This window comes from Rhinatrema bivittatum, chromosome 19, assembly GCF_901001135.1.
Source record: "Rhinatrema bivittatum chromosome 19, aRhiBiv1.1, whole genome shotgun sequence".
NCBI classification, from domain to species: Eukaryota; Metazoa; Chordata; class Amphibia; order Gymnophiona; family Rhinatrematidae; genus Rhinatrema; species Rhinatrema bivittatum.
In genome coordinates this window covers 19,202,492-19,272,826 of record NC_042633.1, presented here as the reverse complement: position 1 = coordinate 19,272,826, position 70,335 = coordinate 19,202,492, and the positions used below count along the sequence as shown (strand labels likewise).

Genomic DNA, 70,335 nt, shown 5'->3' with positions numbered 1-70,335 from the left:
CTGCACTGACTGATGATTCTCTCACAGTGCACCCTGCACTAACACTGACTGATGACCTCCCTCCACAGTGTACCCTGCACTAACACTGACTGATGACTTCCCTCACAGTGCACCCTGCACCAACACTGACTGATGACTATACCCACAGTACATCCTGCACTGACTGATGACTTCCCCCACAGTGCACCCTGCACCAACACTGACTGATGATTCCTTCGCAGTGCACTCTGAACCAACACTGACTGATGACTATACCCACAGTACATCCTGCACTGACTGATGATTCTCTCACAGTGCACCCTGCACTAACACTGACTGATGACCTCCCTCCACAGTGCACCCTGCACTAACACTGACTGATGACTTCCCCCACGTGCACCCTGCACCAACACTGACTGATGACTATACCCACGGTACATCCTGCACTGACTGATGATTCTCTCACAGTGCACCCTACACTAACACTGACTGATGACTTCCCCCACAGTGCACCCTGCACCAACACTGACTGATGACTATACCCACGGTACATCCTGCACTGACTGATGATTCTCTCACAGTGCACCCTGCACTAACACTGACTGATGACCTCCCTCCACAGTGCACCCTGCACTAACACTGACTGATGACTTCCCTCACAGTGCACCCTGCACCATCACTGACTGATGACTTCCCCCACAGTGCACCCTGCACCAACACTGACTTATGACTATACCCACGGTACATCCTGCACTGACTGATGATTCTCTCACAGTGCACCCTGCACTAACACTGACTGATGACTCCACCCACAGTACACCCTGCGACAACACTGACTGATGACTTCCCCCACAGAGCACCCTGCACTAACACTGACTGATGAATTCCCCTACAATGCACCCTGCACCAACACTGGCTGATGACCTCCCTCCACAGTGCACCCTGCACTAATTCCTAATAATTGTTGTCAGATTATTTCTGACCCCTGTTTGCTCTGGAAACATTCCAGACGTTTCTTATTTGTCCATGACACATTTTTATTTAGCAGTGAACAGAATCTGACCCCTGGTCCTGGCACGTGGGTCACAGAAATAGAAGCTCCTGGGCCTAGGAGCTGCACAGGGAGTTTGGATTTAAACTCCTCCTGCTCAGAGGCGAGCAAGTCTCGGAGTCCCTGGCATGCCAGGCATGCCCTGCCCACTCTACTGTAGCAAAGAGGACAAGGCACAGCGCAGGGGATGGAGGTTAAGCGACAGCCGGTCAGTGAGCCGTGTCGGGGACAGAAGCCTGCCTGCTGTGGTGCAGGGGGAAGCTGAATGAAGCCATTTCCAGGCACAATGAGTGGTTTCAGGACTACGAGCTGCCTCCCTGTTCCAATCCAGACTCCTTCCCTGCTCCTGGTCCATGGTCCCTCCTAGTAGGGACCTCCTCTCCAGCCTTGAGGTGTCCTGCAGCGCTCCGCAGTGAGGCAGTGTCACCTAAAACACTGCCCCCCTCCACTGTCCTCCAATGGCTCTGAGCTCCTGAGGGGGGGGGGAGGGATGCTCTGAACCTCTCCTGGCTACCACCCCCCCCCCCCCCCCCGTCCACCTGAGCAAGGCACTCAATCCCCTCCACCCCCTCTATTGCCCTCAGCAACAGCTGCTTCTCTCCACACCTTCTAAATATAATCCGACATAGGGACCTTGCCTGCATGATCACCTGTCCCCCTCCCCCCAAGAGAGAAAAGGAACCCCCACAGGTTCTGCAGGCCGCATGCTACAGGAAGGTCTGCAGGGCACACGTCTCGCTCATGTGATGTCCACGTGTGCAAATGGACACACAGACAGCACACGTCTCGCTCATGTGATGTCCAAGCAGACAGCACACTTGCTCATGTGATGTCCACGCGTGCAATTGGAAACACGCAGACAGCACACGTCTCACTCATTCATGTCCATGCACACAGCACACATCTTGCTCATGTGATGTCTATGTGTCCAATGGGAAACACGCACACAGCACCCATGTACAGACCCAGAAATTCGGCCCTTGTTGAAAGACAGGGTCAGATGAATACAGGCCAAGGACCCAAGCTATAGGAGGCCCCAGAGCATTACTGAAAATACCAGCCGGAGATTCCAGCAAAATGCAGAGAGCGCAGGGGCTGAAAATACCAGAGGAGACTCCAGCAAAATGCAGAGAGCGCAGGGGCTGGAAATACCAGAGGAGACTCCAGCAAAATGCAGAGAGCGCAGGGGCTGGAAATACCAGAGGAGACTCAGCAAAATGCAGAGAGCGCAGGGGCTGAAAATACCAGAGGGAGACTCCAGCAAAATGCAGAGAGCACAGGGGCTGGAAATACCAGAGGGAGACTCCAACAAAATGCAGAGAGCGCAGGGGACTGAAAATGTCAGAGGAGACACCAGCAAAATGCAGAGAGCACAGGGGCTGGAGATACCAGAGGGAGACTCCAGCAAAATGCAGAGAGCGCAGGGACTGAAAATGTCAGAGGAGAGACCAGCAAACTGCAGAGAGCGCAGGGACTGAAAATGTCAGAGGAGACACCAGCAAACTGCAGAGAGCGCAGGGGCTGAAAATACCAGAGGGAGACTCCGACAAAATGCAGAGAGTGCAGGGGGTGGAAATACCAGAGGAGACTCCAGCAAAATGCAGAGAGCACAGGGGCTGGAAATACCAGAGGGAGACTCCAGCAAAATGCAGAGAGCACAGGGGCTGGAAATACCAGGGGGAGACTCCAGCAAAATACAGAGAGCGCAGAGGCTGGAAATGCCAGGGAGAGATTCCAGCAAAATGCAGAGAGCACAGGGGCTGGAAATACCAGAGGAGACTCCAGCAAAATGCAGAGAGCGCATGGGCTGGAAATACCAGAGGAGACTCCAGCAAAATGCAGAGAGCGCAGGGGCTGGAAATACCAGAGGAGACTCAGCAAAATGCAGAGAGCACAGGGGCTGGAAATACCAGAGGGAGACTCCAACAAAATGCAGAGAGCGCAGGGACTGAAAATGTCAGAGGAGACACCAGCAAAATGCAGAGAGCGCAGGGTCTGAAAATACCAGAGGGAGACTCCAACAAAATGCAGAGAGCGCAGGGACTGAAAATACCAGAGGAGACTCCAGCAAAATGCAGAGAGCACAGGGGCTGGAGATACCAGAGGGAGACTCCAGCAAAATGCAGAGAGCGCAGGGACTGAAAATGTCAGAGGAGACACCAGCAAACTGCAGAGAGCGCAGGGACTGAAAATGTCAGAGGAGACACCAGCAAACTGCAGAGAGCGCAGGGGCTGAAAATACCAGAGGGAGACTCCGACAAAATGCAGAGAGTGCAGGGGGTGGAAATACCAGAGGAGACTCCAGCAAAATGCAGAGAGCACAGGGGCTGGAAATACCAGAGGAGACTCCAGCAAAATGCAGAGAGCGCATGGGCTGGAAATACCAGAGGAGACTCCAGCAAAATGCAGAGAGCGCAGGGGCTGGAAATACCAGAGGAGACTCAGCAAAATGCAGAGAGCACAGGGGCTGGAAATACCAGAGGGAGACTCCAGCAAAACGCAGAGAGTGCAGGGGCTGAAAATACCAGGGGGAGACTCCAGCAAAATACAGAGAGCGCAGAGGCTGGAAATGCCAGGGAGAGATTCCAGCAAAATGCAGAGAGCACAGGGGCTGGAAATACCAGAGGAGACTCCAGCAAAATGCTGAGAGCGCATGGGCTGGAAATACCAGAGGAGACTCCAGCAAAATGCAGAGAGCGCAGGGGCTGGAAATACCAGAGGAGACTCAGCAAAATGCAGAGAGCACAGGGGCTGGAAATACCAGAGTGAGACTCCAGCAAAATGCAGAGAGCACAGGGGCTGGAAATACCAGGGGAGACTCCAGCAAAATGCAGAGAGCAAAGGGGCTGGAAATACCAGAGGGAGACTCCAGCAAAATGCAGAGAGCGCAGGGGCTGGAAATACCAGAGGGAGACTCCAGCAAAATGCAGAGAGCGCAGGGGCTGGAAATACCGGAGGGGGAGACTCCAGCAAAATGCAGAGAGCGCAGGGGCTGAAAATACCAGAGGGAGGCTCCAGCAAAATGCAGAGAGCGCAGGGGCTGGAAATACCAGAGGAGACTCCAGCAAAATGCAGAGAGCGCAGGGGCTGGAAATACCAGAAGGAGACTCCAGCAAAATGCAGAGAGCGCAGGGGCTGGAAATACCAGAGGGAGAATCCAGCAAAATGCAGAGAGCGCAGGGGCTGGAAATACCAGGGGAGACTCCAGCAAAATGCAGAGAGCGCAGGGACTGGAAATACCAGGGGAGACTCCAGCAAAATGCAGAGAGCACAGGGGCTGGAAATACCAGAGTGAGACTCCAGCAAAATGCAGAGAGCGCAGGGGCTGGAAATAGCAGAGGAGACTCCAGCAAAATGCAGAGAGCGCAGGGGCTGGAAATACCAGAGAGAGACTCCAGCAAAATGCAGAGAGCGCAGGGGCTGGAAATACCAGAGAGAGACTCCAGCAAAATGCAGAGAGCGCAGGGGCTGGAAATACCAGAGAGAGACTCCAGCAAAATGCAGAGAGTGCAGGGGCTGGAAATACCAGAGTGAGACTCCAGCAAAATGCAGAGAGCGCAGGGGCTGGAAATACTAGAGGAGACTCCAGCATAATGCAGAGAGCGCAGGGGCTGGAAATACTGGGAATGTGCTTTCCATCATATACCCGCTGACATGAAGCGTTGTGTCCGCCTGCGAGACAGTGTTTGACATCAGGCCGATAACCCCATGAGAAGTTTCTTTCTGGCAGTCCATCAGGAGCTGATAACACCTTGCGAGGATCAGTAGAGCAGGCGGAACCCATGAAAGGGACGGGTTAAGGCCCTGCAGAGCCCTGGCGGAGGGTCCCTTCCATCTCAGTTGCCAGTTGGAGCTGCAAGGGTTGGGGTGGGTGAGGGCAGGAGGCTGCAGAGAAATATCCAGGCCTCGGTGCTGGGAGGAAGGGGTGTCAGGCCTGCACCAGCCCCCGTTTCCTTTCTGGATAGTCCAGCAGGCCACTCGCCCCCAAGGGACCGCCAGAGGCGCCGCAGGACACCACGGCCCTCCCCAGCTCAGCGCCCCCCGAACAGATCGACGCTCCGGACCCACGTAATGCACAGTCCCAGCGGGAGGGCAGGCATGCCAGGCGTGCCAAGGAGTATATGATATGTGTAACGATGCCATTTCTGTCACCCAGGGGAATGCACCACAGGATGTGCAGGAGTGAAGAGCACTCTGCCGGCATCCAGCAGGAGGGACCCCAAGGCAACCTCTGGGCAGGGAGTCCTGCAGGAAAGTCCCAAGGGCTCATATCTCAAAACACGGCATTTGATGTTAAGCCTTCCCGTACGGTTGCGCTCGAATTACCAGGCAAGATTCCCTGAGCAGGGGGGGAGGCTGATCTCCCTCAAAGCCTCTTCTTACAGCTCCTGCAAACAGCACCGATGATCGCCCAGTGACCAACAGCATGGACGAGCGCTTGAATGGTCTTTAACATCAAACAATACACAATATGCCTGGTTGGGCTCCAGTTGTAAGGGCTGTGGTACATGGAATGTCCTTTACCGCTGGGTTGGTCCCTGGTGATGATGTCATCCGCATATAATCTTAATACATTCAGCTTGCTAGTTTTTTTCTTCCCCAGCTGTGCTCTGACAACTCCTCTTTCTCCTCCCAGGACCTAAACGGCACACAGCAGGGTCCCCCTCCACTCCCGCAGGTCCATCCCTCCAGCCCCCTGCGAATGGAAGGCACCCACGCCCGAAGAATTTGGTGAAATCAGAAAGGAAAAGCCCAGGAAAGACAGCGGAATCAAAGAGGAGGAAAGAGAGGAAAGAGAATCTCAAAAGCAGAAAAGATAGGGAGAGTGGAGGAAACCTCCCACATCCACAGTCTCCAGGGCGGCTGGAGCTCCGCAAACTAAATTCATGCCCAGGGGAGAGCTGTGGCCCTGCTGCTCCTAGAAGGGGAACCCAAATGGCAGAAGCTGAAGTGGTGCTCAGAGGGACTTCCCGTTCTCCTATCCTGGGTCCTCCCAAACAGGCACTGGTTTAACTGAACTGGCAGAGAACAGGGGGCCACAACACTAATAGACTGTCTGCAGTATCAGAGCGCAGGGCAGTGAGACTCTGCACACCTCAGAGGCAGGGAGCTTCTCTCTCACTCACACACCATTCCCAGTATCAGAGCCCAGGACACAGCATCTGCACACCTCAGAGGCAGGGAGCTTCTCCCTCACTCACACACCATTCCCAGTATCAGAGCCCAGGACACAGTGTCTGCACACCTCAGAGGCAGGGAGCTTCTCCCTCACTCACACACCATTCCCAGTATCAGAGCTCAGTGCAGCGTCTGCACACCTCAGAGGCAGGGAGATTCTCCCTCACTCACACACCATTCCCTGTATCAGAGCCCAGGACACAGCATCTGCACACCTCAGAGGCAGGGAGCTTCTCCCTTACTCACACACCATTCCCAGTATCAGAGCCCAGTGCAGCGTCTGCACACCTCAGAGGCAGGGAGCTTCTCTCTCACTCACACACCATTCCCAGTATCAGAGACCAGTGCAGCGTCTGCACACCTCAGAGGCAGGGAGCTTCTCTCTCACTCACACACCATTCCCAGTATCAGAGCTCAGTGCAGCATCTGCACACTTCAGAGGCAGGGAGCTTCTCCCTCACTCACACACCATTCCCAGTATCAGAGCCCAGTGCAGCATCTGCACACCTCAGAGGCAGGGAGCTTCTCTCTCACTCACCCACCATTCCCAGTATCAGAGCCCAGTGCAGCGTCTGCACACCTCAGAGGCAGGGAGCTTCTCCCTCACTCACACACCATTCCCAGTATCAGAGCTCAGTGCAGCATCTGCACACCTCAGAGGCAGGGAGCTTCTCTCTCACTCACACACCATTCCCAGTATCAGAGACCAGTGCAGCGTCTGCACACCTCAGAGGCAGGGAGCTTCTCCCTCACTCACACACCATTCCCAGTATCAGAGCCCAGTGCAGCATCTGCACACCTCAGAGGCAGGGAGCTTCTCCCTCACTCACACACCATTCCCAGTATCAGAGCCCAGGACACAGCATCTGCACACCTCAGAGGCAGGGAGCTTCTCCCTCACTCGCACACCATTCCCAGTATCAGAGACCAGGACACAGTGTCTGCACACCTCAGAGGCAGGGAGCTTCTCTCTCACTCACACACCATTCCCAGTATCAGAGACCAGTGCAGCGTCTGCACACCTCAGAGGCAGGGAGCTTCTCCCTCACTCACACACCATTCCCAGTATCAGAGCCCAGTGCAGCATCTGCACACCTCAGAGGCAGGGCGCTTCTCCCTCACTCACACACCATTCCCAGTATCAGAGCCCAGGACACAGCATCTGCACACCTCAGAGGCAGGGAGCTTTTCCCTCACTCACACACCATTCCCAGTATCAGAGACCAGGACACAGTGTCTGCACACCTCAGAGGCAGGGAGCTTCTCTCTCACTCACCCACCATTCCCAGTATCAGAGCCCAGTGCAGCGTCTGCACACCTCAGAGGCAGGGAGCTTCTCCCTCACTCACACACCATTCCCAGTATCAGAGCTCAGTGCAGCATCTGCACACCTCAGAGGCAGGGAGCTTCTCCCTCACTCACACACCATTCCCAGTATCAGAGCCCAGTGCAGCGTCTGCATACCTCAGAGGCAGGGAGCTTCTCTCTCACTCACACACCATTCCCAATATCAGAGCCCAGTGCAGCGTCTGCATACCTCAGAGGCAGGGAGCTTCTCCCTCACTCACACACCATTCCCAATATCAGAGCCCAGTGCAGCGTCTGCATACCTCAGAGGCAGGGAGCTTCTCCCTCACTCACACACCATTCCCAGTATCAGAGCCCAGTGCAGCGTCTGCACACCTCAGAGGCAGGGAGCTTCTCTCTCACTCACACACCATTCCCAATATCAGAGCCCAGTGCAGCGTCTGCATACCTCAGAGGCAGGGAGCTTCTCCCTCACTCACACACCATTCCCAATATCAGAGCCCAGTGCAGCGTCTGCATACCTCAGAGGCAGGGAGCTTCTCCCTCACTCACACACCATTCCCAGTATCAGAGCCCAGTGCAGCGTCTGCATACCTCAGAGGCAGGGAGCTTCTCCCTCACTCACACACCATTCCCAATATCAGAGCCCAGGACACAGCATCTGCACACCTCAAAGGCAGGGAGCTTCTCTCTCACTCACACACCATTCCCTGTATCAGAGCCCAGTGCAGCATCTGCACACCTCAGAGGCAGGGAGCTTCTCCCTCACTCACACACCATTCCCAGTGTCAGAGCCCAGGACACAGTGTCTGCACACCTCAGAGGCAGGGAGCTTCTCTCTCACTCACACACCATTCCCTGTATCAGAGCCCAGTGCAGCATCTGCACACCTCAGAGGCAGGGAGCTTCTCCCTCACTCACACACCATTCCCTGTATCAGAGCCCAGTGCAGCATCTGCACACCTCAGAGGCAGGGAGCTTCTCTCTCACTCACACACTATTCCCAGTATCAGAGCCCAGTGCAGCATCTGCACACCTCAGAGGCAGGGAGCTTCTCCCTCACTCAGACACCATTCCCAGTATCAGAGCCCAGGACACAGCATCTGCACACCTCAGAGGCAGGGAGCTTCTCTCACTCACACACCATTCCCAGTATCAGAGCCCAGTGCAGCGTCTGCACACCTCAGAGGCAGGGAGCTTCTCCCTCACTCACACACCATTCCCAGTATCAGAGCCCAGTGCAGCATCTGCACACCTCAGAGGCAGGGAGCTTCTCCCTCACTCACACACCATTCCCAGTATCAGAGCCCAGGACACAGCATCTGCACACCTCAGAGGCAGGGAGCTTCTCCCTCACTCACACACCATTCCCAGTATCAGAGCCCAGTGCAGCATCTGCACACCTCAGAGGCAGGGAGCTTCTCCCTCACTCACACACCATTCCCAGTATCAGAGCCCAGTGCAGCATCTGCACACCTCAGAGGCAGGGAGCTTCTCCCTCACGCACACACCATTCCCAGGATCAGAGCCCAGGACACAGCATCTGCACAACTCAGGGGCAGGGAGCTTCTCTCTCACTCACACACCATTCCCAGTATCAGAGCCCAGTGCAGCATCTGCACACCTCAGAGGCAGCGAGCTTCTCCCTCACTCACACACCATTCCCAGTATCAGAGCCCAGTGCAGCATCTGCACACCTCAGAGGCAGGGAGCTTCTCCCTCACTCACACACCATTCCCTGTATTAGAGCCCAGTGCAGCGTCTGCACACCTCAGAGGCAGGGAGCTTCTCCCTCACTCACACACCATTCCCTGTATTAGAGCCCAGTGCAGCATCTGCACACCTGAGAGGCAGGGAGCTTCTCCCTCACTCACACACCATTCCCTGTATTAGAGCCCAGTGCAGCATCTGCACACCTCAGAGGCAGGGAGCTTCTCTCTCACTCACACACCATTCCCAGTATCAGAGCCCAGTGCAGCATCTGCACACCTCAGAGGCAGGGAGCTTCTCTCTCACTCACACACCATTCCCAGTATCAGAGCCCAGTGCAGCATCTGCACACCTCAGAGGCAGGGAGCTTCTCCCTCACTCACACACCATTCCCTGTATTAGAGCCCAGTGCAGCGTCTGCACACCTCAGAGGCAGGGAGCTTCTCCCTCACTCACACACCATTCCCAGTATCAGAGCCCAGTGCAGCGTCTGCACACCTCAGAGGCAGGGAGCTTCTCCCTCACTCACACACCATTCCCTGTATTAGAGCCCAGTGCAGCATCTGCACACCTCAGAGGCAGGGAGCTTCTCTCTCACTCACACACCATTCCCAGTATCAGAGCCCAGTGCAGCGTCTGCACACCTCAGAGGCAGGGAGCTTCTCTCTCACTCACACACCATTCCCAGTATCAGAGCCCAGGTCACAGCGTCTGCACACCTCAGAGGCAGGGAGCTTCTCCCTCACTCACACACCATTCCCTGTATTAGAGCCCAGTGCAGCGTCTGCACACCTCAGAGGCAGGGAGCTTCTCTCTCACTCACACACCATTCCCAGTATCAGAGCCCAGTGCAGCGTCTGCACACCTCAGAGGCAGGGAGCTTCTCTCTCACTCACACACCATTCCCAGTATCAGAGCCCAGGACACAGCGTCTGCACACCTCAGAGGCAGGGAGCTTCTCCCTCACTCACACACCATTCCCAGTATCAGAGCCCAGGACACAGCATCTGCACACCTCAGGGCAGGGAGCTTCTCTCTCACTCACACACCATTCCCAGTATCAGAGCCCAGTGCAGCATCTGCACACCTCAGAGGCAGGGAGCTTCTCCCTCACTCACACACCATTCCCTGTATTAGAGCTCAGTGCAGCATCTGCACACCTCAGAGGCAGGGAGCATCTCTCTCACTCACACACCATTCCCAGTATCAGAGCCCAGTGCAGCGTCTGCACACCTCAGAGGCAGGGAGCTTCTCTCTCACTCACACACCATTCCCTGTATTAGAGCTCAGTGCAGCATCTGCACACCTCAGAGGCAGGGAGCTTCTCTCTCACTCACACACCATTCCCAGTATCAGAGCCCAGTGCAGCGTCTGCACACCTCAGAGGCAGGGAGCTTCTCTCTCACTCACACACCATTCCCAGTATCAGAGCCCTGGACACAGCGTCTGCACACCTCAGAGGCAGGGAGCTTCTCTCTCACTCACACACCATTCCCAGTATCAGAGCCCAGGACACAGCATCTGCACACCTCAGGGCAGGGAGCTTCTCTCTCACTCACACACCATTCCCAGTATCAGAGCCCAGTGCAGCATCTGCACACCTCAGAGGCAGGGAGCTTCTCCCTCACTCACACACCATTCCCTGTATTAGAGCTCAGTGCAGCATCTGCACACCTCAGAGGCAGGGAGCTTCTCTCTCACTCACACACCATTCCCAGTATCAGAGCCCAGTGCAGCGTCTGCACACCTCAGAGGCAGGGAGCTTCTCCCTCACTCACACACCATTCCCTGTATTAGAGCCCAGTGCAGCGTCTGCACACCTCAGAGGCAGGGAGCTTCTCTCTCACTCACACACCATTCCCAGTATCAGAGCCCAGTGCAGCGTCTGCACACCTCAGAGGCAGGGAGCTTCTCTCTCACTCACACACCATTCCCAGTATCAGAGCCCAGGACACAGCATCTGCACACCTCAGGGGCAGGGAGCTTCTCTCTCACTCACACACCATTCCCAGTATCAGAGCCCAGTGCAGCGTCTGCACACCTCAGAGGCAGGGAGCTTCTCCCTCACGCACACACCATTCCCAGTATCAGAGCCCAGTGCAGCATCTGCACACCTCAGAGGCAGGGAGCTTCTCTCTCACTCACACACCATTCCCAGTATCAGAGCCCAGTGCAGCATCTGCACACCTCAGAGGCAGGGAGCTTCTCCCTCACTCACACACCATTCCCAGTATCAGAGCCCAGTGCAGCGTCTGCACACCTCAGAGGCAGGGAGCTTCTCCCTCACTCACACACCATTCCCTGTATTAGAGCCCAGTGCAGCGTCTGCACACCTCAGAGGCAGGGAGCTTCTCCCTCACTCACACACCATTCCCTGTATTAGAGCCCAGTGCAGCATCTGCAGACCTCAGAGGCAGGGAGCTTCTCCCTCACTCACACACCATTCCCTGTATTAGAGCCCAGTGCAGCGTCTGCACACCTCAGAGGCAGGGAGCTTCTCCCTCACTCACACACCATTCCCTGTATTAGAGCCCAGTGCAGTATCTGCACACCTCAGAGGCAGGGAGCTTCTCTCTCACTCACACACCATTCCCTGTATTAGAGCCCAGTGCAGCGTCTGCACACCTCAGAGGCAGGGAGCTTCTCCCTCACTCACACACCATTCCCAGTATCAGAGCCCAGTGCAGCGTCTGCACACCTCAGAGGCAGGGAGCTTCTCCCTCACTCACACACCATTCCCTATATTAGAGCCCAGTGCAGCGTCTGCACACCTCAGAGGCAGGGAGCTTCTCTCTCACTCACACACCATTCCCAGTATCAGAGCCCAGTGCAGCGTCTGCACACCTCAGAGGCAGGGAGCTTCTCTCTCACTCACACACCATTCCCAGTATCAGAGCCCAGGACACAGCATCTGCACACCTCAGAGGCAGGGAGCTTCTCTCTCACTCACACACCATTCCCAGTATCAGAGCCCAGTGCAGCGTCTGCACACCTCAGAGGCAGGGAGCTTCTCCCTCACTCACACACCATTCCCAGTATCAGAGCCCAGTGCAGCGTCTGCACACCTCAGAGGCAGGGAGCTTCTCTCTCACTCACACACCATTCCCTGTATTAGAGCTCAGTGCAGCATCTGCACACCTCAGAGGCAGGGAGCTTCTCCCTCACTCACACACCATTCCCAGTATCAGAGCCCAGTGCAGCGTCTGCACACCTCAGAGGCAGGGAGCTTCTCCCTCACTCACACACCATTCCCTGTATTAGAGCCCAGTGCAGCGTCTGCACACCTCAGAGGCAGGGAGCTTCTCTCTCACTCACACACCATTCCCAGTATCAGAGCCCAGTGCAGCGTCTGCACACCTCAGAGGCAGGGAGCTTCTCTCTCACTCACACACCATTCCCAGTATCAGAGCCCAGGACACAGCATCTGCACACCTCAGGGGCAGGGAGCTTCTCTCTCACTCACACACCATTCCCAGTATCAGAGCCCAGTGCAGCGTCTGCACACCTCAGAGGCAGGGAGCTTCTCTCTCACTCACACACCATTCCCAGTATCAGAGCCCAGTGCAGCATCTGCACACCTCAGAGGCAGGGAGCTTCTCCCTCACTCACACACCATTCCCAGTATCAGAGCCCAGTGCAGCATCTGTACACCTCAGAGGCAGGGAGCTTCTCCCTCACTCACACACCATTCCCAGTATCAGAGCCCAGGTCACAGCGTCTGCACACCTCAGAGGCAGGGAGCTTCTCCCTCACTCACACACCATTCCCAGTATCAGAGCCCAGGTCACAGCGTCTGCACACCTCAGAGGCAGGGAGCTTCTCTCTCACTCACACACCATTCCCAGTATCAGAGCCCAGTGCAGCATCTGCACACCTCAGAGGCAGGGAGCTTCTCCCTCACTCACACACCATTCCCAGTATCAGAGCCCAGTGCAGCGTCTGCACACCTCAGAGGCAGGGAGCTTCTCTCTCACTCACACACCATTCCCAGTATCAGAGCCCAGTGCAGCATCTGCACACCTCAGAGGCAGAGAGCTTCTCCCTCACTCACACACCATTCCCAGTATAAGAGCCCAGGACACAGTGTCTGCACACCTCAGAGGCAGGGAGCTTCTCTCTCACTCACACAGCATTCCCAGTATCAGAGCCCAGGACACAGTGTCTGCACACCTCAGAGGCAGGGAGCTTCTCCCTCACTCACACCCCATTCCCAGTATTAGAGCTCAGTGCAGCATCTGCACACCTCAGAGGCAGGGAGCTTCTCCCTCACTCACACAGCATTCCCAGTATCAGAGCCCAGGACACAGCATCTGCACACCTCAGAGGCAGGGAGCTTCTCCCTCACTCACACAGCATTCCCAGTATCAGAGCCCAGTGCAGCATCTGCACACCTCAGAGGCAGGGAGCTTCTCTCTCACTCACACACCATTCCCAGTATCAGAGCCCAGGACACAGTGTCTGCACACCTCAGAGGCAGGGAGTTTCTCCCTCACTCACACACCATTCCCAGTATCAGAGCCCAGGACACAGCATCTGCACACCTCAGAGGCAGGGAGCTTCTCCCTCACTCACACAGCATTCCCAGTATCAGAGCCCAGTGCAGCATCTGCACACCTCAGAGGCAGGGAGCTTCTCTCTCACTCACACACCATTCCCAGTATCAGAGCCCAGGACACAGTGTCTGCACACCTCAGAGGCAGGGAGTTTCTCCCTCACTCACACACCATTCCCAGTATCAGAGCCCAGTGCAGCATCTGCACACCTCAGAGGCAGGGAGCTTCTCCCTCACTCACACAGCATTCCCAGTATCAGAGCCCAGGACACAGTGTCTGCACACCTCAGAGGCAGGGAGCTTCTCTCTCACTCACACACCATTCCCAGTATCAGAGCACAGGACACAGTGTCTGCATACCTCAGAGGCAGGGAGCTTCTCTCTCACTCACACACCATTCCCAGTATCAGAGCCCAGTGCAGCGTCTGCACACCTCAGAGGCAGGGAGCTTCTCCCTCACTCACACACCATTCCCAGTATCAGAGCCCAGGACACAGCATCTGCACACCTCAGAGGCAGGGAGCTTCTCCCTCACTCACACCCCATTCCCAGTATTAGAGCTTAGTGCAGCATCTGCATACCTCAGAGGCAGGGAGCTTCTCCCTCACTCACACAGCATTCCCAGTATCAGAGCCCAGGACACAGTGTCTGCACACCTCAGAGGCAGGGAGCTTCTCTCTCACTCACACACCATTCCCAGTATCAGAGCACAGGACACAGTGTCTGCATACCTCAGAGGCAGGGAGCTTCTCTCTCACTCACACACCATTCCCAGTATCAGAGCCCAGTGCAGCGTCTGCACACCTCAGAGGCAGGGAGCTTCTCCCTCACGCACACACCATTCCCAGTATCAGAGCCCAGGACACAGCATCTGCACACCTCAGAGGCAGGGAGCTTCTCTCTCACTCACACACCATTCCCAGTGTCAGAGCCCAGGACACAGCGTCTGCACACCTCAGAGGCAGGGAGCTTCTCTCTCACTCACACACCATTCCCAGTATCAGAGCCCAGGACACAGCGTCTGCATACCTCAGAGGCAGGGAGCTTCTCTCTCACTCACACAGCATTCCCAGTATCAGAGCCCAGGACACAGTGTCTGCACACCTCAGAGGCAGGGAGCTTCTCTCTCACTCACACACCATTCCCAGTATTAGAGCTCAGTGCAGCATCTGCATACCTCAGAGGCAGGGAGCGTCTCTCTCACTCACACACCATTCCCAGTATCAGAACTCAGGACACAGTGTCTGCACACCTCAGAGGCAGGGAGCTTCTCTCTCACTCACACACCATTCCCAGTATCAGAGCACAGGACACAGTGTCTGCACACCTCAGAGGCAGGGAGCTTCTCTCTCACTCACACACCATTCCCAGTATCAGAGCCCAGGACACAGCATCTGCACACCTCAGAGGCAGGGAGCTTCTCCCTCACTCACACACCATTCCCAGTATCAGAGCCCAGGACACAGTGTCTGCACACCTCAGAGGCAGGGAGCTTCTCTCTCACTCACACACCATTCCCAGTGTCAGAGCCCAGGACACAGCGTCTGCATACCTCAGAGGCAGGGAGCTTCTCTCTCACTCACACACCATTCCCAGTATCAGAGCCCGGACACAGCATCTGCATACCTCAGAGGCAGGGAGCTTCTCCCTCACTCACACACCATTCCCAGTATCAGAGCCCAGTGCAGCGTCTGCACACCTCAGAGGCAGGGAGCTTCTCTCTCACGCACACACCATTCCCAGTATCAGAGCCCAGGACACAGCGTCTGCATACCTCAGAGGCAGGGAGCTTCTCCCTCACTCACACACCATTCCCAGTATCAGAGCCCAGTGCAGCGTCTGCACACCTCAGAGGCAGGGAGCTTCTCTCTCACTCACACACCATTCCCAGTATCAGAGCCCAGGACACAGCGTCTGCATACCTCAGAGGCAGGGAGCTTCTCTCTCACTCACACACCATTCCCAGTATTAGAGCTCAGTGCAGCATCTGCATACCTCAGAGGCAGGGAGCGTCTCTCTCACTCACACACCATTCCCAGTATCAGAGCTCAGTGCAGCATCTGCATACCTCAGAGGCAGGGAGCGTCTCTCTCACTCACACAGCATTCCCAGTATGAGAGACTGGGTCAGTATCTGCACAACTCAGAGGCAGGGAGCTTCTCCCTCACTCACACACTATTCCCAGTATCAGAGCCCAGGACACAGTGTCTGCACACCTCAGAGGCAGGGAGCTTCTCTCTCACTCACACACTATTCCCAGTATCAGAGCCCAGGACACAGTGTCTGCATACCTCAGAGGCAGGGAGCTTCTCTCTCACTCACACAGCATTCCCAGTATCAGAGCCCAGGACACAGCATCTGCACACCTCAGAGGCAGGGAGCTTCTCTCTCACTCACCCACCATTCCCAGTATCAGAGCCCAGGACACAGCATCTGCAAACCTCAGAGGCAGGGAGCTTCTCCCTCACTCACACAGCACTCCCAGTAACAGATCCCAGGGCAGTGGGTCTGGGTGAAAGATTGTCAGGAAATTGGCATTTATTTTATGAAATGCCCTTTAACTGGTATTATTATTTTAAGCAGACAATACCAGCAATCAGGCCGATACAGTACAGTGCGCTCCGACGGAACGCACTGTTAACCCGCGTTTGGACGCGCGTTTTCGACACGCTAGCTTTACCCCGTATTCAGTAAGCGGTAATAGTGCGTTGAAAACGAGCGTCCAACCCCCCCACCCCCCCGAACCTAATAGCGCCCGCAATATGCAAATGCATGTTGATGGCCCTAATAGTTATTCCCGCGCGATACAGAAAGTAAAATGTGCAGCCAAGCCGCACATTTTACTTTCATAAATTAGCGCCTACCCAAAGGTAGACACTAGTTTCTGCTGGCGCTGGGAAAGTGCACAGAAAAGCAGTAAAAACTGCTTTTCTGTGCACTTGGCGATATTAAGTCGGAGGGCCCGAAAGTTAAAAATAATCAAAAATTTAAAAAACAAAAATTTAAAATCGGCCCGCAGCTCGCGGGTTGAAAACCGGACGCTCAATTTTGCCGGCATCCGGTTTCTGAACCCGTGGCTGTCAGCGGGTTTGAGAACCGACGCCAGCAAAATTGAGTGTCTGCTGTCAAACCCGCTGACAGCCGCCGCTCCTGTCAAAAAGGAGGCGCTAGGGACGCACTAATGTCCCTAGCGTCTCTTTTTACCGCCGGGCTTAATTTGAATAATTTTTTTTCTGAATCGCGCGCACAGCTCTCCCACAATTTTTACTGTATGGGCCTGATAAGTAGATAACCTTCCCACAACTTCTGGTGTAGTTCTGCCTGTGGCCACAAGGCGATGTCAAAACCCCAAATTAAAACCAATGGGAACCTAATCTGAAGCCAAATTTTAATTTCTTTAATTCTTTCGCCATCAAGTTCCCTGTTTTATGTTTCACCCTTAGGTCAAGCAACCAAAAGCTGCAACATTTGTGCAGATTTTCTGTTACAAGAGGGCAAATTGCTTCCTCTTTCTACCTTTTCTTCTTTTCCTCTCAGCCCTTAAAAGGGTTATAAGAAGTCAATGCAAGGAGAGGAATAAAGTAAAAATAGAAATAGCAAAGTATTTCCTGCACTGCTTCCTCGCCTCTTACTGTTCTCATGGGTCTTATTCCTTGGCCTCTTTCTTTCTTGATTTATGATATAATTTTTATAACAACACGTTTTCTGCATTAAAAGATAGTACCTGATTTACGTGTATCAGTGTGACTCCTGCATGGGGCTCTGATGGAGATCTGCTCTTCTGCTGTCTGTGCTGTATTCATGCTTTACATGTATCAGTGTGACGCCTGCATGGGGCTCTGATGGAGATCTGCTCTTCAGCTGTCTGTGCTGTATTCATGCTTTACATGTATCAGTGTGACGCCTGCATGGGACTCTGATGGAGATCTGCTCTTCAGCTGTCTGTGCTGTATTCATGCTTTACGTGTATCAGTGTGACACCTGCATGGGACTCTGATGGAGATCTGCTCTTCAGCTGTCTGTGCTGTATTCATGCTTTACATGTATCAGTGTGATGTCTGCAAGGGGCTCTGATGGAGATCTGCTCTTCAGCTGTCTGTGCTGTATTCATGCTTTACGTGTATCAGTGTGACACCTGCATGGGACTCTGATGGAGATCTGCTCTTCAGCTGTCTGTGCTGTATTCATGCTTTATGTGCATCAGTGTGATGTCTGCATGGGACTCTGATGAAGATCTGCTCTTCTGCTGTCTGTGCTGTATTCATGCTTTATGTGTATCAGTGTGACACCTGCATGGGGCTCTGATGAAGATCTGCTCTTCTGCTGTCTGTGCTGTATTCATGCTTTATGTGTATCAGTGTGACGCCTGCTTGGGGCTCTGATGAAGATCTGCTCTTCTGCTGTCTGTGCTTTATGTGTCCATAATGTACATGTATCAGTATTATGCGTGCATGGGGCTCTGAAGAAGGTCTGCTCTTCATCTGTCAATACTGTATTCATGCCTTCCCATGTATTAGTGTGACACCGCCATGGGGTTATCATGAAAATCCGCTCTTCAGCTGTCTGTGCTGTATTCATGCTTTACGCGTATCAGTGTGACACCTGCATGGAGCTCTGATGAAGATCCACTCTTCAGCTGTCCGTGCTGTATTCATGCTTTACCTGTGTCACTGCAGCACCTTCATGGGGCTGTGATGAACATGATCACTGCAGTGTCACCAGATTTACTTACATACTGGGAGAAAGTGAGTTAGTAATTGGCTAGCTGGCTAATACAATGTGTGTGTGTCTTTGAGTGTTGGGGCGGGGAAGTGCACACTGAATTATTTAAAAACTTTTAGTACTGATTTTAAATGTATTTCTGTGCATGTAAAACAGAAATCTTCTGGAAAGATCAGCCACCATCTGGATTGCGGGACTCAGCCTGAAGAAGTCTGTGAGTGATGAGTGAACCTCAATCTAATTGCCAATGACTATATATAATTATATATTTATGATAAAAGAAGGCTGGGTCCACACCCCCCACAGGGGTGTGGATGTCAGTGAGTATGAGCATGGCTGTGTGTAGGTGTGTATGTGTTTCTGTGTCTAGATGGGTATGGATGTCAGTGAGTGTGAGCATGGCTGTGTGTAGGTGTGTTTGGCTGTGTAGGGTGTGTGCCTGTGTTTCTTTCTAGATGGGTGTGGTTGTCAGTGTGTGTGAGCATGGCTGTGTGTAGGTGTGTTTAGCTATGTAGGATGTGTGCATGTATTTCTGTCTAGATGGGTGTGGATGTCAGTGAATGTGAGCATGGCTGTGTGTAGGTGTGTTTGGCTGTGTAGGGTGTATAGGGTGTGTGCCTGTGTTTCTTTCTAGATGGGTGTGGTTGTCAGTGTGTGTGAGCATGGCTGTGTGTAGGTGTGTTTGGCTGTGTAGGGTGTGTGCCTGTGTTTCTTTCTAGATGGGTGTGGTTGTCAGTGTGTGTGAGCATGGCTGTGTGTAGGTGTGTTTAGCTATGTAGGGTGTGTGCATGTGTTTCTGTCTAGAGGTGTGTGGATGTCAGTGTGTGTGAGCATGACTGTGTGTAGGTATGTATGTGTGTTTCTGTGTCTAGATGGGTATGGATGTCAGTGAGTGTGAACATGGCTGTGAGTAGGTGTGTATGTGTGTTTCTGTGTCTAGATAGGTATGGATGTCAGTGAGTGTGTTTAGCTGTGTAGGGTGTGTGCATGTTTCTGTGTCTAGATGGATGTGGATGTCAGTGTGTGTGAGCATGGCTGTGTGTAGGTGTGTTTGGCTGTGTAGGGTGTGTGCCTGTGTTTCTGTCTAGATGGGTGTAGTTGTCAGTGTGTGTGAGCATGGCTGTGTGTAGGTATGTTTAGCTATGTAGGGTGTGTGCATGTGTTTCTGTCTAGAGGTGTGTGGATGTCAGTGTGTGTGAGCATGGCTGTGTGTAGGTATGTATGTGTGTTTCTGAGTCTAGATGGGTGTGGATGTCAGGTGAGTGTGAGCATGGCTGTGTGTAGGTGTGTTTAGCTATGTAGGGTGTGTGTGTATGTTTCTGTGTCTAGATGGTTGTGGATGTCACTGTATGTGAGCATAGCTGTGTGTAGGTGTGTTTGGCTGTGTAGGGTGTGTGCCTGTGTTTCTGTCTAGATGGGTGTGGTTGTCAGTGTGTGTGAGCATGGCTGTGTGTAGATATGTATGTGTGTTTCTGTGTCTAGATGGGTGTGTGAGCATGGCTGTGTGTAGGTGTGTTTAGCTATGTAGGGTGTGTGCATGTGTTTCTGTCTAGAGGTGTGTGGATGTCAGTGTGTGTGAGCATGACTGTGTGTAGGTAGGTATGTGTGTTTAAGAACATAAGAACATAAGAAAATGCCATACTGGGTCAGACCAAGGGTCCCTCAAGCCCAGCATCCTGTTTCCAACAGTGGCCAATCCAGGCCATAAGAACCTGGCAAGTACCCAAAAACTAAGTCTATTCCATGTAACCATTGCTAATGGCAGTGGCTATTCTCTAAGTGAACTTAATTAATAGCAGGTAATGGACTTCTCCTCCAAGAACTTATCCAATCCTTTTTTAAACACAGCTATACTTACTGCACGAACCACATTCTCTGGCAACAAATTCCAGAGTTTAATTGTGCGTTGAGTGAAAAAGAACTTTCTCCGATTAGTTTTAAATGTGCCCCATGCTAACTTCATGGAGTGCCCCCTAGTCTTTCTACTATCCGATAGAGTAAATAACCGATTCACATCTACCCGTTCTAGACCTCTCATGATTTTAAACACCTCTATCATATCCTCTATCACCTATCCTCTATCCTCCTATCCACCTATCCTCTATCCTCTATCCTCTATCACCTCTATCATATCCCCCCTCAGTTTCTGTGTCTAGATGGGTATGGATGTCAGTGAGTGTGAACATGGCTGTGAGTAGGTGTGTATGTGTGTTTCTGTGTCTAGATAGGTATGGATGTCAGTGAGTGTGTTTAGCTGTGTAGGGTGTGTGCATGTTTCTGTGTCTAGATGGATGTGGATGTCAGTGTGTGTGAGCATGGCTGTGTGTAGGTGTGTTTGGCTGTGTAGGGTGTGTGCCTGTGTTTCTGTGTCTAGATGGGTGTAGTTGTCAGTGTGTGTGAGCATGGCTGTGTGTAGGTATGTTTAGCTATGTAGGGTGTGTGCATGTGTTTCTGTCTAGAGGTGTGTGGATGTCAGTGTGTGTGAGCATGGCTGTGTGTAGGTATGTATGTGTGTTTCTGTGTCTAGATGGGTGTGGATGTCAGGTGAGTGTGAGCATGGCTGTGTGTAGGTGTGTTTAGCTATGTAGGGTGTGTGTGTATGTTTCTGTGTCTAGATGGATGTGGATGTCACTGTATGTGAGCATAGCTGTGTGTAGGTGTGTTTGGCTGTGTAGGGTGTGTAGGGTGTGTGCCTGTGTTTCTGTCTAGATGGGTGTGGTTGTCAGTGTGTGTGAGCATGGCTGTGTGTAGATATGTATGTGTGTTTCTGTGTCTAGATGGGTGTGGTTGTCAGTGTGTGTGAGCATGGCTGTGTGTAGATATGTATGTGTGTTTCTGTGTCTAGATGGATGTGGATGTCAGTGTGTGTGAGCATGGCTGTGTGTAGGTGTGTGCAGGTGTGTTTGTGCCTCTGTGTCGGTATATAGGTAGGAGTGTTTGTATGTTTCTGTGCTTGTGGGTCTTAGGAAAACTACACAAGAGGAGTGCGATGATATGAAGTTTAATTTGACAAATTAAAAGCAAAAGAAAAAATCAAACACTATTTTTTTAAAACATTTTTTCCCTGCTTTGCTATTTGAGTTTATTGATTGCAGTGGGGCCAGGGCGGGATGGATACAATCAGCAGACTGGAGCGAGGTTAGACAGGGGTAATAGCAGGACGGATCCTTATTGGGGGAGGAGGGGGAAAGGGGCAACAGACAGCCAAGTGGAGATGTCCCCGGCCGCACAGGGAAAATGAGGCTGCAAGATTGCAGGTGGGCTGGGGGAAGCCATCGGTCCTGGCTTTCACGTATTCCCCCTGCACTAGGATCCCTCCGCTTCGCCTGTCACCTCGCCCCCGGCTGCTGCACTTTTCCTATGCTCTGTACAGGCCCCGGGACGCTCAGGCTCTCTCCTTTCTGTCCCCGCGGTCATAAGACAGACTTTGGCAACGCCTGTACAAATAGTCATGCCAGTACAGTGTGCTGGATCAGCAAGGGGAGAAACGCAGGCCGAACTTAGCATCCCAGGGCAACCCTGCAGGAGCTGAGGGGGGAGAAACAGATCAGAGATCAGACACCAGCAGGCAGCTGGGGGGGGAGCAGATTGCAAATATCTTTTTTGCTGAACTTTAGCCAGTGGGCCAGTGGCTTTTTCCTCCTTCCCGAGTTGCCTGTGCAGAATGAAGCAGCGACTGCAGACCCTCAGCCCATGCACTACGGAGACCGTTCTGTGGAAGCAAGTGAAAGCAAGATGAACCAGGGGGAAGAGAAAAGAGGAAGTGAGATTACAGTCCAAAAAGTGGCACCTCCCCTCCCCCCAGCACACCCCACCCTAGGCACACATACACTGCCCCAGCTTCATACACACACACACACACACTGCCCCACCACAGGACAGGGCCAGCACAGGCAGCGGTAGTGAAAGCTTCACACACACACACACACACACATACACACACACACACACACTGCCCCACCACAGGACAGGGACAGCACAGGCAGCGGTAGTGAAAGCTTCACACACACACACACACACACATATACACACACACACACACACACACACACACACAGCCCCACCACAGGACAGGGACAGCACAGGCAGCTGTAGTGCAAGCTTCACACACACACACACACACTGCCCCACCACAGGACAGGGATAGGATAGGCAGCGGCAGTGCAAGCTTCACACACATACACACACACACACACACACACTGCCCCACCACAGGACGGGGACAGCACAGGCAGCGGCCGTGCAAGCTTCACACACACACACACACACACACACACACACACACACACACACATACACACACACACAGCCCCACCACAGGACAGGGACAGCACAGGCAGCGGCAGTGCAAGCTTCACACACACACACACACACACACACACACACTGCCCCACTACAGGACAGGGACAGCACAGGCAGCGGCAGTGCAAGCTTCACACACACACACACACACACACACACACACATAGCCCCACCACAGGACAGGGATAGGATAGGCAGCGGCAGTGCAAGCTTCACACACACACACACACACACACACACACACACTGCCCCACCACAGGACGGGGACAGCACAGGCAGCGGCCGTGCAAGCTTCACACACACACACACACACACACACAGCCCCACCACAGGACAGGGACAGCACAGGCAGCGGCAGTGCAAGCTTCACACACACACACACACACACACACACACACTGCCCCACTACAGGACAGGGACAGCACAGGCAGCGGCAGTGCAAGCTTCACACACACACACACATACACACACACACACACATAGCCCCACCACAGGACAGGGATAGGATAGGCAGCGGCAGTGCAAGCTTCACACACACACACACTGTCGCACCACAGGACAGGGATAGGATAGGCAGCGGCAGTGCAAGCTTCACACACACACACACTGCCCCACCACAGGACGGGGACAGCACAGGCAGTGGCCGTGCAAGCTTCACTCACACACACACACACACACACACACACACACACACAGCCCCACCACAGGACAGGGACAGCACAGGCAGCGGCCGTGCAAGCTTCACACACACACACACACACACACACACACACACACACACACACACACTGCAACTTAGGGAGAGCTGAGGATCCTACCGTCACAGCTAACGTGCACATCCTCTCTGTGGGTACAGTCGTGGTACCCCCACACCCGATGCTTGCAGTTTTCCAGGGTCTTCTCTGCTCCGCTGCAGACCACATCATCCAACCAGATGGGTCCAGTAGCTTGGGTTGACCGCTGCTTGTCTAGGTGATTCACGGGGCCACACTCCAGCTCCCGGCAGACCACTTCGGCATTCTTCACTTCCCAGAGGTCATCACAGACGGTGCCCCACTGCCCGTCATGGAAGACCTCCAGCCTCCCGGCACAGGGATGAGGGCCGTTCAGAAGCCTTAGCTTGAATGGGTCTGGGAAGGAAGAGAGAAACCAAGAGACGGTTAAGGGGAGCACTACAGAGCAGAGGGACAAGCTCCTGATGCACTCTTTCTAAATGCCAGCGTCTGCCCTGGTATTTCCAGCCCCTGCGCTCTCTGCATTTTGCTGGAGTCTCCTCCTGGTATTTCCAGCCCCTGCGCTCTCTGCATTTTGCTGGAGTCTCCCTCTGGTATTTCCAGCCCCTGCGCTCTCTGCATTTTGCTGGAGTCTCCCTCTGGTATCTCCAGCCCCTGCACTCTCTGCATTTTGCTGGAGTCTCCCTCTGGTATTTCCAGCTCCTGCGCTCTCTGCATTTTGCTGGAGTCTCCCTCTGGTATTTCCAGCCCCTGCGCTCTCTGCATTTTGCTGGAGTTTCCCTCTGGTATTTCCAGCCCCTGCGCTCTCTGCATTTTGCTGGAGTCTCCTCTGGTATCTCCAGCCCCTGCGCTCTCTGCATTTTGCTGGAGTTTCCCTCTGGTATTTCCAGCCCCTGCGCTCTCTGCATTTTGCTGGAGTCTCCTCTGGTATCTCCAGCCCCTGCACTCTCTGCATTTTGCTGGAGTCTCCCTCTGGTATTTCCAGCTCCTGTGCTCTCTGCATTTTGCTGGAGTCTCCCTCTGGTATTTCCAGCCCCTGCGCTCTCTGCATTTTGCTGGAGTTTCCCTCTGGTATTTCCAGCCCCTGCGCTCTCTGCATTTTGCTGGAGTCTCCTCTGGTATCTCCAGCCCCTGCGCTCTCTGCATTTTGCTGGAGTCTCCCTCTGGTATTTTCAGCCCCTGCGCTCTCTGCATTTTGGCAGAGTCTCCTTCTGCGCTCTCTCTAATCGTTCCAATAAAGATGTAGGATGCCGAATTAATAAGAGAGGGTGCCCGGGTACCTCGGCAGACGACCCCAACGTCTTCTCGATGACTGCAGTCCTGTATCCCGTAGGCGCTGGCCGGGCAATCTAGCAGCTGCATCTCCTTCCCCGTGCACTGCACCTGGTCCAGCCAGATCCTGCCGGTACCTTCCCCGAACCTGTCACAGGCATTGGCTATCTTCACAGCGCCGCAGCCCAGCTCCCTGCACACCACCTTGGCATCGGCAATGCCCCAGCTGTCATCGCAGACGGTGCCCCACTCCCCTTGGTGTTGAACCTCCAGTCGCCCGTTGCAGGGGGTGCTGCCATTGGTCAGCCTCACCGGCAGGGCATCTGCGAAACAGAAGCGAAAACCTAAGGCTGACGAATGGCCTGCGAGGAGCGGGGCCCGGGAGAAAGACGCCCGCCCTCTCCTATGGTGGGCCCTCAGTATTTTCAGCACCGTACAAGGTAATCCCCCATGGTCAGAGTCTGAAGATGGTTCCTCATGGACATTCGCATCTTCTTTTCGTTCGGGGTAGGCAAATTCATTTTCTTCCACACGACCCCCCTCCAAGCTAAACCCCCCTCTTCCAGAATACGTCTCTAAAATATGGCTAAAGCATGTGCGTTGGGGAACCCAGTGGTATACCCTCTGTACTGGGTGAAGGGGGGGCTCTGTCAATGCTTGCTCTAAAGCTGAGCACCTGGCTCCTGAGGAATGCTCCCCAGTGGAGGTGAAAGATCAGCTTTTTGGAATGAATGGAGCTACATGGAGTCTGTAGAGGTGGGGCAGTTGGGCAGGTTGGGCTTGGCTGTATAGCTCTAAAGTTTGACAGGGCCCGGGACCAGGCTGAGCTGTCCCAGGTCCCATGCTCTTTTCAAGCCAGCGGTATGGAGTGAATTGGCGGACTCGTGCCAGGGCTGGATGGGGGCAGATTTTGGGGGGAGGGGGGGGGGTTGAGGAGCCGGATGTCCCCAAGCAGAGATGAGGAGGTCCAAACGGTGCCTGCTGTACAGAGTGACTCATGTTAAGGGAGCTTCTGATTTGGTAAAGAAACTGAGCATGTAGTTAGTACCTCTGCACTCGACTCCGGCATCTTCCTCATGCTTGCAATTGGGCTCGCCTTCCTCGTTATACGGGCAAAGTCCCAGCGAGCTCTCTGTCCCTTTGCATTTCACGTCCGTCAGCCAGATCGGGTCCTCCTCCCGGCCCGGCCCGTAGACTGCCCCGCTGTAGGCTTCGATGGCCCTGCTGCATCCCAGCTGCCGGCACACCCACCTCGGCGTCTTTCAGGTCCCAGCCGTCATCGCAGATGTTGCCCCAGCGTCCCTCCCGGAGCACCTCGACCCGGCCGGAGCAGGGCGAGCCACCATTCACCAGCCGGACCGGGAGCGGTGCATCTGGAAGAGCCAAGCACAGAGGGCGTCTGGTTAGCTGAAGGCCAGGGAGCGAGAAGACGACGGCGCGCGCAATGGCAGCCGCGCGCAAGGTTGCCTCAGCCGCGCGCATGTGCTTTTGCATTGTTCGCATTGCCATAACACGGCAAAAAGGTGGAGCGCGAGGGGAAGGGGGGGGGGAGGACAGAAAGGCGGGAAACGAGTTTCAGAGGCAGAAAAAGCCAAACGAAGAAATACCTGAGGCTGAAAGTCCCATGAGAGTAACTGTACAAGTAAAGAGAGAAAAGAGAAAATAATCAAGAACACAGAGAGCGGGAAGATGTGAAACATTAACTCTGCTATCAATTTTACACAAATAATTGGAATCAGGAAAAAAAAGTAACTCCCTTAGCATCAAACACACATAATCAGTGTCAGAGCCGGGGATTAGAGCTGAGGCACAGGGAGATAAAGTGACTCCCCCCAGGGTCACACACAGAGAGTCAGTGACAGAGCCGGGGATTAGAGCTGAGGCACAGGGAGATAAAGTGACTCCCCCCAGGGTCACACACAGAGAGTCAGTGACAGAGCCGGGGATTAGAGCTGAGGCACAGGGAGATAAAGTGACTCCCCCAGGGTCACACACAGAGAGTCAGGGACAGAGCCGGGGATTAGAGCTGAGACACAGGGATATAAAGTGACTCCCCCCAGGGCCACACACAGAGAGTCAGTGACAGAGCCGGGGATTAGGGCTGAGGCACAGGGAGATAAAGTGACTCCCCCAGGGTCACACACAGAGTGTCAGTGGCAGAGCCGGGGATTAGAGCTGAGGTACAGGGAGATAAAGTGACTCCCCCAGGCTCACACACAGAGAGTCAGTGACAGAGCTGGGGATTAGAGCTGAGGTACAGGGAGATAAAGTGACTCCCCCCAGGGTCACACACAGAGAGTCAGTGACAGAGCTGGGGATTAGAGCTGAGGTACAGGGAGATAAAGTGACTCCCCCCAGGGTCACACACAGAGAGTCAGTGACAGAGCTGGGGATTAGAGCTGAGGTACTGGGAGGTAAAGTGACTCCCCCCAGGGTCACACACAGAGAGTCAGTGACAGAGCCGGGGATTAGAGCTGAGGTACAGGGAGATAAAGTGACTCCCCCCAGGGTCACACAGAGACTCAGTGACAGAGCCGGGGATTAGAGCTGAGGCACAGGGAGATAAAGTGACTCCCCCCAGGGTCACACACAGAGAGTCAGTGACAGAGCTGGGGATTAGAGCTGAGGTACTGGGAGGTAAAGTGACTCCCCCCAGGGTCACACACAGAGAGTCAGTGACAGAGCCGGGGATTAGAGCTGAGGCACAGGGAGATAAAGTGACTCCCCCCAGGGTCACACACAGAGAGTCAGTGACAGAGCCGGGGATTAGAGCTGAGGTACAGGGAGATAAAGTGACTCCCCCCAGGGTCACACACAGAGAGTCAGTGACAGAGCCAGGGATTAGAGCTGAGGCACAGGGAGATAAAGTGACTTCCCCCAGGGTCACACACAGAGAGTCAGTGACAGAGCTGGGGATTAGAGCTGAGGCACAGGGAGATAAAGTGACTCCCCCAGGGTCACACACAGAGAGTCAGTGACAGAGCAGGGGATTAGAGCTGAGGCACAGGGAGATAAAGCGACTCCCCCAGGGTCACACACAGAGAGTCAGTGACAGAGCTGGGGATTAGAGCTGAGGCACAGGGAGATAAAGTGACTCCCCCCAGGGTCACACACAGAGAGTCAGTGACAGAGCAGGGGATTAGAGCTGAGGCACAGGGAGATAAAGTGACTCCCCCCAGGGTCACACACAGAGAGTCAGTGACAGAGCAGGGGATTAGAGCTGAGGCACAGGGAGATAAAGTGACTCCCCCAGGGTCACACACAGAGAGTCAGTGACAGAGCTGGGGATTAGAGCTGAGGCACAGGGAGATAAAGTGACTCCCCCAGGGTCACACACAGAGAGTCAGTGACAGAGCCGGGGATTAGAGCTGAGGCACAGGGAGATAAAGTGACTCCCCCCAGGGTCACACACAGAGAGTCAGTGACAAAGCCGGGGATTAGAGCTGAGGCACAGGGAGATAAAGTGACTCCCCCCAGGGTCGCACACAGAGACTCAGTGACAGAGCCGGGGATTAGAGCTGAGGCACAGGGAGATAAAGTGACTCCCCCAGGGTCACACACAGAGAGTCAGTGACAGAGCCAGGGATTAGAGCTGAGGCACAGGGAGATAAAGTGACTCCCCCCAGGGTCGCACACAGAGAGTCAGTGACAGAGCCGGGGATTAGAGCTGAGGCACAGGGAGATAAAGTGACTCCCCCCAGGGTCACACACAGAGAGTCAGTGACAGAGCCGGGGATTAGAGCTGAGGCACAGGGAGATAAAGTGACTCCCCCCAGGGTCACACACAGAGAGTCAGTGACAGAGCCGGGGATTAGAGCTGAGGCACAGGGAGATAAAGTGACTCCCCCAGGGTCACACACAGAGAGTCAGTGACAGAGCTGGGGATTAGAGCTGAGGCACAGGGAGATAAAGTGACTCCCCCAGGGTCACACACAGAGAGTCAGTGACAGAGCCGGGGATTAGAGCTGAGGCACAGGGAGATAAAGTGACTCCCCCCAGGGTCACACACAGAGAGTCAGTGACAGAGCCGGGGATTAGAGCTGAGGCACAGGGAGATAAAGTGACTCCCCAGGGTCACACACAGAGAGTCAGTGACAGAGCTGGGGATTAGAGCTGAGGCACAGGGAGATAAAGTGACTCCCCCAGGGTCACACACAGAGAGTCAGTGACAGAGCTGGGGATTAGAGCTGAGGCACAGGGAGATAAAGTGACTCCCCCAGGGTCACACACAGAGAGTCAGTGACAGAGCCGGGGATTAGAGCTGAGGCACAGGGAGATAAAGTGACTCCCCCAGGGTCACACACAGAGAGTCAGTGACAGAGCCGGGGATTAGAGCTGAGGCACAGGGAGATAAAGTGACTCCCCCCAGGGTCACACACAGAGAGTCAGTGACAAAGCCGGGGATTAGAGCTGAGGCACAGGGAGATAAAGTGACTCCCCCAGGGTCACACACAGAGAGTCAGTGACAGAGCTGGGGATTAGAGCTGAGGCACAGGGAGATAAAGTGACTCCCCCCAGGGTCACACACAGAGAGTCAGTGACAGAGCTGGGGATTAGAGCTGAGGCACAGGGAGATAAATTGACTCCCCCAGGGTCACACACAGAGAGTCAGTGACAGAGCCTGGGATTAGAGCTGAGGCACAGGGAGATAAAGTGACTCCCCCAGGGTCACACACAGAGAACCACAGCCGGGGACTAGAACACTTATCCTCTGACAGATTGCCACAAAGCTGGCACACTTTTGGTTTTCACACTCTCCCTTCCCCCCCCCCCCCCCCCCCCCGCATGCAGAATACAAGCCCGGGCGACCGAGCTCTACTCACCCAGCAGGAGGACTCTGGCGGCAGCTGCCATCCTGCAGCTTGGTGCTGGGGTCTGTGGGCAGCAGGGCTGGGGAACTGCTTTAAAGTGGCACTTGAAAGAGGAAGCCAGACTTCCCTCTGCAGGCCTGGCACCAGCCTGGCGGACGAGGTGTAGCAAGAAGGAAGGGGAAAGAGGGGAGGGAAATAATGGGGGGAAGGAGAGAAGTGACAGAGCAAAAGGAAGTTGGAAAGTGAGGGAGGAAGTAAACATTTGAGAGGAGGGATACAGGTAGAGGGAGTAGGGAAGAAGAAGGAGAGGGCTAGAGGTGAAGAAGGAAAGAGGAAGAATAAGGCGATGGAAAGAGGGGAGGGAGACATGGGGCAGAGGAGGAAGAGCGGGGGATAGCGATAGAGATGATGGGGAGAGGGGGAGGGCAAGAGATTGACAGAGGAAGAGGGAGAGGGACAGAGATGTATGGGGAGGGAGAGGGGGCAAGAGAGCAAGGGAGGGAGACTTGGGGACAGAGGGAGGGGAGAGGAGCAGGCTATTGGTGCTAGGTGAGGGCTATCTGGATATAGCGAGTGCAACTGCTATTGAGAGATGGAGTGAAATTCAGCGGAAGACCCTCGGGGGATCTGAAGCTAGCAAGGACTGGGTGTGGGGGGGGGGGGGGGTGTAGGGTGGGCGAGGGCACGGAGTGATCCGCTGGAGGAAAAGCATTGAGCTGGCTCTTCTGGGGCCCAACCGCAGGATTTCAGATCCTGAGGAGCTCCGTGTGGGGTCAAAGCAGGGGTCCATTGAGCCAAACGCCCGGTCTCCAGTGGTGGCCAGTCCAGGTCACCGGAAAGTATCCCCACAGGACGCTCCATCCTAGGTTGTTGACTCCCGAGACACCCTGACGCATCCTAGAATTATCTGACAGGGTAAATAACCCTTTTTTTTTATTCACCTGTTCCACCCCACTCCTGATTTCATAAACCTCTCCCATGTCCCCTCTCCACCGTCTCTTTTCCAAGCTGCAGAGCCCCGGCCTGCGTAGCCTCTCATCATAGGGGGGATGTTCCATCCCCTTTATCATTTCCGTCGCCCTCCTCTGCGCCGTTTCTAGTGCCGCTCTGTCTTCCTTGAGATGGGGGCGGCCAGAACCTCACGCAGTGCTCAAGATGCAGTCGCACCATGGCTCGATGCAGAGGCTTTGTGAGGTTCTCTCTTCTCTCCTTCAGTCCTTTTCCGATCATTGCTAACGGTCTCTGCTTTTTTCACCGCTGCCGCACACTTGAGCCAAGGATCTCCGTGTATTGACCACAGGGCCTCCGCGGTCCTTTCCCCGGGTGGGAAATCCCAATGCAGACCCAGCCCTGAGTACCTGTAGCTGGGATGATTCCCCCCGCGTGCATCCCTTTCCACTTTCCCGCACTGCCGTTCGAGCTGCCCGGTCTCCCCAGACTCCTTCCGCAGTTTGAGCAGCTTGGAAGAATTTGGTGTCGTGTGGCAGATCTGATCACTGGGCTCCTTGCTCCCTTTTCCAGGACCAGGTCAACCTATTTGGGTCCGGAAGGAATTCTCTAGTGCACTGCTGCAGAACAGGCCGCAGAGGCAAGGCTGGCTGCATGCGGACAGGAAGTTTAGGACTCTATAGATTCCCCCCTCCCCGTCTTCCTTCCATCTATAGATTCCATCCCTCCCCCACCCCAGAGCACGAGTCACAGGGGACTATGCCATACCCCTACCTACCTGTATGCATCTGTGATGGTCAAGGCATCATGAGGGTGGCCACCTCACCCCCCAGCCCAAGGGTTGCCCCACTGCATGCTGGGAGCTGTAGCTTTTGGTTTTTCCATGGACTCCCCTGAGAAAATACACAAGCCCCAGAGGTAACAGGAGCAAGCCCAGCTCTGAAGCAGCCTGTTCGGGTCACCCGGGCGGGTGACTCAGCAGCCCTAGCCCATTTTAAAAGGGGCTCACTTCTCCTTTCCAGTTCCCCGAAGACCGGGGGTCGGCCTGTCCACCCCCCACCCCTCCCCTTCCTCCATGACACAGGCTTAGGGTTCCCAACCTCCTCTTGGTAACTCAGGAAGCGAGAAAAGGAACGAATGAAACAAAGATGCTGAATAATGTTTTAATGCAAACACTTCTCCAATTATTAGAGATTTTTAAAACGTCCGGTTCCTGGTATCGGTGCTGCAGGGGGGTTGCTCCTCTCTCTTCATTGGGAGGGGGGGGGGGGGTGGAGAGGAGAGCGTCCTGGCCTTTCAGACTGGAGAGTCGGTGTTTGCATGGGAGTCCGAGGGGCAGCGGGGGATCCCTTCCCGTGGCCCGCTGGCGGCTTGGGAGAGGAGGAGGGTGAGGATCTCGCGCAGGGAAGAGGTCAGCTCAGCCAGCTGGTGGGCGACGGCCTTCAGCTCGCTCTGCTCCCTTTGAAAGCTGCGGGAGAAGGCGGTGAGCCCATCGCACGACGCCCGGGTGGCCTGCATGAGCTCGGAGAGCTGGAAGGCCTGGCAGGCCTCCATCGGCTGGGGCCGAGAGTGCGGGGCCCCGGAAGCTCCATTGCCCTCGGCCGATGATGGCGGTGGGGTCCTCCTCTTCTCACTGTCCCAGCCGAGGATATCTGCAGGGGAAGGAAGTTAGTAGATGAGAAGAAGGGGGCCGCACGGGGAGATACTCCTGAAGACAGGGGCCTGGAAGAGGGGATGTGGGGAGAAGGCTTTTAATGAATCAAATGAAGTTAGTAGTTAATCACAGTATAGTCCTTCATTTGTTCTATTGTTACTAAGTACAGATAAGAAGACTTTGGATAATGAGGGGAGTAGAAAAGATAGGTTAGTATCCCTCAGCTGGGGAAACGGGCCAAACTAGAGATTAGCAAAATTTGTTTTAGTTACTATATTTATAATCCCATGTTCGAAAATTATTATTTTTAAAATCCTAGGTTCGAAAAAGGAATAATGTGGGTTTGCATTCCTTGGGTTTAATATTAGTTTAGTATTGTTTTATTGTTTTTTAAATTAGGATTTTAACTTGATATTGGTTTTATATTGTAGTTATGATTTTAGAGTATTGGATTATGTCTATTGTAATTTAACTGGAGATGTATGTGAAATGTATGTGAGGTACTGATATGTATTTTGCTGTACTGTAAACCAACTTGATATCTTGTGAGGAAGGTCGGTATATAAAAATGTTTAAATAAATAAATAAATAAAGGCGCGGGCCTAAAGGGTTCGCTGCCCTTTCAAGCTTTTCACTGACCTTGGTAAACCCTGAGGTCCATATTCAAAAGCCATTTAGATGGATAACTCAGACGGTAGCCGACTAAATGGCAACCGTGTCACTTCTTGGCTCTAATTGAGCCGGATGAAAATGGGGCGTCTCCAGGAGGGGTCGCTTTATCTGGCTAAGCTAACTGAATCCTGGCTATATCCACCTCGAGGTCTCTTTAGTGTTCAAGTGCGCTTCCCGCGACCCAACCAAAGCGAGGCAGGAAGCGGCCGGGATCGCAGAGCACAGAGAAAAGGGGCCCAGGTTTGCAGGTAATGGGTGGGTGAGAGGATGTCAGCCTGGGGCGAGGGAAGGGGGAGGCCCGGGCCAGTGGCAATCTAGTTGTGGAAGCTCGAAAGCTCAGCTGTAGGCTCTGGCCTCCTTATTGGGACGGTGGAAGGGGGAGCGGGGAGAGACATGTGGTGGTGGGGAGGTGGGCATAGCAAGTTATCTGGCTAGACAAAGCTGGATAAATTCAGATCCAACCGGCCAGATTCAACCCATGGATGGTTAGGATTAAAGTCATCCGGCTATATGGAACCGGATCACTCTAAACAAATATAATCAGTGGGACATTTATCTTGCTGAAGACACTGGACAAGTTATCCAGCTAACTTTAGACAGATAACTTGGCCTCTCGGTGTTTATTCAATAGATCAATGCCAGATATTCAATTAAAACAGATGAAAGGGATACAGATCCTGTCACCTCTAGGACTGGAGGGCTCAGGGGATGGGTGCAGGGATACAGAGCCTGTCACCTCTAGGACTGGAGGGTCGGGGGACGGGTGCAGGGATACAGAGCCTGTCACCTCTAGGACTGGAGGGATCAGGGGATGGGAGCAGGTATACAGAGCCTGTCACCTCTAGGACTGGAGGGGTAAGGGGATGGGCACAGGGATACAGAGCCTGTCACCTCTAGGACTGGAGGGCTCAGGGGATGGGCGCAGGGATACAGAGCCTGTCACCTCTAGGACTGGAGGGATCAGGGGATGGGCGCAGGGATACAGAGCCTGTCACCTCTAGGACTGGAGGGATCAGGGGATGGGCGCAGGGATACAGAGCCTGTCATCTCTAGGACTGGAGGGCTCAGGGGATGAGATGCAGGGATACAGAGCCTGTCACCTCTAGGACTGGAGGGATCAGGGGATGGGTGCAGGGATACAGAGCCTGTCACCTCTAGGACTGGAGGGCTCAGGGGACGGGTGCAGGGATACAGAGCCTGTCACCTCTAGGACTGGAGGGATCAGGGGATGAGATGCAGGGATACAGAGCCTGTCACCTCTAGGACTGGAGGGCTCAGGAGACGGGTGCAGGGATACAGAGCCTGTCACCTCTAGGACTGGAGAGCTCAGGGGACGGGTGCAGGGATACAGAGCCTGTCACCTCTAGGACTGGAGGGCTCAGGGGACGGGTGCAGGGATACAGAGCCTGTCACCTCTAGGACTGGAGGGATCAGGGGATGGGCGCAGGGATACAGAGCCTGTCACCTCTAGGACTGGAGGGATCAGGGGATGGGCGCAGGGATACAGAGCCTGTCACCTCTAGGACTGGAGGGATCAGGGGATGGGCGCAGGGATACAGAGCCTGTCACCTCTAGGACTGGAGGGATCAGGGGATGGGCGCAGGGGATACAGAGCCTGTCATCTCTAGGACTGGAGGGCTCAGGGGATGAGATGCAGGGATACAGAGCCTGTCACCTCTAGGACTGGAGGGATCAGGGGATGGGTGCAGGGATACAGAGCCTGTCACCTCTAGGACTGGAGGGCTCAGGAGATGGGAGCAGGGATACAGAGCCTGTCACCTCTAGGACCGGAGGGATCAGGGGACGGGTGCAGGGATACAGAGCCTGTCACCTCTAGGACTGGAGGGATCAGGGGCTGGGGGCAGGGATACAGAGCCTGTCACCTCTAGGACTGGAGGGATCAGGGGATGGGCGCAGGGATACAGAGCCTGTCACCTCTAGGACTGGAGGGCTCAGGGGATAGGTGCAGGGATACAGAGCCTGTCACCTCTAGGACTGGAGGGATCAGGGGATGGGAGCAGGGATACAGAGCCTGTCACCTCTAGGACTGGAGGGATCAGGGGATGGGGGCAGGGATACAGAGCCTGTCACCTCTAGGACTGGAGGGATCAGGGGACAGGGGCAGGGATACAGAGCCTGTCACCTCTAGGACTGGAGGGCTCAGGGGATGGATGCAGGGATACAGAGCCTGTCACCTCTAGGACTGGAGGGATCAGGGGACGGGTGCAGGGATACAGAGCCTGTCACCTCTAGGACTGGAGGGATCAGGGGATGGGTGCAGGGATACAGAGCCTGTCACCTCTAGGACTGGAGGGCTCAGGGGATGGGTGCAGGGATACAGAGCCTGTCACCTCTAGGACTGGAGGGATCAGGGGATGGATGCAGGGATACAGAGCCTGTCACCTCTAGGACTGGAGGGATCAGGGGACAGGGGCAGGGATACAGAGCCTGTCACCTCTAGGACTGGAGGGATCAGGGGACAGGGGCAGGGATACAGAGCCTGTCACCTCTGGGACTGGAGGGCTCAGGGGAGGGTGCAGGGATACAGAGCCGGTCACCTCTAGGACTGGAGGGCTCAGGGGATGGGCGCAGGGATACAGAGCCTGTCACCTCTAGGACTGGAGGGATCAGGGGATGGGTGCAGGGATACAGAGCCGGTCACCTCTAGGACTGGAGGAATCAGGGGATGGGCGCAGGGATACAGAGCCGGTCACCTCTAGGACTGGAGGAATCAGGGGATGGGCGCAGGGATACAGAGCCGGTCACCTCTAGGACTGGAGGGATCAGGGGATGGGCGCAGGGATACAGAGCCTGTCACCTCTAGGACTGGAGGGATCAGGGGATGGTGCAGGGATACAGAGCCGGTCACCTCTAGGACTGGAGGGATCAGGGGATGGGTGCAGGGATACAGAGCCGGTCACCTCTAGGACTGGAGGGATCAGGGGATGGGCGCAGGGATACAGAGCCGGTCACCTCTAGGACTGGAGGGCTCAGGGGATGGGCGCAGGGATACAGAGCCTGTCACCTCTAGGACTGGAGGGCTCAAGAGGAATAGCTGGTACCTTTGTGCTCGCTTTCTGGAGAGGTTTTCTCTTCCACACTGCCTGTGCTTTCTGTTGCAGGTTGTGAGGAGTTGTGAAGTTGCCCCATCTCCGGGCCATGGGTCTTGGCATCTGGGCCTGTGAAGTGGGTGGCATTAGATGCCTCCACAGTTGGTGAGGGTTCTGGATGGAAGAAACTCTTGGGATCTGCATGAAAACAAGACAATACAGAGGCAGGAAAATTGGTTCGCACCTGCTAATTTTCGTTCCTGTAATGCCACAGATCAGTCCAGGCGAGTGGGTTCATTTATTTGTTTGTTTTTCTATACAGAGGTACAATTAGACATATCACACCGGTTTACAGATTAACAGAGGAGTCTATTAAACATAGACTTCTTATATTACAGGAAACTTTGTAACCTATTTCATGCACATTTATTCGCTCTCCCCCAGCCCCATGGCCAATAACCATCCTATATTTATTTATTTATTTTTATATACCGATGTTCCTGTAGAGAATACATATCGCACCGGTTTCCAGAGAACTGAACTGTCACCCCAGGAGGCGGATACATGGAACAAGGTTGATAGGAACTTACAGTGAACAAATGGGATGCAATTAAAAACATGAATGCTAACATGACTGGTACAATTAAAACATATTTACAATGACATATTTACGGTGGTATAAGTGGAAGAACGGCTGTGAAGCACCATGCATCGGACCTTAACCCTCCGGGAATGCCTGGCTGAATAGCCATGTTTTTAGCTTCTTTTTGAAAACCAGAGGGCAGGGTTCTTGGCGGAGGTCCAAAGGGGAGGACCCGCTGTGGAGAGGGCGCGTTCCCTTAGTGAGGTTGTGGCCGGCTGGGGGTGCAGCATGTCCTTGTACGCTCTTCTGATGGGTCTATTAGAAGTGTGTGGCTGCAGTTGGAAGGTTAGCTTGAGGGGGGAGATGTTGTGTAGAGCCTTGTGGATCATCATTATATATCATTATCCTGGACCCTCGTTGTATGTTTGATACCTAACTTATCCCTTTGTAAACTCATCCCAAGGCCTACCTGCCCCCCCCCACCGCCTGTTGCAACTTAGCACGCAGGTCATCTTCTTGCCAATCCATTTTTGCTCCCTGTGTCAGCCCCCCTGCCTCTCCCCTAGCTCTTGGTCCCTCCACCCCCCCGCAATTAGTTCTCATGTGCAATTTGATCTTCTATTTAACTTGTTGTATTGTATTCCCGTATTGCACAGTTTTCCGTTAACCGATGAGATGTTCCCAACGACTGTCGGTGTATAAGAGACTTAAATAAATAAATAAATAAATAAATAACTAACATGAGTAGCAAACGGTTTGTGAAGAGTCATAAGTGACAGTGTAATTATAACAGGGTAGTGAGAACATTAAGAACTTTGGAACCTATGCAATAACTAAAACTTCGTAAGATGTGCAACCACCTATAAACTTCGTGCCATAAGCAGTAACATAACATGTGTCTGAGGGGTTCTGAGGGGAGGGGGATTCATTAAGATGGGTGGGATTTGGGTTATGCGGTTCTTCGGGGGTGGGGGTGGGGGGGGCGAAGAGAGAGCTGGAGGGAAAAGAGGGCTCATCTTAGTGGAGTTGGCGAAGGGTGATGGGTTAATGCATCATTACCAGCAGATGGAGGCAGAGAACAAAACTTAGAGGCACTGCTACATAACAGAGAGCGCCACCTGAAGTCTCTCAGTAGTGACCTGTACCCAAGCCAAAGATTGGTCCTTAAAACCCAAATCTAGGGTGAACAAAGAACGCGAGATTGGAATCCCCGGAAGTGGAGCCTTCTTATACGTCCCTAACACAAAAAAAAACCAGTCTGACCTCAACATATGCTCAAACCACAAAAGGTCCTTGGAAACATGGTACACCGACTGTCAGGAAATGAAGTCTTTCGGCCACAACGAGACGGGTCTCTGGCCTGATCCGTGGTGGTACAGGAACAAACATTAGCAGGTAAGAACCAATTTTCCTTTCAGTTCATACCCAGATCAGTCCAAACAAGTAGGATGTATCCAAGCACCCCCTAAAACTGGGCAGGAACCCAAAAGACCCACATGAACATTCTCTCCAAAGGACACCTTGTCCTGCGCCCGCACATTCAAACGGTAAGGCCTGGTGAAAGTAGAAATGGAGGACCACACCATAGCCCTACAAATCTCCTGAGAAGACAACTGACACTCTGCCCAGGAAGGAGCCTGTGCTCTTGAGGAACGCGCTTTCAGTCCCACTGGAACAGCGGAGCCAATGGCCTCCCTTCAACCAACAAGGACTAGAGGCTTTAGAGGCCTGATCCCCTTTCTTCGCGGCACTGAGCAACACCAAAAAGGTGATCTGAGCACCGAAACTATTAGTAACCTTCGGATACTGCAACAGCATCCAAAGATGCAGCGCTCTATTCTGAGGCGTGTCCTCAGACCACGCCAGAAGATCCATTGTCTGATGAACATGAAAAGAGGACACCATCTTCAGTAAGAAAGAGAGGACCATTCACAACAATACTCCGTCATTATAGATACATAAAAAAGGATCTCTGCAAGACAGTGCTTGTAAATCCGAAATCCTTCTGGCTGAACATATGGCCACCAGAAACACGGTCTTCAAAGTCAGGTCCTTCACAGTCGCTCTTCTTAAAGGATCAAAAGGAGCACCACAGAGCCCTCGCAGAACTAAACTGAGGTTCCAATCCGGGCATAACTTCCAAACCGGAGGGTGCAAATGCCTAACCCCCTTCAAGAACTGAACCACCTCAGAATGGAAGGCCAAAATCCTCCCCCGCAACGTGCCCCTAAGGGAACCCAAGGCGAACAGCTGAAGGTGGAGCAAACTATAGGCCAGTGCATTGCCAACCCCTGCTGCAACAAAAAAAGCTAAGATAGGAGGACTATCCTCAGCCAGGGGATCCAAACCCTCCAGACCCTGACATATGCCAGGGACGTAGGGAACCTCCAAGCTTGGAGGAGCATGGAAATAACTGGTTCCGAATACCCTTTCAGGTGCCACTGCCTCCTCTCAAAACCAGGCTGTGAGACAGAAGTGATTCTCCGGATCCTAAAAATATGGGACCCTGCCGAAGCAAGCCTGGCAGGTGGGCTAACCTGAGGGGGTCCCTCTACTACGAGATGTACCAGATCCACGAATCATGATCGCCACGGCCACTCCGGCGCCACTAGCACCAGCATCCCTGGATAAGACTCTATGCGCCGCAGAACTTGACCAACAAGTGGCCAGGAAGGGAACTGCATCTAGACCCACTGCGCCGACCTCTCTTCAGCAACTGAAAAAAACCTTGCCGTCTTTGCGTTGGCACGCATCGCCATGAGATACAGCTGGGAAAAACGTCCCACCGGGCATAGATATGATGGCTCTACCGAATGACGGTATATAAAACTCAACAAATAAATAAATAAATAAATATGATCCCAAGTTTCCTGGGACAACTCCCATTTTCTTGGATCCAGTTTCTGTCTGCTGAGGAAATCTGCTTGCACATTGTCCGCACCTGTGACATGAGAAGCCGCCCATCCCTCAAGATGGCTTTCTGCCCAAACAAACAACTGTCGAGCTTTCAGAGCCACCGTGTGCCTCCTCGTCCCTCTTTGCTGATTGATGTATGTCACCGTCGTCACATTGTCCGAGAACACGTGAATCAGCCACCTGGACAAGAGTGCCTTCTGCAATGGTCTCATGTGTGCGAAGGTCCACGGAACCAAATTCAACGTGGAAGCCATGGACCCTAGGACCTGCAAATAGTCCCAAACTGTTGGCACCAACAGAGGAAGCAGACACGTTACCTGCGCCTGTAACTCTGACAACCCAACCAAGGTCAGGAACACCTTGTCCTTCTGGGCATCACAAAGTGCCCCCAGATACTCCAACGACTAGGTTGACACTAAGTGACTATTCGCCACATTAATCACCCAAGCCAGCGACTGCAAGGTGTTCAGAACTCGCTGGAGTGACCGAAGGCACACCTCATGCATCTTCATTCGAATGAGCCAATCATCCAGATATGGTGAATCCAAAATCCCTTCACGCCATAAGACTGCTGCCATCACCATCACTTTCGTGAAGGTTCGTGGGGTTGTGGCCAAGCCGAAGGGAAGAGCCTGGAACTGGACATGCTGTCCCGGCACCATGAACCGAAGAAACTTCTGATGGTCCTTCTGACTGGAAATATGGAGGTACGCCTCTGTCAGCGGGACATCCAGAGAAACACTACATAGCGTAGTCGTCTCCTATCACCTCCAGAACCCCCTGATCTGTCATGATTTTGGACCATTCCTCATAAGAAGAAAGTCAATCTCCCTCCGACCGTCTCCATGGAGAAGGGGGCTAGACTGGCCTCATTGGGACGCCTCATTTCCTCTGGCCCCTTGACCAGAATTATTGCAGTCAGGCCTACATGCCCTCTGAAAGGACTGCTGCCATCCCCAGCCTTGTGAGGAAAAAGAAGCATTGTTGTGGGGATGGCATCTCTGACACGAGAGCGAGATGGAACACTTCTCTTGCCGGTCCTTCCTAACCTCCGGCGTCCACACAGCTGCGACTTGGGCCCTCCGAGCTGTCACCGCAGAACTCATATTCCTGGTGAAGGCCTACGAAACCATACAGCGCATCTGCCACATAGGCCGCCCTGCTTTCCAAGTGGGCTGCATGCCTAGAATCGGCCAGAGAAACAGTGACCTACTCCCTCAAGGCCACCAGCTTGAACCTCTCCAGCTTCTGATCCAAAGCATCCTTGAATGCTGCTGACCCACTTGCAGGAACGGAAGTCTTCTTGGCCAATGTCGGCAGCCTCAGGAGCTCCAAGCTCTCCTCCAGCAAAGGATAAAACTTTGCAATTGCCTTCCAGAGTATCTCACTCCCGGAATCCCAGCTTCCTCACCATTACAGTCACAGGAACACATCTCCGGGGAACCCTGCAGCCCCTCCAGGTCCAGGTTCCCCCTTCACTATCCAAATCCTCATGCATGACCGTAATCCACCGTTTGTCCAAAACCTGAGGGATGAAAAGCTGTACCACATCTGACCAGAATGAGCGAGTCCCTCTAGGGACATCCTTTTCCCACTAGGTCTCCTCCGGAACTGAATGAGGGTCTTTCTGCATCTGGAACACCATTCCTCAGATGGACCCTGGACCCTTCCTCCCAGGGTACTCTGCAAGCACCTCCTGAGGAGCATCAGAATCCAAGAAGGTCCCTTCAACATTGACTAAATCCCCAACCCCCATACGGTGAAGAAAAAAACGCCTGACTTCCCTGTGGGCACTTCTGCCACTTGCTAGCCTTGTGAACCAGTGGTCGCTTTTCCTCCTGCTACCCGTCTGGCCAAAAAAAACGCCAAATACAGGAGCAGAGCAAAGTCCTCAGAGAAGGTGAAAACCAGATGCCATCACCTCCGCCTGCACCCCCCACACGAACCCGGGCTTCAGAAGAAATCTGAACCAGCAGGTACCATGGAAGTGGGGGAACCTCTGGTCTCCCCTGAACCATTCGGTTTCCTACCACGTGGAGACCAACATGGCCGCCGCTGACTCTGCACCCATGAAGCATGCAAAGATCAGAGAAATTGCCTCCTCTCAGTTTCCGAAGAGCCTCCGTCGCCCCCGGAGAAGAGTGCAGCTGCATTAAAGATGCAAACGCCTTTTACACTGGCCCGACCGGATGTTTCCGCAGTCCGCATTATGCTTTTGCGCACTCCACACATGCCCGCTGCTCAAACATCACATTGCCTCGCTGAGCCCTCCCGGACCCTGGGCAGAGTGCGGCTGCATTAAGGCGCGAACGCCTCCCCCTGCAGGCCTGACAGGATGTTTGCCATGGCCCATGTCATGCACTTCACATGCTTCACGCCGAACAGACCTCCCAGCGCCTCACTGAGTCCACCTGGGCTCCGAGCCTACGATCACGGGCCCACATCCTCGGCTCCCGATGACCTGGAAGCCCTCTTGACCTTTGCTGATCCCGCGGAGGTTCCCACCTCCGCAAACAGTACAGAGGGAGCGAGAACAAGCCTAGCCGACCAGAGCCTGCAGGCCCTGTCCGCTGCCACTCACGATTTTGGCGCTATCCCCGAAGCGGGAATCAAACGCGCGCACCCGACCCAAAACGGCGCACGGGAAAACAAAGGTCAGGCCGCACCCGCGGCTGAAAATGCAGCTCCGCGCCACCGCTCCGAGCGGTGCGCAGGAAAGCCTGAGGCCGCACCCGCAGCAGACACGCTGTACCCTGCCGTCGCGCCGGCCCAAGCGAGGCCGAAAAACCAACCTCCCTTAGATCCCCGGGACACCCTGGAGAAAGGGGCAAGCAAGCAAGTTCCCCCTCCGGGGGAAAACAGCGAGCTCCCCTGCTTCTCTTTCCTGCCAAGCCCGGCAGCACCAGCTACCGAAACGCCATGGTCGCCGAGCCACCCCAAACACAGGAAGCAGCGGGCGAACACAGACAGAGGTTTCCAACCCCCCCCGGACGCCCGGCTCAACCCGAGGGATGGTCCACAAAGGCCCCTAGCACCTCGGGGAGCCCAAACTCCAACTTCTCCAGTCCAATCTCCTTTTATTTATTTATTGGTCAGACTGCAGGTTTGCACCTCTACCATCTGCTGGAGTCAGAGAAATCCTGAGGAACTGCAGGTGGCACTCTCAGTTATGCAGCAGCGCCTCAAAGTTTTGTTCTCTGCCTCCGTCTGCTGGTGGGGAGGCAAAACCCACTCGTCTGGACTGATCTGGGTATGAACAGGAAAGCATGCTCCTTCCCATAATCCTTAGCTCTGCAGGCATTAAAGTAACTGACCGGGTCTCCAGTATAGTAACCAGCCCTCCTGTGCCCATCGTCCCTTGATTGTGACCGACCTTTCCTGTGATAATGGCCTGGTCTCTCCCTTGTGCTAGTGAGTGACCTGCTTTTGATAGTCCCTAGGTCTCCTGTCTTAGTGAACAATGCTCCGCTGATAGTGACTGACCTGCTTGTGTTAATGAGGAGATCTCCTGTGATAGTGAATGATGCTCTGGTGATAGTCCCCAGGTCCCCTGTCTTGGTGAACAATGCTCTGGTGATAGCGACTGACCCTCTTGTGATAGTCACCAGGTGGGAAGAGCAGCCCACAACAAGGTCTCCTGTGACAGAGACCAACCTTCCCATGATAGTGACTGACCCTCCTCTGATAGTGACCGGGTGGGGGTGCTCTTTCAAGGGAAGAATCACATTTTACAGGGCAGGGAGTTAATGTTCTGAGGTGAGCAGCACATGGGCAAAGTCAATTTAGTGCTGCAACTGGCTCCTGCCACAGAAATGTCATTACAGACTCCTCTCACATACATGTGTCACACATGTAGCCGGTCACAAGCGCCTCTTACCTACGTCACTGGGTGTGTCTTGCTGTATATTAGTTGCACGCTGTGGGCAGGAGACACTGAACGGCAGCTATCATACCCGAACACTGACCATACGCCATCACCCAGAGAATGTCTGGATTTCCCTTACCTTCCACGGATGCTCCTTCGGCAGAGGCTGCATGCACCCCCGTTCCCAGCGTGCCACGTTGATGAGATTCCAAACTCTGATGAATCAAAGACCCTGAGGGCAGGTGGCTTAGGGATTCTGCATGAGACTGGATCACATGCATGGTGGAGATGTCAGGGGGATGCTCGGTAGAGAGGTCAGGGAACTGTTTGGGGGAAATGTCAAGGGGATGCTCGGTGGAAACATCAGAGGGATGCTCGGTAGAGAGGTCAGCGGGATGCTCGGTGGAAACGTCAGGGGGATGCTCGATAGAGAGGTCAAGGGGATGCTCGGTAGAGAGGTCAAGGGGATGCTCGGTAGAGAGGTCAAGGGGATGCTCGATAGAGAGGTAAACGGGATGCGAGGTAGAGAGGTCAAGGGGATGCTCGGTAGAGAGGTCAGGGGGATGCTCGGTAGAGAGGTCAGGGGGATGCTCGGTGGAGACGTCAGGGGGATGCTCGGTGGAGACGTCAGGGGGATGTTGGGTGGAGACGTCAGGGGGATGCTCAGTGTAGAAATCAGTAAAAGGCCACCAGTTGTTTAAAAAAAATTGGGCCGCTGAAAGTTGAGTATGGGGAGCCCTGGAACTTGGGGTTGACGTGGTCCCCTGGTCTGGAGGATGCTGGGTGGAGGTAACTGAAGTTTCTTGGACCCAGTGCGAGAGATCCTGGCTTCCTTGCTCCGACACTGAACCTGCAACACCTGAACAATTTCCAGAATCAGTAACAGGACAGAGCGACCGACCGATGGAATTAATAGCCAACAAGCCAGCACACGCACGCACACACACGGACCCATCATCTGACAGACACAGCCTCGGCAACGGCAGCGCAAGCAGCTATGGATCCTATGCGGCTGGAAGGTGGGAGGTTTGCAATACCTTGGCATATCACTCCGGCATCCTCACTGTGCTGACAGTTGTGTTCGCCCCAGGGCTGGGAGTTACACATTCGCAGCGAGATCTCGAAACCCATGCAGGAGACTTCGTCCATCCAGATGGGGCCCGTTCCCTGGCCGTACTTGGCCAAGCCGTAGGCAAACACTGCCTTGCCGCAGCCCAGTTCCCGGCACACCACCACGGCATCGTAGATGTCCCAATCATCATCGCACACCGTGCCCCACCGGTTATCGTGGAAGACCTCCACCCTGCCAGCGCATCGGCTGGGCCCCCCTTCCAGCCTTATCAGTCTGGTATCTGAAAAACACAGGGTGACAGATAGAGACCGCTGGGCCCATCTAGTCTCTGCCCATTCTCCCATTCTGCTGTAATACCACAGATCCCACCCAATCCCGGCTTCTCCCCCCCACCCCTGTGCCCCTCCCGGGCTTTACCCCTCACTCCCCCACCCCTGAGGATCCTCTGTGCCCCTCCCGGGCTTTGCCCCTCACTCCCCCACCCCTGAGGATCCTCTGTGCTTATCCCAGACTTTACCCCTCACTCCCCCACCCCTGAGGATCCTCTGTGCCCCTCCCAGGCTTTACCCCTCACTCCCCCACCCCTGAGGATCCTCTGTGCCCCTCCCAGGCTTTACCCTCACTCCCCCACCCCTGAGGATCCTCTGTGCCCCCCCAGGCTTTGCCCCTCACTCCCCCCCCCCTGAGGATCCTCTGTGCCCCTCCCAGGCTTTACCCCTCACTCCCCCACCCCTGAGGATCCTCTGTGCTCCTCCCAGGCTTTACCCCTCACTCCCCCACCTCTGAGGATCCTCTGTGCTTATCCCAGACTTTACCCCTCACTCCCCCACCCCTGAGGATCCTCTGTGCCCCTCCCAGGCTTTACTCCTCACTCCCCCACCCCTGAGGATCCTCTGTGCCCCTCCCAGGCTTTACCCCTCACTCCCTCACCCCTGAGGATCCTCTGTGCCCCTCCCAGGCTTTACCCCTCACTCCCCCACCCCTGAGGATCCTCTGTGCCCCTCCCAGGCTTTACCCCTCACTCCCCCACCCCTGAGGATCCTCTGTGCTTATCCCAGGCTTTACCCCTCACTCCCCCACCCCTGAGGATCCTCTGTGCCCCTCCCAGGCTTTACCCCTCACTCCCCCACCCCTGAGGATCCTCTGTGCCCCTCCCAGGCTTTACCCCTCACTCCCTCACCCCTGAGGATCCTCTGTGCCCCTCCCAGGCTTTACCCCTCACTCCCCCACCCCTGAGGATCCTCTGTGCCCCTCCCAGACTTTACCCCTCACTCCCCCACCCCTGAGGATCCTCTGTGCCCCTCCCAGGCTTTACCCCCCACTCCCCCACCCCTGAGGATCCTCTGTGCCCCTCCCAGGCTTACTCCTCACTCCCCCCACCCCTGAGGATCCTCTGTGCCCCTCCCAGGCTTTACCCCTCACTCCCTCACCCCTGAGGATCCTCTGTGCCCCTCCCAGGCTTTACCCCTCACTCCCCCACCCCTGAGGATCCTCTGTGCCCCTCCCAGGCTTTACCCCTCACTCCCCCACCCCTGAGGATCCTCTGTGCTTATCCCAGACTTTACCCCTCACTCCCCCACCCCTGAGGATCCTCTGTGCCCCTCCCAGGCTTTACCCCTCACTCCCCCACCCCTGAGGATCCTCTGTGCCCCTCCCAGGCTTTACCCCTCACTCCCTCACCCCTGAGGATCCTCTGTGCCCCTCCCAGGCTTTACCCCTCACTCCCCCACCCCTGAGGATCCTCTGTGCCCCTCCCAGACTTTACCCCTCACTCCCCCACCCCTGAGGATCCTCTGTGCCCCTCCCAGGCTTTACCCCTCACTCCCCCACCCCTGAGGATCCTCTGTGCCCCTCCCAGGCTTTACTCCTCACTCCCCCACCCCTGAGGATCCTCTGTGCCCCTCCCAGGCTTTACCCCTCACTCCCTCACCCCTGAGGATCCTCTGTGCCCCTCCCAGGCTTTACCCCTCACTCCCCCACCCCTGAGGATCCTCTGTGCCCCCCCCCAGGCTTTACCCCTCACTCCCCACCCCTGAGGATCCTCTGTGCTTCTCCCAGACTTTACCCCTCACTCCCCCACCCCTGAGGATCCTCTGTGCCCCTCCCAGGCTTTACCCCTCACTCCCCCACCCCTGAGGATCCTCTGTGCCCCTCCCAGGCTTTACCCCTCACTCCCCCACCCCTGAGGATCCTCTGTGCTTATCCCAGACTTTACCCCTCACTCCCCCACCCTGAGGATCCTCTGTGCCCCTCCCAGGCTTTACCCCTCACTCCCCCACCCCTGAGGATCCTCTGTGCCCCTCCCAGGCTTTACCCCTCACTCCCTCACCCCTGAGGATCCTCTGTGCCCCTCCCAGGCTTTACCCCTCACTCCCCCACCCCTGAGGATCCTCTGTGCCCCTCCCAGACTTTACCCATCACTCCCCCACCCCTGAGGATCCTCTGTGCCCCTCCCAGGCTTTACCCCTCACTCCCCCACCCCTGAGGATCCTCTGTGCCCCTCCCAGGCTTTACTCCTCACTCCCCCACCCCTGAGGATCCTCTGTGCCCCTCCCAGGCTTTACTCTTTGATCCCTGGGAGCTCCAGCAGCAGAAGCCATTTTCCAAGTTGCAAGGGAGAATGCCAGTTAGCTGCAGAAGTAATGAATGTAGAAACATAGAACTGAAGGCAGGAAATGACCAAATGATCCATCCAGTCTGCCCAGCAAGCTTATGCTAGTACCTGCCGCATCAGCAAGTTACCGCCACGCTTTTTTGTTCCCCAAACCGTAAAAGCGGTTTGACTCCATGTTCCCTTTACCCTTGCTGAGGAAGCAGAGAGCAATGTTGGAGTTGCATTCAAAGTATCCGGCTTACTGGTTAAGGGGAGTAAGAGGAGAGGGCCTGACCTGGCCCAGCTCAAGGCCGGGAATGTTCTGCAGGGGTCGAGGAGAGACAGCCCCGCTTCTCGGGGTCCCACTGGGGGTGGCCAGGAGAATTTCTCTCCCACTAACTTGCCGCCATGAAGAATGAGGAGAATTTCTGACTCCCGAGGTAGGGAGCCCAAAGATCTGAATGGGTATCCCAGCCCTCTGTCGATTACCTGGTACGAAGTACTCCACGGGGTTGTCGGGGTGCAGCCCATCCCAGGTCTCGGGCCTGCCTGGGGTGGACGATGTTGGCGCTCCCTCCGTCCTGGGGAACTCCCGCTCTGTGGGGCTGAAGGCTGAGGTCTGGGTTGTCAGGGAGGTGGGAAATTCATCTGTCAAAGGAGCGAAGGCGCAGCATGTATAAGGCCGGCTGCTCTCTCACCACTCTGGGCGGTAAACACTGCTCTCCTCACCCTCTTCCTCTGCTCTCTCACTCTCTCAGCTAAGCCCCTTCTCCCTGCCCCCCCCCCCCTTCTTCCACCTTTGCTGTGCCCCTTCTCCTGCCTCTTTCCCTCCTCTGCTGTGTTCCTTCTCCCTGCTCCCCTCCACCTGCCCTCCCTCTCTTCTGCATCCACTATCCCCTTCTCCCCCTCCATCATTTCCCAATTCCCCTCTGCCCTCTTTTCTCTCCCCACCCCCACTATGTCCCCTCTCAAAGCTCTCTGTCCTCTGCCATGTTTCTCCCCCCTCCTCCACCTGCAATGTGCCTTCTCCAAACTCAACTCTGTGCTTCTCTCCTTTTGCCCTTCCTCCCTCTCCACCCGCTGCCATGTTCTCCTCTCCCTCTTCAATGTATCTCTTTCCATGCTCCTCCCTGCTCTATCCCTTCTCTCCCTCTCCCTCGATCCTGTTCCCTTCCCCATGCTTCTGCAAAAGGAAGTGAGTTTGGAGGGAGGAGGACCCATGGGCGAGCCCTACCTGAACAGACCACGCCGGCGTCCTCGCGGTGGGTGCAGTCGTGTTTGCCCCAGGGCGCCGTGTGGCAGTCCAGCAGCGAGCCCTCTTCCCCGGTGCACCTCACGTTGTCCAGCCACGTTGGCCCGGCTCCTTCCCCGAAGAAGGCCTTGCCCACGGCGGAGACTGGGCTCCCGCACCCCAGCTGCCGGCACACCACCCGGGCGCTGGCAATCCCCCAGCCGTCGTCACATACGCTGCCCCAAGTCCCGCGGTGGTAGACCTCCACCCGGCCAGAGCAGGAGCTCCGGCCATTCACCAGCCGCAGAACTGGAGACCCTCCGGGGAAGAAAAGAGAGAGACAGAGCGGGGGGGGGGGGGGGGGGGGGTGTCACAAGGATGGCGGGAAGTCAGCTGATCAGGCTACCCTAGCCAGGTGCCCTAGAAAAAACCTTCAGCCTTGCATCCCCCCCTCAATTAACTTCAGGTTAGCGGAGTGGCAGGCCCTCCCTCTACTCACCACTGCCGGAAGACCTCACGGAGAAGGGAAGGGCCGTGCCGAGCTCCTGCCTGTGCCAGGCCCTGGTGGGAATAGTGTGATCCCCACGGGGTGTGCCGCCCCTGCCCGGGAGGGTCACGGAGTCTGAGAAAGAGAGAGAAAAAAAAACAAAAGCAGCCACGTGGGAAGCACATTCACCAGAACACATGGGTCGAGAAAGGCTGCCGGGTGCTGTCTCGTCACGCTTCTTTCATGTGACACCCAGCGCCCGCCCAGGGGGCAACCGGTCCCCCTGGATCAAGAGGAAACAGAGGAAAGGAAGGCAGAAAGAAAGCGAGAAAAGTCAGAAAATGGGAGCTACGACGGTCAAGACCAGGGAAAGTTTGATTTTTTTTTTTTTTTCCATTGCGATTCACTTCTGGAATCCCAATTACGCCACAGAGTCCTGCTCCTCACCCTGGCGAGGCTCCGCCGAAGGGAAGGGCGGGGGCGGCCGCTCGGCACCCTCGCACACCGCGCTGGCGTCCTCCCCGTGGCGGCAGTTGTGCTTGCTCCAGCCGGGGTGCTTGCAGTGGCGGAGGGCGGTCTCCCACCCGCCGCACTCCACGTTGTCCAGCCAGATGGTGTCGGCGCCTTCCCCGAACCAGGCCTCACCCGGGGCAGAGAGGGCCCCCCCGCAGCCCACCTCCCGGCACACCACCGCCGCGTCCCGCAGGTCCCAGCCGTCGTCGCACACCGTGCCCCACTCCTGCCGGAAGAAGACCTCCACCCGGCCGACGCAGGGGCTGGGACCTCCCGCCAGCCGCACATGATAACCTGCAAACAGAATAAATGGATGGGATAACCAAAAAAAAAATAAATATATATATATATATATATATATATATATATATATATAAAATCAGGTTCTCAACCCAGGCTTAGGGACCGACCTAAGCTAGTCAGGTCGTCAGGAATGAATATGCATGAGATAGATTTGCACGCACTGCCTCCACGGCATTCATGTTCATTGTGAGGTCCTGAAATCCTGACTAGAGAGGGTGTCCCGAGGACTGGGTTGAGGACCCCTGAGAGAAGGAAATGTTAGTGCACGAATACTAGTGCAAAAGAAAATGAAGAGAGAGCGTTTACCTGCCTGGGAGAGTCCTAGCACGCCAGCTGAAAAACACCAACACATCAGAGAAGGATTACAGTCGGGTTGTCAGGACTTTCAAGGGCTGAAGGGGGGGAGGAGAGAGGGGGGGATCTCAGGGTGGGAAATGTCCTTATGACAGAGGACCTCGGGGAGGGGGCAATGTCCTTATAAGAGGGAATCTCGGGAAATTCCCTTGTGACCAGGGGCTCTTGGGAGGAGGCAAAGCTTCAGAAGAAGGGGTGCTTTGGGCATGGGGGGGGGGGGGGAATGGGGATATCCTTATAGCAGAGGCTCTCAGGAGGGAGGGAATGTCCTTATAACAAGCTCTTGGAGAAGGGGGCAGGAAAGGGAGATCCGTCAGGAACTGGGCGAGGGGGGGAGCGATGTTCTTATAAGGGGAGTTCAGAGACCTTCCTGGAGGATGACTCTGGGGAAGCTGTTTCCCCTCCTCCAACCCTCACCCCCCCCCCCCCCCCCAGTCACACCCACCAGCAGACATCAGGGGACTGGGGGTCACCTTAAATCCCGAAAGAGGGACACCAAAGGCTACCAAAGGTCTTTGCTCCAAAGCAGAGAAGGAAGGACTCAGGAGGAACAGAAACTGCCGAGCTCCCTATCTGAGGGTCTATATTTAAACCGAGAGGGCGGATGTCAGCCCCCCCCCCCCCCCAGAACACCAGTGCCAGGGTCCAGGAGACCATTGCTCGCACATTAGCAAGCCCCTTAACCTCCCTGTGCGCACATCACACAGTAAGCTCTCCGGGGCAAGGACCGTGTGCATTTCTTTGCAGTGTCTCTTGCACCAAGTGAACTTTGGAAGTAACAGTCCGCCACCCCCTTCTTTTATTTGATGCAATTTGATGACTGGGGGCCTGAAAAGAGGGCCACACACATACATTTTTTCTCTCCTTTCCTTTATCCCCACTCTCTGTCTCTTCCACATGAGGTCCAGGTGTACACAATTTACAGGTTAAAGGTCCTCTTCATATGCATTGCCAATATTACCAGATTATTGGATGGCTGATATTGGCCATTGAGTCATGCCTCTGCCTAAGATAACAGCCCACCACTCTTATGTGACAACCTCCTACCCCTCCACTGTACATATCCCACCTTTTGAGTTAAATTCTATGTTTTCTTAAACCAGCTACCCTCTCCTCTAGCACCTCCCCCTTTACCTATCCACTCTTCTCTCTCCTTCTCTCTACTCTTAGCCTCTTTTATTTAATCCGATATTTGTTATAATGTAACTTTTTCTTCCGATTTCTCTTCCTCTTCTTCCCTATTGTTTTATGTAAACCGATGTGATGTCCATACGAACTTTGGTATATAAAAGTGTATAAATAAATAAATAATAAGAGTGATCCCTCTGGGTAACATGTGCACCTGTTTTGTCTCCCCTTCATATCCTTCTGTTTATTGGTTGAAAGGACAAAAAAAAAAAAATCACATTTCCATCTTTCAAAGCACTTTTGGCAGTCACTAAAACCACAGACAAAAGCATTGCCTTTGGTGTCTAGAGTTTATTATATTCCTCCACTCAAGAAAGATTCTTCTACTCAAACAGGTTTCCAGGATCTTACACCTGCACGACCAGAACTGGATACTACCAATATTTTGGAAACAACTCAAAAAGAGCTGGTTAAACCATCTATATCAATAGGGACTTTTTTTTTTTTTATTGGCTTCAGATAAAGAATGGATTTTAAGGATGTTCTTGGATTTAAAAAATCAGTGCTTTGTCAGATTTGGCAAGATCCACTCAAATGAAGAGGACACCGTTTTCAATTAAGGCCCCAGGTTTTACACTTGGTTGCCTTTTTTTCTATTAAAATGTCCTTGTAAATGTGTGATTAAATACCAGAACTTTACCTATGCTTTCTATTCTCTGAAGGATAAAGTGCCACTTCTTTCTAGTTCTTCCCCAATAGCTGCTTGCTTGAGGGCTTATTTGTCTGTAGCTATATTCGATCATTATTATTATCGCTTTCTGTTTGTCAAATCCTGTTTTCCTTAATTCCTCTACTTGTGACTTGGATGCAGACAATGGGGACTTGGCATGCAGACATAATGTTTGCTTGAATTGTAATCTTTTGTTTTCCTTTTTTTTTTTTTCTCTCAGTTTGCAATTTCAAGTGCTTTTCTTGAAATGTAATTTGAAAATTCATAAATTAAAAAAAAAACCAACCCAAAAACCACGGCCAAACCCTACTTCTCCCCCCGCTGACAGAATAAATGGCCCATCCATTCTGCCCAGTTGAGATGTGCATAAAATAAATCCCCAAATGCAACCCAACACCAACTCCCCCCCCCGATCTGTCAACCTTCCTCTCATAAGTATCCCAAGCATGGGCTTCCCACGCTTTCTGTCGGCTCTTAATAAAAGTGCATCAGTGCTGGTTTGGGGGCTGTAACCCTACGCTGAGCGCAGGCCAAGGAGAACACAGCTCGTGCTTCCTCCACCACTACCACTCGGCAGAGGTGCATAAACCAGGGAAAGTTTGGAAAATGCCCTGAACTTTCCTCGCCCGGGTCCCTTGCGGAAGGCAGCGGACGCTTGCAGCCCCGACGAGACCGCTCGGGTGCCAGGTCGAGCTTCTGCGCCCGCCCCGTAAGCTCGAACGGCCCCGGTACTCACCGCAGGCGAGCAGGAGGTGCACGCGCATCGTCCTCTCCGGCCCAACGCCACTTTGGATAACGTTCCACAGTCAGGCTCGAGCTGCAGGCGGCGGCTCGCGACGCCTCGAGTTCACCCCCCCTCTGTTCCAAAGAAGGCACGTGCCGTGCGCGCGCCAGAACGGAAAACTGAGGGGAAGAGAGCGCCGGGGTGAGTAATGGTTGGGAAGGAAAGGAAGGTGACGTGATGCCGAAAGCAGAGGGGGAAAGCCGCACGAAAGATGGGAAAGGAAAACCATAAACGAAACCAGGAGAGAGAGAGAGAGGCAAAGGCCTAAATCAAAACGCCATGGGGGGACGAGATGAGAGAACCCCCCAAATGGCAGTGGAGGGGTGGAAACACAGAAATGCTTAAAAAGACAAAAAGAGGCGGCAAAGCAAACAGAGAAAACCAAAGCAGTAAAGGCGACATAGGGCAGTGGAAAATTAAAGAATGTGGTCACAATGCACCAGAGCAACAAGTCAGAAAACGAAAACATGGGAAAAACATTAAGGGATTGTTTTTTTTTGGTTTTTTTTAATACAGAAAGAAGAATTCGGAATTAAGTAGGAAGGGTTTGCAACAGAAAGGCACTCCAGAATATGAGCTGGGCAGAGAAAAGGTCTGTCCTGTCCCGGGGCGCCTGGAAGCACTCGGCCGATCCCAAAGGGCAGATCCAGATTTTATGGGATCTTCTTTATTGGCTTCTTCAGCCACTCCCAGAAACTTTTAAAAGGATGTGGCTGGGGCAGGAGTGAGGTGCATTGGCAGAGCTGTGTGTGAGGGTCTCAGTACTGGAATAGCAGGGGGTGCTGCAGGGCAGGAGTGAGGTGCATTGGCAGAGCTGTGTGTGAGGGTCTCAGTACTGGAATAGCAGGGGGTGCTGCAGGGCAGGAGTGAGGTGCATTGGCAGAGCTGTGTGTAAGGGTCTCAGTACTGGAATAGCAGGGGGTGCTGCAGGGCAGGAGTTAGGTGCATTGGCAGAGCTGTGTGTGAGGGTCTCAGTACTGGAATAGCAGGGGGTGCTGCAGGGCAGGAGTGAGGCGCATTGGCAGAGCTGTGTGTGTGAGGGTCTCAGTACTGGAATAGCAAGAGGTGCTGCAGGGCAGGAGTGAGGTGCATTGGCAGAGCTGTGTGTGAGGGTCTCAGTACTGGAATAGCAGGAGGTGCTGCAGGGCAGGAGTGAGGTGCATTGGCAGAGCTGTGTGTGAGGGTCTCAGTACTGGAATAGCAGGAGGTGCTGCAGGGCAGGAGTGAGGTGCATTGGCAGAGCTGTGTGTGAGGGTCTCAGTACTGGAATAGCAGGAGGTGCTTGCAGGGCAGGAGTGAGGTGCAATGGCAGAGCTGTGTGTGAGGGTCTCAGTACTGGAATAGCAGGAGGTGCTGCAGGGCAGGAGTGAGGAGCATTGGCAGAGCTGTGTGTGAGGGTCTCAGTACTGGAATAGCAGGAGGTGCTGCAGGGCAGGAGTGAGGAGCATTGGCAGAGCTGTGTGTGAGGGTCTCAGTACTGGAATAGCAAGAGGTGCTGCAGGGCAGGAGTGAGGTGCATTGGCAGAGCTGGGTGTGAGGGTCTCAGTACTGGAATAGCAAGAGGTGCTGCAGGGCAGGAGTGAGGTGCATTGGCAGAGCTGGGTGTGAGGGTCTCAGTACTGGAATAGCAAGAGGTGCTGCAGGGCAGGAGTGAGGTGCATTGGCAGAGCTGTGTGTGAGGGTCTCAGTACTGGAATAGCAGGAGGTGCTGCAGGGCAGGAGTGAGGAGCATTGGCAGAGCTGTGTGTGAGGGTCTCAGTACTGGAATAGCAAGAGGTGCTGCAGGGCAGGAGTGAGGTGCATTGGCAGAGCTGGGTGTGAGGGTCTCAGTACTGGAATAGCAAGAGGTGCTGCAGGGCAGGAGTGAGGTGCATTGGCAGAGCTGGGTGTGAGGGTCTCAGTACTGGAATAGCAAGAGGTGCTGCAGGACAGGAGTGAGGTGCATTGGCAGAGCTGTGTGTGAGGGTCTCAGTACTGGAATAGCAGGGGGTGCTGCAGGGCAGGAGTGAGGTGCATTGGCAGAGCTGTGTGTGAGGGTCTCAGTACTGGAATAGCAGGGGGTGCTGCAGGGCAGGAGTGAGATGCATTGGCAGAGCTGGGTGTGAGGGTCTCAGTACTGGAATAGCAAGAGGTGCTGCAGGGCAGGAGTGAGGTGCATTGGCAGAGCTGGGTGTGAGGGTCTCAGTACTGGAATAGCAAGAGGTGCTGCAGGGCAGGAGTGAGGTGCATTGGCAGAGCTGGGTGTGAGGGTCTCAGTACTGGAATAGCAAGAGGTGCTGCAGGACAGGAGTGAGGTGCATTGGCAGAGCTGTGTGTGAGGGTCTCAGTACTGGAATAGCAGGGGGGGCTGCAGGGCAGGAGTGAGGTGCATTGGCAGAGCTGTGTGTGAGGGTCTCAGTACTGGAATAGCAGGGGGTGCTGCAGGGCAGGAGTGAGATGCATTGGCAGAGCTGGGTGTGAGGGTCTCAGTACTGGAATAGCAAGAGGTGCTGCAGGACAGGAGTGAGGTGCATTGGCAGAGCTGTGTGTGAGGGTCTCAGTACTGGAATAGCAGGGGGTGCTGCAGGGCAGGAGTGAGATGCATTGGCAGAGCTGGGGTGTGAGGGTCTCAGTACTGGAATAGCAAGAGGTGCTGCAGGACAGGAGTGAGGTGCATTGGCAGAGCTGTGTGTGAGGGTCTCAGTACTGGAATAGCAGGGGGTGCTGCAGGGCAGGAGTGAGGTGCATTGGCAGAGCTGTGTGTGAGGGTCTCAGTACTGGAATAGCAGGGGGTGCTGCAGGGCAGGAGTGAGGTGCATTGGCAGAGCTGTGTGTGAGGGTCTCAGTACTGGAATAGCAGGGGGTGCTGCAGGGCAGGAGTGAGATGCATTGGCAGAGCTGGGTGTGAGGGTCTCAGTACTGGAATAGCAAGAGGTGCTGCAGGACAGGAGTGAGGTGCATTGGCAGAGCTGTGTGTGAGGGTCTCAGTATTGGAATAGCAGGAGGGGCTGCAGGGCAGGAGTGAGATATATTGGCAGAGCTGTATGTGAGGCTCTCAGTACTGGAATAGCAGGGGGTGCTGCAGGGCAGGAGTGAGGTGCATCGGTAGAGCTGTGTGTGAGGGTCTCAGTATTAGAATAGCAGGAGGTGCTGCAGGGCAGGTGTTACAGTTTTGGCTGCAGTGCAACCGCCTCACCACCAGGGGTCCCTCTAGTGCTGGCTCTCCTGACAGGCCCAGGCCATCTCCCCTGTCCACTCTATGTTCTGGGTTGGCCCTTATAACCCTGCCTGACAGTTCCCTCGGTGCTTCGGCATCGAGCTCACCTGGACTCCCTGCTCTAGCCTTGCGCGGCCTTCGGGCCTTTCCTTGCCCTGCGTGGCCTTCGGGCCTTCTTCCTCGCTTTTCTTACCTGGCCTACGGGCCTTCTGACCTGCCTGCTCTGCTTACGGTGTGTGGCCTACGGGCCTTCTGTGTATGTGTGGCCTACGGGCCTTCTGACCTGCCTGCTCTGCTTACGGTGTGTGGCCTACGGGCCTTCTGTGTGTGTGTGTGTGTGGCCTACAGGCCTTCTGACCTGCCTTGCCCTGACTATGGTGTGTGGCCTACGGGCCTTCCGTGTGTATGTGTGGCCTATGGGCCTTCTGACCTGCGTGCTCTGCTTACGGTGTGTGGCCTACGGGCCTTCTGTGTATGTGTGGCCTACGGGCCTTCTGACCTGCCTGCTCTGCTTACGGTGTGTGGCCTACGGGCCTTCTGTGTGTGTGGCCTACGGGCCTTCTGACCTGCCTTGCCCTGACTACGGTGTGTGGCCTACAGGCCTTCCGTGTGTATGTGTGGCCTACGGGCCTTCTGACCTGCCTGCTCTGCTTTCGGGGTGTGGCCTACGGGCCTTCTGTGTATGTGTGGCCTACGGGCCTTCTGACCTGCCTGCTCTGCTTACGGTGTGTGGCCTACGGGCCTTCTGTGTGTGTGTGTGTGTGGCCTACAGGCCTTCTGACCTGCCTTGCCCTGACTACGGTGTGTGGCCTACGGGCCTTCCGTGTGTATGTGTGGCCTACGGGCCTTCTGACCTGCCTGCTCTGCTTTCGGGGTGTGGCCTACGGGCCTTCTGTGTGTGTGTGTGTGTGGCCTACGGGCCTTCTGACCTGCCTTGCCCTGACCCAGCCTGAACCCAGACACTGCTACTTGCCGCCTGCCCTGACCCAGCCTGAACCCAGACACTGCTACTTGCCGCCTGCCCTGACCCAGCCTGAACCCAGACACTGCTACTTGCTGCCTGCCCTGACCCAGCCTGGAACCAGACACTGTTTCTAGCCATTCCTGTCTCTCTCCACCTGGAGCCACCCTGCTGGGTGGTGTTCACGACTCCTGACCGGAGCCCAAGCGTAACAGCAGGAGTGAGGTGCATTGGCAGAGCTGTGTGTGTGAGGGTCTCAGTACTGGAATAGCAGGGGGTGCTGCAGGGCAGGAGTGGGGTGCATTGGCAGAGCTGTGTGTGAGGGTCTCAGTATTGGAATAGCAGGAGGGGCTGAAGGGCAGGAGTGAGATATATTGGCAGAGCTGTATGTGAGGGTCTCAGTACTGGAATAGCAGGGGGTGCTGCAGGGCAGGAGTGAGGTGCATTGTCAGAGCTGTGTGTGTGAGGGTCTCAGTACTGGAATAGCAGGAGGTGCTGCAGGGCAGGAGTGAGGTGCATTGGCAGATCTGTGTGTGAAGGTCTCAATATTGGAATAGCAGGAGGTGCTGCAGGGCAGGAGTGAGGTGCAATGGCGGAGCTGTGTATCAGGGACTCAATACTGGAATAGCAGGGGGTGCTGTAGTGCAGGAGTGAGGTGCACTGGGAGAGCTGTGTGTGAGGGTCTCAGTAATGGAATAGCAGGAGGTGCTGCAGAGCGGGATTGAAGTCCATTGGTGTAGCTGTGTGTGTGTGTGAGGGTCTCAGTACTGGAATAGCAGGGGTGCTGCACGGCAGGAGTGAGGTGCATTGGCAGAGCTATGTGCGAGGGTCTCAGTACTGGACTAGCAAGAAGTGCTGCAGGGCAGGAGTGAGGTGCATTGGCAGAGCCGTGTGTGAGGGTCTCGGTACTGGAATAGTCGGGGGTGCTGCAGGGCAGGAGTGAGGTGCACTGGGAGAGCTGTGTCTGTGTGTGTGTGTCTCAGTACTGGACTAGCAAGAGGTGCTGCAGGGCAGGAGTGAGGTGCATTGGCAGAGCTGTGTGTGAGGGTCTCAGTACTGGAATAGCAGGAGGTGCTGCAGGGCAGGAGCGAGGTGCATTGGCAGAGCTGTGTGTGAGGGTCTCAGTACTGGAATAGCAGGGGGTGCTGCAGGGCAGGAGTGAGGTGCATTGGCAGAGCTGTGTGTGAGGGTCTCAGTATTCGAATAGCAGGGGGTGCTGCAGGGCAGGAGTGAGGTGCATTAGCAGAGCTGTGTGTGAGGGTCTCAGTAGTGGAATAGCAGGGGTGCTGCAGGACAGGAGTGAGGTGCATTGGCAGAGCTGTGTGTGAGGGTCTCAGTACTGGAATAGCAGGGGTGCTGCAGGACAGGAGTGAGGTGCATTGGCAGAGATGTGTGTGAGGGTCTCAGTACTGGAATAGCAGGGGTGCTGCAGGACAGGAGTGAGGTGCATTGGCAGAGCTGTGTGTGAGGGTCTCGGTACTGGAATAGCAGGGGGTGCTGCAGGGCAGGAGTGAGGTGCATTGGCAGAGCTGTCTGTGAAGGTCTCAATATTGGAATAGCAGGAGGTGCTGCAGAGCAGGAGTGAGGTGCACTGGGAGAGTGTGTGTGTGTGAGGGTCTCAGTACTGGAATAGCAGGGGGTTCTGCAGGACAGGAGTGAGGTGCATTGGCAGAGCTGTGTGTGAGGGTCTCAGTACTGGAATAGCAGGGGGTGCTGCAGGGCAGGTGCATTGGCAGAGCTGTGTTTGAGGGTCTTAGTACTGGAATAGCAGGGGGTGCTGCAGGGCAGGAGTGAGGTGCATTAGCAGAGCTGTGTGTGAGGGTCTCAGTGGTGGAATAGCAAGAGGTGCTGCAGGGCAGAAGTGAGGTGCATTGGCAGAGCTGTGTGTGAGGGTACTGGAATAGCAGGAGGTGCTGCAGGGCAGGAGTGAGGTACATTGACAGAGCTGTGTGTTAGGGTCTCAGTACTGGAATAGCAGGGGGTGCTGCAAGGCAGGAGGGAGGTGCATTGGCAGAGCTGTGTGTGAGGGTCTCGGTACTGGAATAGCAGGGGGTGCTGCAGGGCAGGAGTGAGGTGCATTGGCAGAGCTGTGTGTGAGGGTCTCAGTACTGGAATAGCAGGAGGTGCTGCAGCGCATGAGTGAGGTGCATTGGCAGAGCTGTGTGTGAGGGTCTCAGTATTGGAATAGCAGGGGGTGCTGCAGGGCAGGAGTGAGGAGCATTGGCAGAGCTGTGTGTGAGGGTCTCAGTATTGGAATAGCAGGGGGTGCTGCAGGGCAGGAGGGAGGTGCATTGGCAGAGCTGTGTGTGGGGGTCTCAGTACTGGAATAGCAGGAGGTGCTGCAGGGCAGGAGTGAGGTGCATTGGCAGAGCTGTGTGTGAGGGTCTCAGTATTGGAATAGCAGGAGGTGCTGCAGGGCAGGAGGGAGGTGCATTGGCAGAGCTGTGTGTGGGGGTCTCAGTACTGGAATAGCAGGAGGTGCTGCAGGGCAGGATTGAGGTTCACTGGCGGAGCTGTGTTTGAGGGTCTCAGTACTGGAATAGCAGGGGGTGCTTGCTCCTGGGGGAATTCTGCGCACAAAAAAACAAGTTTGCTTACCGTAAACAACGTTTCCGTAGATAGTAGGATGAATTAGCCATGCTGTCATGGGATCTGTCAATCAGGTCCGGGAGGCAGAGCTTGATAAAGCAGAGGTCAGATTTTTTGTATCCTCTGCGGCTGCGCGTGGGTTCCCGCGCAGGAAGTACAGATTCTCCTCAGTCTGTGATTAAGCAGTGATGGCTTGAAGAAGCATGGTGATTGCCAGGGAGGAGGGTGTGTCAGCATGGCTAATTCATCCTGCTATCTACGGAAACAACGTTTACGGTAAGAAAACTTGTTTTTTCCCGTCGATAGCAGGGCTGAATTAGCCATGCTGTCATGGGAGTTACAAGCTCCCAATCACGTTCAATTTTCTTGTTCTGGGAACGTGATAACAGAGAGTGTGGCAATCACTTGGCATGAGGAGTCGCGGAATGTAGGACTGTTTGACCTAAACTTGCATCCGCTGAAGTTTGCTGATCTAAGCAGTAGTGCGCCGTAAAAGTGTGTAAGGAAGTCCATGTAGCCGCCTTACAGATGTCTATAGGCTGTATGTTCTTGAGGTGTGCCCATGACGTCGTTAGAGCACGAACCTGATGCGCTTTGGGCTTTAGGAAGAGTGGTTTATTCTGTTTGTTGTAGCAAAATTGAATGCATTGGACTATCCAGCTTGATATGGTTCGTTTCGAGACTGGGAGTCCCGGCGCTTTAGGATCAAAGGATAGAAATAATTGCGATGGACGTGACGAAGAGGTCGTTCTATTTCTGTAGTATGCTAGCGCTCTTTTACAGTCTAGGGTGTGCAGCAGCGTCTCCCGTGCCGTGGAATGAGGTTTTGGAAAAAACGTCGGTAGTTCTATATTTTGATTAAGGTGAAAGTTAGAGATGGCTTTCGGTAAGAAGGCTGGATGCGTTCTAAGAATTACCTTTTGGTGAAAGAATTGCAAGTATGGTTCATAATGTACTAGTGCCTGCAGTTCACTGACTCGTCTTGCTGAGGTGACTGCCACCAGGAATACCACTTTCCATGTTAGGTATTTTATATGCGCTGATTCCAACGGTTCAAAGGGGGGAAGCATCAGCTGTTCTAAGACTGTGTTGATATTCCAAGGAACTGCTGGCTTTGTAGTTTGAGGCCTAAGATGTAATAGCCCCTTTAGGAAACGGGCGAGAAGAGGATGAGCTGCTATAGTGCCCTGATTATATGGTCTATGGTAGGCTGCGATAGCACTGAGGTGAACTCGAATAGAAGCCGTGGCCAAGCCTTTATCATACAAGGTATGGAGATAGTCCAACAACTGTTGTGGTGTGCACTCTATGGGTGATATATGTTTGGATATACACCATGTGGTATACATTCTCCACTTGTAATGGTAATTTAGTCGAGTGGAGGGTTTCCTGGATTCCAACAGAATAAGTTGAGCATTGTAGGATACTTTTTGTTCTGTCAGTAGCCACCTGTCAATCTCCACGCTGTTAAGTGGAGGGAGGAATGTAGCGGATGTAGAAGAGTTCCCTGTTCCTGCAACAGGAGATCTGGCCGCTGTGGAAGGCGAATAGGTGTGTCGCTGGATAAGTGGAGGAGGTAGCTGTACCATGGTTGTCGTGGCCAGGCCGGGGCGATGAGAATCAATTGAGCCTTGTCCGCTATGCATTTCTGAATTGTCCTGGTGATCAGGGGTATGGGAGGAAAGGCGTATAGCAGACATGACGACCACGGGATGAGGAAGGCGTCCTGAGCTATTCAGAACTTGCTGGGACGTATGGAACAGAAACTGGGAAGTTGTGTGTTGCTTTCCGTCGCAAATAGGTCTATCAATGGCGTCCCCCATCTGTTGAATATCTTGAGCGCCACCTCCGAATTGAGGGACCATTCGTGGGGATGGAAGATGCGACTTAACCTGTCCGCTCTCTTGTTCACGATGCCGGGTAGGTAAGTGGCTTGTAGATGTATGCAATGTTGGTGTGCAAACTGGAAGATGAATAGTGTTTCCTTGCATAGGGTCCAAGAGCCCGATCCTCCTTGCTTGTTGATGTAGAACATCGCCACTTGATTGTCCGTGTAGACCATGACTCTGCGGCCCTTTAGAAATTGTTGAAAGGCCTGCAGAGCATTGCGAATTGCTCGAAGTTCCAACAAGTTGATTTGCATCGTTTGTTCTGTTACTGACCACAGACCTTGTGTCTCGTGTATCTCTAGATGCGCCCCCCAACCTTTCCGTGATGCGTCTGTTGTTAGGACTGAATTGTGGATGGGCGATCGAAACAATGCTCCTTTCGTAAGTGTGGACGGAAGGAGCCACCAAGATATGTCCTTCTTCATTTTTGTAGTGAGGACAATTGGTTGTGTGAGGGGCTGAAAATGTTTCTTCCACTGTCGTTTGAGTCCCCACTGTAGTCGACGCATGTGTAACTTGGTATTTGGAACTAGAAAATTGGCTGCCGCCATGTGCCCGAGAACGACCAGGACTTGTCGTGCTGTTGTGGCTGGTTTCGGCAGCAAGTTCTGCAAGAGTTGTCGTAGTTGTATTTGTCTGTCTTGTGGCAGATATGCTCTGGATTGAGTGGTGTCCAGATACGCTCCTATGAATTGCAGCCGTTGTGTCGGTTGCAGTTGAGACTTCTGGAAGTTGACCACTAATCCCAATTGTTGCAAGCATAGAAGAATTTGACTGAGTTGACTGTGGAGTAGATCCTGGGTCGGAGCCACAACAAGCCAGTCGTCTAGGTAAGGGAAGATTGTCATCCCTTGTTGTCTGAGGTGAGCCACCACCACTACCATGCACTTGGTGAATACTCTGGGTGCAGCTGATAGCCCAAAAGGGAGTACCCTGTACTGGTAATGCTGGCATTTGTAGCGAAAGCATAGGTACCGCCAAGAGGAAGGGTGGATTGGAATGTGGGTATATGCATCCTTCAGGTCGATGGAACACATCCAATCGTTGGGCTGTAGTAGGGGTAGAATTGACTTCAGGGATACCATCTTGAATTTTTCCTTGATCAGGAATTTGTTGAGTTCCCGTAGATCTAAGATGGGTCTTAGGCCTCCCGATTTCTTGGGGATCAAGAAGTACGGGGAATAAAAACCTCGATTGTGGTTGTTCTTGGCCAGTAGTGCAATGGCCTTTTCCTGACATAGGTGCAAGATCTCCTGCTCGAGTTGTGGTTGATCCCATGCCGTCCGTAAGGAAGGAAACTGAGGTAGTTGCGGTTTGGTTCGAAATTGAAGTCGATATCCCTGCCTCACAATGTCCAGCACCCATTGGTCTGATGTTATTTGTTTCCAAACCGAAAAACACGACTGGATTCTCCCTGGTGTTGGTACATGGTGTGATGGTGGCTTTAGGCTCAAAAAGACTGGGTAGGCTTTGGGGCTGTCGATTGTTGTTGGCTTTGTTGACGTTGGGTACGCTGTTTGCCTCTCCGAGGAAGATGTGACTATTGTTGGTGAGGTTGTTGCCTCTGATACGTCTGGTACGACTGAGAACGGTATCCTTGGTATGATCTGAACGGTCGACGTCCATAGGACGATTTACGTGGGTATGGGTAGAACCGCTTCGAGGAATGGAAGGTTGATTGTGTTTGCAACGATTGAACCGCTAACGCCTCATCCTTGAGTTTACCAACTGTCTCCTGCAGCTTTGCGCCAAACAAGTTTTCCCCCGTACAGGGCAGATTAGCCAGTTTTTCATGGACATCTTCTCTGATAGAACTGGAACGGAGCCACGCCGTCCTGCGTGCTGCTATGGCTGTTGCGGAAGCTCTTGAGGAGGTCTCCATGCCCTCATATATGGAGCGGAGGAGGTGCCTCGAGCACTCTTCCATGTCATGCAGGGTTTGAGACAATTGCTCTCCTGCGGTTGAAAGCAAGCCTTTTGACGCCTGAATGCAGTCGTACGTGTATTGCACCATGTAAAATTGGTGATGCATGATACGTGTGGTGAGCATGGCATTCTGGTAGATCTTTCGTCCCACCTCATCTAGGTATTTGTGGTCTTTGTTTGGTGGATAAGTTGCATGTAGTTTAGGTTTTTTAAACCTTTGCATTGCAGATTCCACTACTACGGACTCGTGTTGTAGCTGTGGAAATGCATAAAGGACTTCTTTTTTGATTCGGAATTTGATGTCTGATTTCCTTGACACTGCCTGTATTGTTTGTGGAGTTTCCCACGATTTCAAGAGTAGCCGATGAAGTAAATCGTGTGGTGGAAGAGTCGTAGGTTCACCGGGAACATCAAAGATTTTTAATAAACCCAGGGTTTCCGTTCTGGGGTCAGGCTCTTTTTGAATCTGTAAATGAAGGATGTTCCCTATTTTCTCCAAAAACCTGGGATATGAAAGATCCTCAGGTGGGGAATATGGTTCCTGTTGGCCTTCTGGTGTGTCTGAGGGAAACCCAGTTGATGAGGTGGGTGATGCAGAGAAGGAGTCATTCTGTGAAACAGAACGTGTAGGCGAATGTTGTGGATTAGGTTCTATAATGGAGGAAGGTTTGTCGACTGTGTCGTCTACCGGTGCCGAAACCTCTTGTTCCTGTTGTGAGTCGGACGGATGTTTGCCTATAGCAAATGATGTTTCTAATGCTTCATAAAACCCTGCCAGGGATTGTGATAATTGCCAAAAAGCATCTTTGGTAGCTTGCGGCATAGGCGGGTTAGTTGGTCTCTGATGGTGGTGTTCCTTATGAGATTTAGAATCGTCCTCCGGTGGTTCCGAGGCACTGGTCAGCGATAGAGACGCCTGAGACGACGTGAGGCAGATGGGCGAATCATGATCCCGTCGATGAGACGGTAATAACGACTTAGAAGTGGAAGGACTAATGTCCGTGGCTTTGTGATGTTTGAGAGGAGGACGACTGTGTGATTCTTGGATTTGTCTGCGTTTGTGGTGCCGAGTATGAGAGTCCGAAGAGCTATGGGTTCTCCTTGAACTATGAGGAGAAGAGCTAGATTTCCGGTGGCTAGAGTGACATGTAGAAGACTTTTGGTTATCTTTTTGTTTGCGCTTGTGATTCTCATCACGTGTAACAGAAACGGTTGTTCCCGACAAGGAATATAACTCTGATCTCTTTCCTGTAGGAACTGCCACAAAGGACCCCTTTATAGGCGGTATTGTTTTGTGTGTAGTCGATACTGATTTCCGTTTGGATGATTGCGTTGCCGCTTGTCCTTCTGAATGCGCTGGCTCTGCATGGCGTGGAGACCCCTGCGCCGATTGGCGCTGTGTTTTTTGTGTCGAATGTAGCGTTTCTCCCTGCGCCGTATATCGAGGAGTTTCCGGCTCCACATGGCGCGGCGTTTCCGGCGTTGCATGAAGCGGCGTTTCCAGCGCCGTATGGCGCAGTGGTTTCGGCGCCACATGGCGCGGTGGTTCCGGCGCCATCTGGCGCGGTGGTTTCGGCGCCCCATGGCGCGGTGGTTGCGGCTCCGAAGATTTATGCGCCGTGCGATGCGGCGATATCGGCGCCGTATGGCGTACTACTCTTTCCGATGTCATTTTGCGCCCCGCCTCGTACAGCTCGGAGGACTGCGCCGATGTACACGACTTAGTTGTATGTGTACGGCGTGATGATCTTCCCCTTCTTGAGTCACGACTGGAAGTCGAGTGACTGGGAGATCTACTGAGGTGAGGGGCCACAGAGCCCTGTTCCCCTTGTACCTGGATGTCCCTGGGCCTCGAGGTGTCCGATGAAGCCCTTGGTGCTGAATATTTCAGTCTTTTCACCGGTCCCGGTGAAGAGTGGGCTTCCGACGGCTCCAAAGTGCTCAGGAGCTCTCGTAGACGATAGGCCCTCTGCCGTTTGGCCCTCGGCGACATCTTTGAACAATGTTCACAGTTTGTAATGTCATGGGAGCTACCGAGGCAACGGTAACACCGGTCATGACCGTCAGTGACCGACACTACTCGATTGCAGCGGCAGCGCTTGAACCCCGATTTCGACATGAGGAGAATGTCAGCTCCGCGTGCGATCCCGCGCGCGGAAGAAACAGACTGAGGAGAATCTGTACTTCCTGCGCGGGAACCCACGCGCAGCTGCAGAGGATACAAAAAATCTGACCTCTGCTTTATCAACCTCCGCCTCCCGGACCTGATAGACAGATCCCATGACAGCATGGCTAATTCAGCCCTGATATCGACGGGAAAACTTAATTCTGCAAACTTTATATTGGTCAAAATAACACAATTTACTTGACAGTCTTAAGTAAATATATTTTAAATTAATACAGAAAAAAGTTGTTACTTAAAAGATGCAGAATTTCCCTAGAAATTCACTTTAAGAGTGTCCCTTCGGCTCGCTCTTCCTACTCCCCTGGCCACTTTGCCCTCTCAGGTTCTAAGTCCTCCACCTGCCAGTTTCTCTCCCCTCCACCTCTAGGCTCAACCCCTTCCACTCTATCGCCCGTCCCAGAGTTTGACCCCGTTCTCAGTACTGCCCCTCACACAGGCTCCCTCTGTCCCTCCCTCTCACAAACACACACACCCTGATACAGGCTCCCTCAACCTCTCGAACACATACACATCCTCTCATACAGGGCCCTCTCTCTTGCATACACACCCACAGAAGGTCCCTTTTTCACATATACACCCTCACACAGGCTATCGCTCTCTCTCTTTCACGCAACCCTTCACAAAGTCTCTGTCTCACACATATACAGTCCCTTCACACAAGCTGGCACCGTCACATACACACGATCCCTTTTTCATAGACACGAGCTCCCAATCTCTCACACACATACATACTCCTTCACAATCTCCTCATATAGTCTCCCTCTCTCTGGCACCCACACTCAAGCATCCCCCTCCACTCTCTTACCTCCCATGCTTTCTCTCACCCTCTCCTCTCTCACACCCCCTTCCCTTTCTCACAACCTTCTCCCTCTCCTCTCACACAAACACACACACGTTATCTCTCATCGGGGCCTTTATCTTTGCTGCGAGCAGAGCACACTCCGTTCGTGGCACACGGGAGCCTTCCATTTTCACCGCAAACGGCACGCCAGGGCCTTCATTGGCGCTGTGAGTGGATCACGTCCTGCGGCACACGCTGGTCTTCATCTTCACGCGCTGCGTTCGCGGAATACCGGGGTCTCCTCTGCTATTTTCTGCGCAAGGGGGGAATTCTGCGTGCTGCAGTAGCTCAGAATTCCCCCCAGGACTAGGTGCTGCAGGGCAGGAGTGAGGTGCACTGGCGGAGCTGTGTGTGAGGGTCTCAGTACTGGAATAGCAGGGGGTGCTGCAGGGCAGGAGTGAGGTTCACTGGCAGAGCTGTGTGTGAGGGTCTCAGTACTGGAACAGTGAGGGGTGCTGCAGGCAAGGAGTGAAATACACAACCAGAAATAACACACCTCAGAAAATCAGCTTTTATTAAAAACACGCCACATAAATAGCTTAAAAAAAAAAATCCACAAACACACAAAATCTCACACTCAAGGCCGAGAGATATTCTTGCCCACATGATAGTCGGGTTACACATCTCAGTTCTGGCTCTTTCAGGCACCCCTCCAGTATCCCGAGCCATCAAAGGTGAAAAAAAACCAAAACAATGGGATACAAGGTGAGTCCTCTAATGGGTAGGGGGGAAAAAAAACAAGGGGGGGGGGGCATCAAATCCATCCAAATGTTTCTCCCAAGATTTATTCATCTTTCAGAGACAACCCCTCCCCCTCCATCTCCAAAACCAGCTTCTGGCAGCAAAACCTAGAACACAGCCCTAAGCAGCCTGATCCCCACTTGTAAAGCCTCTTATTAGGATAAAAGTGCCCGGAATACTGAAAGTAAAATGTGCTGCCAAGCCACATATTTTACTCTCAGAACTTAATGCCTGCCCAAGGGCAGGCATTAGGTTCTATGCAACCCTGAAAAGTGTACAGAAAAGCAGAAAATACTGTACACCCTCCGACTTAATATCCTAGTGATATTGTCGTCGAACCAAAAATTAAAAAAAAAAAAATCTGCCCGCCGGTCAGCGGGTTAGAAAACAGACGCTTAATTTTGCCGGCGTCCGTTTTCTGAACCAGTGGCTGTCCGGTTTGAAAACCAATGCCAATAAAATAGAACGTCTGTTGTCGGGACCCGCTGACAGCCAGCACTACTGCTAATAAGGAGGCGCTAGGGATGCGCCATTGTCCCTCACGCCGCCTTATTAGCGCTCGGCCTCATTTGAATAGAGAATCACGCACCCAGGAGAGGTGCCTGGGCGCACGTCAGGAGAGCTGGCGCTCAACAGGGAGCGCCGGCTCTCCCGCACTTTTTAATGAATCGGCCTGTTAATGTGGGAGCAACAAGATGGGTGAAAAACTTAAAACACCTGCCCAGAAGAGAAATGTTGTTGCTGGATTAAAGATTTCAAATCCACCAGCGGAAACCTCCCACTACTCTCTCCTGCATGAACAGAAATTTGAATGAGTGCACTCTGGGTACCCATCACAGAGGTACAGAGTCTCTCTCAGGGTAATACATGCCCCAAGAAGGAGGGGGGGGGGGTGTGGCCATATGCTACACCATTGCCAAAAGTCAAGAATGCGTGGAATTGGCACAAAAGATCCACAGTAGTGGGGGAGTAAGGGGTAAAGCCTGGGAGGGGCACAGAGGATCCTCAGGGGTGGGGGAGTAAGGGGTAAAGCTTGGGAGGGGCACAGAGGATCCTCAGGGGTGGGGCAGTGAGGGGTAAAGCCTGGGAGGGGCACAGAGGATCCTCAGTAGTGGGGGAGTGAGGGGTAAAGCCTGGGATAAGCACAGAGGATCCTCAGGGGTGGGGGGGAGTGAGGGATAAAGCCTGGGAGGGGCACAGAGGATCCTCAGGGGTGGGGGAGTGAGGGGTAAAGCTTGGGAGGGGCACAGAGGATCCTCAGGGGAGGGGCACATAGGATCCTCAGGGGTGGGGGGAGTGAGGGGTAAAGCTTGGGAGGGGCACAGAGGGATCCTCAGGGGTGGGGCAGTGAGGGGTAAAGCCCGGGAGGGGCACAGAGGATCCTCAGGGGTGGGGGAGTGAGGGGTAAAGCCTGGGAGGGGCACAGAGGATCCTCGGGGGTGGGGGGAGTGAGGGGTAAAGCCTGGGAGGGGCACAGAGGATCCTCGGGGGTGGGGGGAATGAGGGGTAAAGCTTGGGAGGGCCACAGAAGATCCTCAGGGGTGGGGGAGTGAGGGGTAAAGCCTGAGAGGGGCACAGAAGATCCTCAGGGGTGGGGGACTGAGGGGTAAAGCGGAGATCTGCGTTATCAACTTAGGAAGAGTTGAAACATACTGGGCTAACCCGGAGGTCTTTATCTGCCACTATAACCTAAGCAAGGCATACATGCAGTGAATAAATTCCTTCGGCACAAGACGACACTCTTAGGCCATCACAGCACTAAGCTCTCCCACACCCTGACCTCCCTGCCCCACCTTTTGAAGGAGCAGCGGGTAAACCTGGCCTGGAGGCAGGGGCATCAGATCTCCAGCCTACCAATTCCCGGCCGCGTGGCCCCTCTCGTGGAATAAGAGCCACTGTCAGATGCAGGATGCAGAGAGAAAATGTCCCTGCAGTGGCGGGTTTTCTAACCATCTGCACGAGGTCTCTTACACCATAAGAGATGTTTCTTGTGGCAGCTGTTCATTTTCCCAGGCTGATTTGTAGAAATGGTGAGGAAAGCAGAGATTCAGACAGCAAAGGCCATTTTATCATCCTCCACCGCCTTCTATTCTCCTTGCTCATGTTTGTAGTGACTTAAGTAGAAACAGCGACCAACCAGACTGCAGAGCCGCTCTTGCCAGCTGGCTGTCACCTCCCTTCATTACAATAAATATTAATATTAATTTACCGCCCCTTCTATGCTTCCCAGTATCCTCCCTTTTCCCAAGACTTGCAGTGCTTTGGAAAACAGGTGTGCAGTCACCCTGGGATTGCCCAGCATGGTCCCTGCCAACGTTCCAGGCACTTTCATTTTCTAGATGGGCGTTAAATTATGCACAGATGAACGGTAAGCAGCCGCGGGCTCCTGCCAGAGAACGAAAGAGGTGCACTGTGCAACTTACAGGAAAATCTGTACTGGCTCAAACCACGACAGAATGGACGCCTCAACAAATTGCCCTGCTGTTAAATGTTCCCAGATGCTCCCTCCCCGCCTCCCCACCCCCTCCCTACAGCCCTTTCCTGAATTCCCGCACCACGGTGTACCCCAGCCAGTCCCGACCTCCGGCAGTGCTGTAGCCGCCCTTTTCAAACAGTGCCACAGCGGCCGTGGCCACCACCGAGACGCGGGCCACCGCCACGGCGAACCCTTCCCTCCGGGCCTGCTCTTCAAAGAAGCACAGCAGAGCAGTGCCCACCCCGGAGCGCCGGTACCAGCGGCTCACTGCCAGCCGCCTCAGCTCTGCTGCCCTGGGCTCCGCCGCAGGCTCCAGGGCCACGCAGCCGCAGATGTCTTCCCCGCCGTAGACGGCCACCCAGATGCCACGCTGACTTCTGGCGCCCAGCGGCCGGAGGTCTGGGGAGCGCCAGAGGATGAGCTTGAGGGCGGCGACGGTGCAGAGGACAGGCAGGAGCAAGGCGGCCAGAAAGGAGTGCAGCAGGAAGCGCAGGCCGCTGCTGGCCACAGCCAGCAGAAGCAGAGTCGGTGGCCGCGTCAGGACATACAGGATCAGGCGGTTCTCTGTGTCCTTGAAGCCCTCCTGCAAGGTCAAAAACAAACCAGCTTATTCCAAAGTTTGCTGGTTAAAAAATCAGTTTGACTTGTTTTTTTTTACATGCTACGACAGAAAATGTAAGGTAAAGCCAGGGGTTGTTTTCTCTGCAGCTCACTGTTAACATTGGACTACAGGATGGACAGCAGCTAGAGGAGTAAGACTCAAGAGCAGCAACAGGAAATTATCTCTTCAAAGAAAGGGTGCGAAATAAATAACTTCCCAAGGTAGGTGGGTGGGGGCAAAAGCTATCAAATTTCAAGAAAGTATGGGCACAGGATCCTTGGGGGTGGGGGAGTGAGGGGTAAAGCCCGGGAGGGGCACAGAGGATCCTCGGGGGTGGGGGAATGAGGGGTAAAGCCCGGGAGAGGCACAGAGGATCCTCGGGGGTGGGGGAATGAGGGGTAAAGCCCGGGGAGGGGCACAGAGGATCC

The 70,335-nt window shown here is 54.1% G+C and overlaps 3 protein-coding genes across 8 annotated transcripts in view; all 3 read right to left on the bottom strand.

The window, feature by feature from the left end:
• Positions 1-21,485: 21,485 nt before the first annotated feature.
• LOC115080858 (soluble scavenger receptor cysteine-rich domain-containing protein SSC5D-like) lies at positions 21,486-29,774 on the bottom strand. The gene is given in 7 exon segments (XM_029585309.1): positions 21,486-22,212; positions 23,621-23,932; positions 24,817-25,131; positions 25,857-26,055; positions 26,057-26,181; positions 26,416-26,442; positions 29,632-29,774. Coding segments are annotated over 7 exon segments (1,023 nt in total). The 5' UTR covers positions 29,663-29,774; the 3' UTR covers positions 21,486-22,198.
• A 1,942-nt stretch (positions 29,775-31,716) lies between these two features.
• Positions 31,717-52,660, bottom strand: LOC115080848 (scavenger receptor cysteine-rich domain-containing group B protein-like). Of its 5 annotated transcripts, none has more exons than XM_029585290.1 (10): positions 52,455-52,660; positions 49,813-49,839; positions 49,138-49,497; positions 48,703-48,825; positions 48,207-48,521; positions 47,462-47,620; positions 44,345-44,659; positions 43,447-44,166; positions 35,956-36,141; positions 31,717-32,219 (listed from the first exon to the last, which is right to left on the bottom strand). In XM_029585290.1, exons 1-10 carry the CDS (start codon positions 52,480-52,482, stop codon positions 31,864-31,866), a joined length of 2,589 nt encoding a protein of 862 aa, XP_029441150.1. In that variant the 5' UTR covers positions 52,483-52,660; the 3' UTR covers positions 31,717-31,863. The 5 variants fall into 5 exon arrangements, with proteins under 5 accessions (XP_029441150.1, XP_029441151.1, XP_029441152.1 ...); XM_029585291.1 differs by having other exon boundaries at positions 48,207-48,512; positions 52,455-52,659; XM_029585292.1 differs by lacking the exon at positions 49,138-49,497 and having other exon boundaries at positions 52,455-52,652.
• A 16,073-nt stretch (positions 52,661-68,733) lies between these two features.
• The window catches only part of NAT14 (N-acetyltransferase 14 (putative)), a 25,512-nt gene continuing 23,910 nt past the window's right edge, over positions 68,734-70,335 (bottom strand). For both annotated transcript variants that reach the window (XM_029585321.1, XM_029585320.1), the window contains one exon: positions 68,734-69,889. In XM_029585321.1, coding sequence (XP_029441181.1) covers positions 69,359-69,889 — 531 coding nt within the window. In that variant the 3' untranslated portion in view covers positions 68,734-69,358. The remainder of the gene's footprint in view (positions 69,890-70,335) is intronic.

Coding starts and splice junctions, on each gene's coding strand:
- LOC115080848 (XM_029585290.1), bottom strand. CDS start 52,482: ATGCGCGTGCACCTCCTGCTCGCCTGCG. Junction 44,167..44,344: donor TGCCGGAGTGATATGCCAAG/GTATTGCAAACC, acceptor GAAATTGTTCAG/GTGTTGCAGGTTCAGTGTCG. Junction 36,142..43,446: donor CGAAGGAGCATCCGTGGAAG/GTAAGGGAAATC, acceptor GTTTTCATGCAG/ATCCCAAGAGTTTCTTCCAT.